Source organism: Camelina sativa, chromosome 2 (genome assembly GCF_030686135.1).
Source record: "Camelina sativa cultivar CO46 ecotype springtype chromosome 2, ASM3068613v1".
NCBI lineage: Eukaryota > Viridiplantae > Streptophyta > Magnoliopsida > Brassicales > Brassicaceae > Camelina > Camelina sativa.
This window is the reverse complement of record NC_141881.1, coordinates 14,513,481-14,574,428: the sequence shown is the minus strand read 5'-3', so window position 1 is coordinate 14,574,428 and position 60,948 is coordinate 14,513,481. Positions and strand designations below refer to the sequence as shown.

General features: G+C 38.1%; 4 protein-coding genes, 1 long non-coding RNA gene and 1 pseudogene across 8 annotated transcripts; 3 read left to right on the top strand and 3 right to left on the bottom strand.

Annotated features, from left to right (window-relative positions):
• Positions 1 to 343: 343 nt before the first annotated feature.
• On the bottom strand, positions 344 to 38,896 carry LOC104718571 (uncharacterized; annotated as a pseudogene).
• LOC147948611 (uncharacterized) lies at positions 23,288 to 24,226 on the top strand. The gene has a single exon (XM_087487293.1). The coding sequence runs from the start codon at positions 23,288 to 23,290 to the stop codon at positions 24,224 to 24,226; it is 939 nt and encodes a 312-aa protein (XP_087343419.1).
• Positions 29,714 to 33,021, bottom strand: LOC147948610 (uncharacterized). The gene is made up of 3 exons (XM_087483065.1): positions 31,631 to 33,021; positions 30,564 to 31,414; positions 29,714 to 30,478 (listed from the first exon to the last, which is right to left on the bottom strand). The coding sequence occupies exons 2-3, from the start codon at positions 31,410 to 31,412 to the stop codon at positions 29,864 to 29,866; spliced, it is 1,464 nt and encodes a 487-aa protein (XP_087339191.1). The 5' UTR covers positions 31,413 to 31,414; positions 31,631 to 33,021; the 3' UTR covers positions 29,714 to 29,863.
• LOC147948609 (uncharacterized) lies at positions 35,928 to 36,664 on the top strand. 2 transcript variants are annotated; one of them, XR_015579318.1, is made up of 3 exons: positions 35,928 to 36,062; positions 36,379 to 36,443; positions 36,617 to 36,664. It is a non-coding gene; the product is annotated as an uncharacterized LOC147948609 (long non-coding RNA). The 2 variants fall into 2 exon arrangements; XR_015579316.1 differs by having other exon boundaries at positions 36,605 to 36,661.
• On the bottom strand, positions 38,687 to 48,130 carry LOC147948608 (uncharacterized). Of its 3 annotated transcripts, XM_087483068.1 has the most exons (38): positions 47,895 to 48,130; positions 47,264 to 47,390; positions 47,021 to 47,128; positions 46,819 to 46,935; positions 46,572 to 46,722; positions 46,228 to 46,475; positions 45,970 to 46,140; positions 45,799 to 45,872; positions 45,606 to 45,723; positions 45,402 to 45,485; positions 45,231 to 45,326; positions 45,032 to 45,133; positions 44,866 to 44,934; positions 44,612 to 44,707; positions 44,409 to 44,516; positions 44,172 to 44,285; positions 43,923 to 44,006; positions 43,672 to 43,800; positions 43,353 to 43,551; positions 43,121 to 43,264; positions 42,979 to 43,022; positions 42,706 to 42,789; positions 42,536 to 42,604; positions 42,386 to 42,462; positions 42,223 to 42,292; positions 41,630 to 41,779; positions 41,134 to 41,199; positions 40,889 to 41,033; positions 40,717 to 40,781; positions 40,551 to 40,616; positions 40,252 to 40,345; positions 40,108 to 40,144; positions 39,926 to 39,983; positions 39,710 to 39,820; positions 39,560 to 39,627; positions 39,260 to 39,326; positions 39,090 to 39,158; positions 38,687 to 39,006 (listed from the first exon to the last, which is right to left on the bottom strand). In XM_087483068.1, exons 1-38 carry the CDS (start codon positions 47,924 to 47,926, stop codon positions 38,920 to 38,922), a joined length of 3,798 nt encoding a protein of 1,265 aa, XP_087339194.1. In that variant the 5' UTR covers positions 47,927 to 48,130; the 3' UTR covers positions 38,687 to 38,919. The 3 variants fall into 3 exon arrangements, with proteins under 3 accessions (XP_087339194.1, XP_087339193.1, XP_087339195.1); XM_087483067.1 differs by lacking the exon at positions 47,895 to 48,130 and having other exon boundaries at positions 47,264 to 47,395; XM_087483069.1 differs by lacking the exon at positions 47,895 to 48,130 and having other exon boundaries at positions 45,032 to 45,105; positions 47,264 to 47,389.
• Positions 48,131 to 58,700: 10,570 nt separating this feature from the next.
• LOC147948607 (uncharacterized) lies at positions 58,701 to 59,650 on the top strand. The gene is made up of 2 exons (XM_087467860.1): positions 58,701 to 58,754; positions 58,805 to 59,650. The coding sequence occupies exons 1-2, from the start codon at positions 58,701 to 58,703 to the stop codon at positions 59,648 to 59,650; spliced, it is 900 nt and encodes a 299-aa protein (XP_087323986.1).
• The last annotated feature ends 1,298 nt before the right edge of the window (positions 59,651 to 60,948 follow it).

The window sequence follows — 60,948 nt, the reverse complement described above, 5'->3', positions numbered from 1 at the left end:
TTTTGAAAATGGGTTTTAAAATCTTAATTAAAATTTTGCATATGTAGAATACTATAATACTCTTTTTCGTTTTTCCATTTAAAAAAGTGAAATAAAAAATTTTAAATACAAAACTTAAAAAAAAATTTAAACATGTTTAAAATATAACAAAATTTTGATTTAATAATTTAGAAAATAAAATTGGATTGTTTTTTCTATTCAATTCCTGGCCGCACAAGCGTGCAGGTAACTCTTCTAGTAATATAGTAAAAACATTTAAACATATTATAGAGAATGTACATACATGTCTCAATAACATGGCTACCAAAATGAGACCTTCACTTGATGGGAAATAGATGGTGAGCTTTTCACTAGCTGGAATCAGCTATAATTCATCTGCATCGTTCGTCCTTTGAGACTGTTTCACTACTTTCGGAAACGAAAACGCAGAACCATATCAGATTTCTTATCATTTTCACGAGGCAGGAACAATATAGGAAGAAAAAACATTTGTGCTAACCTTGATTGGTTGCAGTGGTTACTTAAAGTTTGACACAAAAGCTTGCTAACTTCTCATGCTTTTAGGGAGCCATTCTTTATTACCTCACCAAGTTGCAATCACTCACCAACATCAACTATATTTGATCAAACTCTAATCATCAATAAAGAGAAAGGCTACCCGCAAGTTTACCTGGTCTTCAGTTTCTTCCAGCAATCTGTGATAAGAAATCACATATATAGATTTTAGAGGAGCTTGATGACTTTTAAGCTGGAACAAGATACTGAGCCGACCCATATAGCGGATCTGAAGAGGTTTGTCTTACCTTCCACAATAAGTTGATATGTCATTTGCATGCGCTTTAGCTTCCTGTTTATCTATATGAAAACAGACAAATATAGACATTTAACTAGAGTCTAGTGATGAGGATTTCTCAGCTATGATACTACTCCAAATTTTCCATCATCATGAAAGCTCTCTCACAGTTGCTCATGAGAAATTTTGAACAGATAAAGCGGACAGCAGATCCAAATGAGAATACGTATGTTCTAGTAGACAACTGGATACACTACAGAACAGCATTTTCCCTTTAACTTATTACAGAGAGACATCTAAGCTTACTTTATCAAATACTAGAGATAGGCTCACGCGATGTGCGAGATATATTTAATTTTATTTTTATTAATTATGAGATATTTTAGGGTGAGTTACTAGAATATTGCATATAAGCTTCCTTATTACAAAAGCAACATACAATTGTTTGTAATGACTAGACTAACACCTTGTACCTATACTACCCCTGAAACTAGTGTTGAGAAAAAACGTAATTACGGCTAATGCCATTAGAAAAAAAAAACATTGGAAGTTGGGACTAAGTCTACCGATCCTTTGATAGTAGATTTATACACGTGGACTGATTAAAGGTGTTCTGCAGATATTTTTGGTACACTTAGTTGTAGTGCTGGTACACTTAGCCGTCGACGTAGATGGTACACTTAGTTGTAGTGTTGGTACACTTATCGGTCGACGTACATGAAATCGATTCGTTAGATTAAGTTGGTAGAGGAATTTCCCTTTGATGATAGACTTTTGTTTTAAGCGCGTGTAGCGGCAAACGTAACAGGGTGGGAAGATATTTATGGTAGACTAATGGCCTGTTGCGACAGATTTATGCGACAGCCTTCTCTCCTTACAGATATTTTTGGTATACTTTGTTTGTTTTTTGAAATAGTTTTCGTAGTGTTGTGGTAGGCTTCTTGTCCGTGGTAGATTTAGTAAGCAAGATTGACAACTGTAAAGTCTTACCAGAATAACACGAATTTGTTTGAGCTGGGAAAGACAGTCGAGCGTTGCGATAGACTTATTGGAAGAAGATCTAAACACCTTTACTGTTCTTCCGATCTATGGTGTTCATGTAATAAAGTTTGTAGCAGATTCATCAATCGTGTTCTGTTTGTCTGCTGGAGCAAACGTCTTTTTCCTACTCAGTTTCTTTAATCTTTGATCTCGGTTCATCCATGGAAGAGCAAGATATCGTATTGGCGTGTGGGAGGTGGAGGCTAGACAGAAAGCGATGGTTGTTTGATGTTGATACTAGGAAAGGGTGCAGGATTATAGTTGCCGATAAAGAAACAAAGTTTGAAGACTTTACTGCTATGGTGTACGATGACTTTGGTTTCTGTGAAAGAACTTCCGCGATAAAGTTGAGCTATATGTTAGATAGATATAAAAAAAAGCGGATGTTATATGCCACCGGTGATTGTTTCGAATGGTCGGCAGTTTCAAAACTTTCTCAAACAGCATAGGAGTGAACTCATCCGGCTATGCGTTGAGATCGAAGCTAAATCTGGTGAAACCTTGTTCGAGGAAGTTAAACCGAAAACCCCAGAACCAACACCCAAGACCCCTGAAGTCGTTGTAGATGATTTCGTAGGCGTGGCAGAGGAAATGGGAGAGAAAGATGATGAGTACGAGAGTCGGAAGGAAGGAGGTGAAGATAATGTAGGAAATGATCTAGATGAAGATGAAGCAGATGACGAGGACAACAGTAGATTTGATTACTGTGACGACAGCGATGGTGCAAGTTCAGGGGATGAAGACTATCTGCTATACTCCAACTTTGCCCCGGATGAAGCAGAGGAATCATTAGACGACTGACCTGGGGGTGGGTATTGTATAGAGGAAAATGTGTGTAACATAGAATCAAATAACTGTACTCGGAAGACTAACTCTGCAGCTGATGCAATTGAGAAGGAGGTTCGCAAAATAGAAAACGGAGGTGGTGATATTGCTGTGGGGGATAAGTTTGATAGCAAAGAAACGTTGGTGGCAAGGTTGAGGGTGCTGAGTGTATTAGATAAATATGATTACAATGTTCGATATTCAACGCCCGTTTTGTTAATCGTTGAGTGTTGGGTAAAAGGTTGTAAATGGAGAATACGGGCTTCAACCATGGGTGATTCGCCGGTGTTTCATATTCGCAGATATTTCGTGAACATACTTGCTCTGTTACGGAATGATATGGCCGTAGCCCTAATGCTAAACCACCAATCCTAGCTCAATTATACAAGGATTATGTTGGTGGTGTGGGAAGTTCTATTGTGCCAAATCTTGTTGGGGATTGTCTCAACCTACGATATGGTGTACAGGTTGGCTACTGGAATACTTTAATATGTTTGTTTTATGGTTGGCTCTGTGAGTGTACTTGTTTATAGGGTGTACAAACAGATTGTAGCTTAAGTTTGTTGAGTTTGTCAGAAATTAGTTGATTCTATGGCCTGCACTGCACATATATATAATTCGTTCTAGTTGATATTGTTTAGTGCTGATGTCTTTTACTGACCATTTTCATATAATAGCTTGGCTACTGGAAGGCACATCGTACACTTATAAAGGCGCGGGAGTATGTTAGGGGTACACCTGAAAGTGGATACGCTGAATTACCGGCATATTTATACAGGCTGAGGTCCTCTAATCCGGGGACCCTTACTAGACTGGTCGTTGATGCAGAAGACAGATTCAAGTATGTTTTCACTGCGATTGCTGGATGCATTAAGGGTTTCAGGTATATGCGGAAAGTTGTAGTTGTAGATGGAACCTTTTTGAAAGGTGAATTCAAAGGGACTCTTCTGATAGCGACAACACAAGATGGGAATTTTAATATTTTCCCTCTGGCGTATGCGGTTGTTGATACAGAGAACGACGTGTCGTGGGAATGGTTCTTTACTCAATTAAGTAGTGTAATTCCTGATGATGAAGAGCTTGCACTGATATCTGACCGGCATAAATCTATTGGTAAAGCTATCGCTAAAGTGTACCCCCTGGCAAGTCGAGGAATCTGCACTTATCATCTTCACAAGAATATTATCCTGAGATTTAGTGGGAGCGAAACATTTCGGCTGGTAAAAAAAGCAGCTGCAGCGTACCGTGTAGTTGATTTCGAAGAAATCTTCCAGCAAATTCAAGAAGCGAATCCGCAACTGCATGCTTACTTGGTTCGTGCAGATGTAACCAAGTGGAGCAGGGCGCACTTTCCTGGTGATAGGTACAACTTCACCACGAGCAACATTGCAGAATCGCTAAACAAAGTACTGAATCCTGCCAGAGCCTATCCCATTGTAGAGTTACTAGAAGCTGTTCGGAATATGTTGACACGTTGGTTTGCTATAAGGAGAAAACAAGCTGCCGCAATGACAACTTTACTCACCAAAGGAGTGGAGAACCTGTTACAGGTGTGACATTCATTAACATATCCATCGATATATATGTTAACGAAAGGCCTGAAAAATCTTAGTGGATATGTTGTGTTGTTTTGGTTATATGAACTTACGATTTGATTTACTCATAGGCACGTATTGAACAGTCAAGGCGTCTAAAGGTTCAAGAAATTGATGAAGATCGATTTGAAGTAAGTGGTGGTAACTCAACGCATGTTGTCCATCTGAGGTATAAGAGGTGTTCATGTAGGCGTTTTGATCTAGAGAGGATGCCATGCGTACATGCTATCGCAGCCGCATATACGGCCAACGTATCAGTTATAAACCAACACCATCCATATTTCCGCAGAGACAGCCTCTGCAGTGGGTATGCGGAGGCGATAATGCCGATAGATACATCCTGCATCGTTTCTACTGATATTACACCGTCCAGATGTAAACCGCCTTTTGTTAGGAATCCTCGAGGAAGGCCAAAGATGACGAGGAGGAAGTCTTTTGTCGAGGTTGCGTTGGAGACGAAGCGGCCCCGCAAACAGCATGCTTGTTCTCAGTGTCAACAGGTTGGCCACAACCATACAACATGTCCAGCTAATACGTAGTGCATGGGCAACAATAGACGTGTTATCTTTTCTTGGCGTGAGGATAATACTCTTTTTTCCTAAGTGCGAACATAGCTTTTGTAACATGTTTATGATGGCCCTTTTTAATTTCTAAGCCCACATTTTTGTTTAACTATAATTGTTGGACAAATTGTTCCCGGCTGCCCTAGATGGGCCTATTACTCGTGTGGGCTTTTTAGAAATCTCAAGCAAACGGTTTTCTGTTTGAATAAGAAGGTTTTTAAAGCGAAATATATCTGTTTGTGGGCTTTATATGGTCCATTAGAGAGGACATAATGCGATGGTTGGATAGTGTTGACATGTTCACTTATCGTAGATAACTATTGTTATGTACGTACATATATTGCGGAGTACTAAATTTTATATTTTGTTGACAAAACATAACCATATATTATCCATAATCAGCGTAACATTGGGTTCACTCAAAAGTACAAACACACCAGGGAAAAAAAAGTTAATAAATTGCATAGATCTGTGCCGGTTCTTTAAATAAATATGCTAAACTCCCTGAGTTCTCCCTTTCGCCCATCTAGTTCCTTTATTCTCAAGGTACTGCATTCTCCCCTACGTGCTCCATTATATGTTCTATATAGTAACGTCCAGCGATTTCAGATCTGCGGTAAATATAGAAAGTGTATTAACGTATTTGACAGTAGCAACAAATACAATTACATATTTTAGTAGGAAAACAAAGAGCTTACATCTCCTTGTGATGTTCCATTCCCTCGAAATCTGGTTTTATATAGAACAGCGAAGAGGCGGTTGTGCTGACGAGGCAAGGAGCACCTTCAGAACATTTACAAAATTAGTTGTATATGGTTTCACAAGGCTGGTTTCCTTATCTGATATATCAAATCAAACATACCTTCGTAGCTTCCAACCTTCCAGAACCGCAAAATACAAAAGACTGGTTCGGATGTAAAAGTAAGATGACACCCGAGTGCTTCCCAAGCATTTATGAAGCGAGCAGCATAATCATCTAGGGCACGACACTTGAGGGTTTCATTCCTACGATTTTCTCATGCTAATATTGAACGGGCATACGAAAAAACTTTAAATGTAAATGTATTTAAAAGGTAGCACAAATCTCCTTTACCTCCCATTCAGTAGGGTGAGGACAACTTCATTGGCCGCATTTGCCCCCTCGAGCAATCTTCTGTCTTCCACCCCAACTACACACCCACAGACATCTGATTCGGGGTAGACACATACTTTAAATGTTACGACCTATGTATTTTGATATGAAATTGTCTACTAACCTATTTATTTAGTATCAGGCCTAAAAACTACTGATAATCACAAATATATCAATTAGCAAACGTTTTTTAACGTTGTTTCAAACGATTTGTGTAATTGAAAATTGAAGATAAGCGTACCGAATGATATGGGATGGGTAATTCTCCCTCGAGATATATCACCCAAATCTTCGAAATGGAAGTAGTGTTTTTGATTCAACGGTGAGAGCAGGCCCATCGTCGACTCATCAGTAAATTTGATTTGGAAAGGATGATGTGTATTCCTCTCCCTAAGTGTTGGCTGGATGACCTTGAAATTCCTAATTTCATACCAATCACCATCATAGATATACTTCCTCATTTTCTTATAGGTCCCTGGTAAAAACGCCACCTCGATTGTGTCACCCTACAAATTGCATATCAATTGTGTATAAGACCACTGCGTTGGTTAACAACCTCGTGCAAATATTTTACAAAGCAAAGTGGACTAACCCGTGTATCAGCAAGGAGCAGAACCCGCTTCCAAAAGAACTCAGTAACATACCACGAATTTAAGACCTTCGCTTGGATAATCCAATTTGTTTTTCCTGGTATAAGATCAGCGATGGCATCAACTCTAAACTCCATGGTTTTTTTCTGATAATATCGTGTTACTCGTTTCTACCCTGGGTTTGGAAAGGAGAAAGGGTTATGCTATTTAAATAAAACAAAACGTCGCAAGTAGTAGTTTCGTCTTTCTACCGACTCCCCCTCTCTCCTTCTCTAATAAGCGCGACTCTTCGCTTTTTTTGTTTTTCTTCGGGTTTATATTTCAAATTTCCTTTAATTCGTAGTGTACGTACAGACAACTAATTTACGTTTTGTACGTGGTTTTGTGTTATTTTTATTGTTGATGTATGCTTTCCCCCCTCCCAATGGTTTCTTAATTACGTTATGGCGCCCACCCACTACGACAAAATTGATTCAATGGTTGATATTGTAGAGTTATCCTAGTCACAATTTGGTTTAAACAAACCAAAATTTAATTACCGGTCCAGCAACATTGGAGGCCCAATACGAAAAGATAAAGTATTGTTTACTTTTAAATTGTTTTTCTCAGTAAGTCCGATGTAATTTTTAAATTTTTAAATGGGGCCTCAACTCAAACTCTAAAATTGAGGCCTTATTTTTAAGAAAATAAACAACAAATCCATACCGAATGGGCTTACTAAAATTGAGGCCCAATACCTATGTATCATAGAGATGTGTACACATCCGACTTCACCAACCGAATGCACAGTTGTAACAAAACAATTCATTTCTCGTACCAAACATAAGCACCCATGTACCCACACACACTTTGTTGTACATACACAATAGGCAGATATATCAATTGTGTATAGTTCTTCTGCAAGATAGAACAGTTAAAAAAGGAAAGGAACCAACATCAATTGGTACATGCTTAAAAATAAGTAGAATCGAAAACCATGGAAACAAAAGCCCGGATTCAGTGCGCGTAAACCCTATGACGTAGATATTAGTACGGCGTTTATTACAGAAGACATTTAGATGAAACGTTTAGGGCGAAACATCTAAAGAGATAATATCACTAAAGGATCTCGGATATAGATTTCGCCAACCACCAAAGGCCGCAATTGTTGCACACCATGTCATAGTCTCGACCATGAGAGAGTACAGACCATGCTCCAATAAACACAATTTAGCACATTCCGGAGAAGGGATGAAAGGGGCAATCAGATAGACGAATGTATCCTTGTACGTGTTTTCTCGCGCCGTCTGATATCTACCCAGCAACATGAACAACTCCCTGCCCAAAATCCTTGTTTGAGTTGTATTTAGTTGGTAGTGGTATGCAAAAAACAGGTAAAGATAATGACCCGCCATGTCGAGGTTCCCATGTAACATAGAAAAAAACCCACATGCTAGTGTGGCATCATCTTCTGCGGGTACGTTACGAGTTAGAAGTGCAATACCTCCCTCAATGTCGCTTTCCTCGGCAACAACCCGGAGACCTTCGTAATAGATTGCCTTTTTGTTCCCAGCGTCAAGGCATTTTTCGAAGATACGCCGGTGCATCCCTTCCTCTCTTATTCTACGATTTCGATGATGTAATTTTTGGAACCAAGAAGGATGGCAAGTAATGCTGGAGATGTTAGCAACCTTGAGAACTTGAGGCGTAAGCGCTGTTTTGACTCCCCGAGGTCCTGCCTTGACTATTGGAGCTAGGTAGTTCAAACCATCTACTGCGAGAAACCCGAAGATGATAATCAACATCTCATCTGGTAGATGAGGCATTTTTTGAGACGCAGACGCCAAAAGGGTGTTTGAAGGGTGTTTGAAGAACTCAAAGTTCAGGTTGCACTCAGTGGGACTGGTAATTATAATATATAGAACGCTAATGAGATACTTATTTCGCTAACACCATACCTGTTCATTGTTGTAATGTGCCGAGACATACGTCACTTACTACTGTTTAATTAAAACTTGCTGAGAAATAAATCACATCACGTTTATGGTAACACGACTTTGGGGGTAGGAGTTGTCACATCGTCCAACCTACTGCTGTCATGTCTACCCTAAGTAGAGCCTAGCGGAATTTAAGAGAAATAATTGTCCAAGTAGTGTATAACGCATTTGACATCCGTTATTATGGTGGCGCCACGTAGATAATAGAAGAATCTGCGTCAGAAACCTTTATTTATATTTAATTTGCAGAATAAAAATTGCATGAAGGGAGATAAAGCCCGAACTATTCCTTCCCATTCTACGTACACGCAATTTGCAAACTGTTATACGTACAAGGCCTTAAAGTATAAACCTTTGTACGTACACTGAACGTACTTACTCTTGAACGTACACTGAAATTTAAAACGTTGTTATTACACTAACATCTTTCAGGTTGTGTACGTCTTAGTATTATATTTAATTGGTTTTGCAATGGGAAGGTACGAGTTATATAGTTTTATATTCATAAATCATCTCCGATGGTCACATTTAGGCACCCAACCTCTTAGCTTTCGTAAACAACATATTAAGTAGCGATAGATTCCGCGTTCTTATAATACGTATTAATCATTGTTCCATACAAACCATGTGTGAATATATATAGAATGCTAACCAGAAACATATTTAGTTAACACTGTGACCAGATTTCGTAACTAAGTAATGATTACAAATACATCATATTAAACGTACTCATCAGGACACATCACATCCCTCTACTTACTTGTTAAACAACTCTTCTACGTCTTCGCATATACGACTTTTGCGGGTATCAGTTGTCACATCGCAGTTGCCAACTGGTGTCATGTCTGCCACTACGTTAAGCTGAGCGGTTAGTGAATAATCGAGATTGAGAAAGTAGATTATACTAGTAGACTTCAAATCCGTAATATGGTTATGACACATGTATACTAATAGGGGATGTGGGGGATCATATATGGTTATGATGTAAATGGGTCTAAAATATTAACGGCCCATTAAGAGTCTCAAAACGACACTCCACCTATTTTGTTAGTGGATGATTTAAAATCTTAATAATTAATGGTTTGATGTCACCTCGCCATCTTGTCTTAAAGTATAAACTTTTGTACGTACACTAAACGTACTTACTCTTGAACGTACACTGAAATTTTAAACGTTGTTATTACACTAACATCTTTCAGGTTGTGTACGTCTTACTATCATATTTAAGTGGTCTTGCAAAGTGAAGAACAAATTATATAGTTCTATATTCATAGTTCATCTCCGATGCCTTGGCCACCTTTAGGCACCCAACCACTTACCATTATTAAACAACATAATAAGTATCGATAGATATCGCGTTCTTACAAAGGATACAACATTAGGTGTTACATGAACCAAGTTTAGTACACCAGGAGACATTCTAAACTAAAGGCCGGATTTATAGTACTTACATGGATTGTAGAAGATTTAATAACTGCGTTGATAACAAGATATTCGTCAGATGAGAAAATATAACTACAGGATCTCGCATATAGCTCTCGCCAACCACCAGAGGCCGCAGTTTGTGCAGACAATGTCATAATCTTCATACCGGAGAGAGTAGAAACCATGTTCCCGTAAACACAATCGAGTACATTCCGGTTTAGGGATAAAGGGAGCAATAGGATAGACGAATGTGTCCCAGTATGTGTTTACTCGCGCCGTCTGATATCTACACAGCAACCGAAACAACCCCTTGGCCAGAAACCTTGCTCGTTCCGATTTAATTGGGTAGTGATGTGAATCAAACAGTTCAAGAAAATGAGTAGCCATATCGCAGTTACCAACTAACATTGAAAAAACCCACAAGCTAGTGTCGAGATAGGTTCCGCGGGAACGTTACGAGTTAGAAGTGCGATACCTTGCTTAATGTCTTCCACCTCGGCAACAACCCGGAAACCTTCGAAGAAAATTGCCTGTTTGTTGCCAGCATCTAGGCATTTTTTGAAGATACGCCTGTGGATCCCTTCATTTTGGACTCTACCATTTGGGTGATGTGGTGCTTGAAACATCGTCGGATGCCAGCATAAGGTGAAGATGCTAGCTACCTTTAAAACTTGGGGAGAGAGCGCCGTTTCTAGACCTCGATGACCTGCCTTCAATATTGGAGCGAGGTACTCCAAACCATCAACTGCGAGAAAGCCGAGGATTCTAATCAATATTTCATCGGGTATATCAGGCATTTTTCGAGTTGCAGTCGTCATTTTCACTAGATTTTTCTAAAACAATGTTTCTTATGTGTTGCAACTTGTGGAGGGTACTCTAAATAAAGGGAGAGTTGTAGTTGGGAGTTGCAGATTTTTTAATAATTTATGGCAATGAACGGCGACATGCATAAGTGCGGGTTTTAAGCTTTATTTTTTTAAATCCGTGTTATGTAACCAATCAAGAAATATTCTGTAGTTTTCGTTTATTTTGAAAAAAAAAATTACTGTTGCGGTTTCCAAACAATCAATTAACCCATGAACCGCATATACCTTACCCAACTACCATTTACCCGGCGGTCTAATAAATTCCGAACTGAACAAAGCAATAATTTGATTTTTCTTTTTTATTTAATACTAATACAAGTTACAAATCAGCACATAATTCGACATAGAGAGAGGTCAAACTATAGCCTAAATACGTAGTAATCATTGTTCCATACAAACCATGTGTGAATATATATAGAATGCTAAGCAGAAACATATTTAGTTCACACTGTGACCAGATTTCGTAACTTAGTAATGATTACAAATACATCATATTAAACGTACTCATCAAGACACATCACATCCCTCTACTTACTTGTTAAACAACTCTTCTACGTCTTCGCATATACGAATTTTGTGGGTATCAGTTGTCACATCGCAGTTGCCAACTGGTGTCATGTCTGCCACTACGTTAAGCTGAGCGAGTAGTGAATAATCGAGATTGAGATAGTAGATTATACTAGTAGACTTCAAATCCGTAATATGGTTATGACACGTGTATACTAATAGGGGATGTGGGGGATCATATATGGTTATGATGTAAATGGGCCTAAAATGTTAACGCCCCATTAATATTCTCAAAACGACACTCCATCTATTTTGTTAGTGGATGTTTTAAAATCTTAATAATTAAATTAGTGGTTTGATGTCACCTCGCCATCTTGTCACGCAGTTATATCAAGTATCATTTATATCCATACCAAATACTTCCCCAACCATATCAACAAGTTCGTATTATAAAATCGTTTGCATTACAATGTGCACATAATACTTTCACTACAAATATGACCAACCCAAATCTTCCTGACGATCTGTTGGCGCGAATAGCTAAACTAATGGCAGCAAAACACTGGTGGTACATGCAGTCACTCCTACGTTCGGGAAATAGAGGCAAAAGTATAGTTTACCGTCGCGACGTCTTGAAAGAGGCAAACATCTTCAACATGTGCAGTGACCCCGATGATATCATGTTTGGTGGTCGACACAGGAAGTTTTTTGAAAGGTGCCTTGATGCGGATAATCCAACGGCCATATATTATGAAGGCCTTCGTGTTGCAACAAAAGATGGGGACATTAAAGGGGCCGTAAATTTACTCCTGCGTAACGTACCAACACATGCCGACGCTACTCTTGCGTCTGCCATGTTGTGAATCTGTAAAGGGTCCGAAGTCCAGGCGGGTCATTTGCTTCAGCTGTTTTCTATAAAACACTACCCACTTGACTCCGAAGAGGTCGGAGATATGTGTGAAGAACTCATCACTGAGCTTATTCACTATGGAGCATCACACAATACAACTTATGGTGTGTTTTTTGACTACCCTGATGATGGGGAAATAACAACTCCTTCTTGCGCACTAAAATGCGCGCTCTCAATGAGGAAGAAAGACATACTCAATATGGTGGGCCTTACAAGCATCGTTGCAGGAAATGCACAATCTGGTGGTGCGCTCGCCGAATTAGTCAAATGCTTTGGTAATTTTAACGAAACATGTTTGCATTTCCTCGTTTCCGTGTACACCTTATCTCCTATCAATTCTAATTTTAATATTAAACGAAGTATTTTGTCAGCGATGTACCTTTGCATAATAAGGCAAGCTAATAAAGGTAACCACGAACTTTGTTAGATGTGATAACTGGCTATTAGTTCAATGAAAACTAATAGTTTATCGAATATCTAATTCTGTACGATACATGGCTAAGACCTACATCAACAGTTACATGCCCGTGTAGCTTGAATTGAATTGTACCCTTTTATACTTAAAATTGAAACCACTATATTTAATATATACTATAGGGAAATTAACAATGTGTTTGTATCTATTAGTAGTCGTATTTAATGCAATGACATGTTGCAATTTTTAATGCAATGGCCAATTGATTTGATGTCCATATAAGTCAATTTTAATCGATATGACTTGCAGGGTTGTAGATGTCAAATATCAGTTATGTAATTTTACTTATATACGTACACGAGTACCAAAGAACCAACAGAGCTTGTTGAATACTTTTGGCGTGGCTAATAAAAAGAATTAAATCATTACATTTTTATATAAATATATTCCTATACAATCAGTACATTTTACTGTTAAATACCATCGAGTAAATTACCTGTTATAGTAAAAATAAAATTACCACTGTTCTCACTATATATAGATGTGTGTACGTAAGAAGATGTTTTATTCCCTACACACAGCAAATACCATCCACAGCCCATATCGTCTCCAACAAAAAAAAAAAAAAAAAAAAAACAATGAACACTCCTCCGAACGAGATATTCCTGGCCATCAAGCTGCCAAACCCTACAAGCCTCCTTGTCAATTTTATACCCGTATCTGTCACTCCTATCCCCGCCTTGGTCGAGGCGCTGAACACTGTCGACCTCCAAACTGTTCAACTTCGTCTGTTCATCACGTGGCCACAGTTCATCACTATGGAGTCTAAGTTCAGGCCCTACTTTCAGCTTCTCCTCTACAGGGGCCACATCGTAGCGAACTATCTTGAGGGCGTCAGGCTAGCTTCAAACTCCCCCACCTTTGCTGAAGGTATGGCAAAGCTACGCTATTTTGCACCAACGGATCCGTATACGAATTTCGCTTATGTGCTGTTCGCAACGTGGTCCGGCCAAGTGATGGAGGCCGAGGCATTTGGCAATATTTTCTGGTTCATGGTCCCTCACATGAACACCGCCGTTGAAGTCGCTGGCCTGGTTATGTTCCATGTTGCGAACCTCCATCTCCGTGGTCCCCTTTTTGAAGTGAGATCGTCGCCTTCTCTCCTCCACCACCATAGCTGTACTTGCAGTAGCTACCTCACCTGGTGTAAGTCCTGTTTTTTCTACTGGTATGCACAGGAGTTGCGCTCATTCTTTTAAGATCCTCTTTTCCTGTTTTTATTTTTTTGCGGCTTAACCTTAGTGACGACGTTTTCAATTAGGTTAATGTAGAAATATTATGTACTTGATGGTTGTTTTTTTCTTTTTGGAACCTCGAACCGTTATTCGGTGTATGCCGGAGTTTATTTTATAATCAACGTATGTATTCTATTTAGTGTTATCCCGCCATCGTACATGGTGCCACACCTATGTATTTGTGTACGTACAACGTAACAGGGCATCGTACATAAATACATTGTTGTACACGGTTCCAAACCAGTTCTATTGTGTGTGACGTGTACGTACACATGGACTAGTCCCGTTCATATCATTCTGTTTTATTTAATAACATACCCTACAAATTATCGATGTACGTACCACCGCTCATATAAGTTCACATGTACGTACCAGACGTATACAACAGCACATTAAAACAATAAAAAATAAACTTTAAAGAGCAGCCATTGGAGATTATAGAACTAAAGGATTTCACATATAGATTTCGCCAACCACCAAAGTCCGCAATTAGTACACAAGATGTCGTAATCTCGAAAGTTTATAGAGAAGAAACCGGATTGGATACAACAAATGGCGGCACAGTCCGGGTTAGGGATGAGGTGAGTAGATGGATAGACGAATGTATCCTTGTACGTGTTTTGAAGTGCCACCTGGTATGTAAACAACAGGCGAAACACAGACTTGCCTACAAATCTGACCCCATGCGATTTGAGAGGAAAGTGATGTGCATCAAATAAGTGAAGAAAATGAACCGCCATCTGTTCGCTTCCATATAACATAGAAAAGATACCACATGCCAGTGTTGCCTCAGCGTCTGCGGGAACGTTACGAGATAGAACAGAAATGCCTCGCTTGATGTCTCTCTCCTCCGCAACAATCCGGAGGCCCTCGTAGTAGATTGCAACTTTGTTTCCAGCTTTGAAGCATTTTTTGAATATACGCCTATGAATCCCTTTTTCTTGAGGGCCACCATTTGGGTCGTCTGATGTTTGGATCAATAACGGATGCCAACAGATGTTGTAGATGTTTGCATCCTTTAGAACATAGGGGTCGAGCACCGTCTTCAGTCCTCGCCGACCCGACTTTAAAATTGGAGCAAGGTGCGACAGCCCATCTACTGCGAGAAGCCTAAAGATTTCGAGTAAAATATCATCAGGGAGATATGGGAGCTTATTGTGTGCTTTCGCCATTTTTTCTTTTTTTTTTAGATTTCGTTATCGGAGCTATTATATATGCTTCAACAATAAAGGAGGTAGGTTGTGAAATTTGTATATATACTGTACAATATAATTAATGCAAGTGTCCTTTTAGCACAATGCATAATGAAGAATAAGTTAGACAGAGTAATTAGTTGGGAAAAGGTGTACGTAATGCTTAAGCAACATCATACTGGTTCACACGATAAAGGTTTTTCTCTCGTCGTCTCGGTAACCAAAAATATATACTGTACTCGTTGGGCAAAGTTTATAATTATTACTTGCTTAAAAAGTGATCAGTAAACACTATGATGAGATAATAGTCATTTCAAAATATAAGTAAGAATGACTTTCCACAAAAGAAGATGTCAAATCCCTGCATGTACTTGTCGCATTTAATGCTATAGCTATTGGCTGTTCCGCACGTCAAATTGGAAAGTTGTGTAGTTCGTATATAATTTGACTCAAATCCGGTTTGTAGAAAAAGACACGTTTCCGTACTAGCATATTTTACAAATAAATTTACACGAGTTCTCTAACTTTATAAATCAAATATGTGGCTGTTCAAGTGCAGAGCAAGGGCGAAAAGCATCAAGTCCTGTCATCACTTTATAAGTTGCCATTCAAGATAGATATTATTTTTAACTGCAGTTTATTTGTCTTTTTGTGGTTCATGCATGAGAAATACATGCATAAATTGTATACCTTTTTATTATGCTCTTCACCCTTAATCTAGACCTGAACAGCTAAATATTTGATCTACCTTTACTCTGCTTGTAAATCTGAAACCGCTAATAACCGAATATTATTTAAAACAAGCCCGATTAAACCATCTCTTGAAGTGTTTATCACAATTATGGTACAGGGTTTCGCATTGAGGGAAACCTAATTTTGGTCTATCGATGCTTGTTAATATTTATGAGTTTAATGGTTAAGGTGTGGGCTTAGCGATATCCTCTTTCGTTTTGGTCGGGATCTCGTTATTAATTAATGATTCCCGGTTATTTGTTAGTCTTGTAAATATACAAACTATACATATGTACGTATACTACATTGGGAAGGTACGTACATTTAGGATCTTATTAAACGGACACCATGGAAAGTTGAAAGGCCGCGCCGTATCGAGATTTCGCTCTCCGTAAATATTTAAATTGCTCTCAACCTTCGTCAATTCCTAACACAGTTTAAAGTAAGAGATATCCAAAATCTGAGATCACCATGAGCTTCAGAACCGATCGTATTGCTGAACTGGACCGCGAGAGAAGGAATTGGTGTTGGTGGATCCACGCCAAGGTGTTGAACGCTTGGTCGATTCACGAATGCTTTATAAAACGAGTTCTCCTCCTTGTGGACGAAGAGGTTAGTTGAACAAGTCTTTCTTATTTCGCTAAATCCAACAATTTTTGATGTATAACAATTTATCTGTTATGAAGGGTTCCACAATCAAAGTGGCGTTTCTACAGGGTGAATACCCAAATATCCTGCCAAACCCTGAAATCAGTTCCTGGTACGATATTCGGGAGTTTAAATTAATCAATCCAACTCTCAAGGAGAGGAATACTCATCACCCATACCAAATCAAGTTTACGCATGAGTCAACCATGGTTGTGATCCAACCTTTGAATCACAAAAATTACTTCCGCTTCGAGGATATCGATGATATAACTCGTGGCAGAGTTACTCATCCCGTTTCTTTAATATGTATATATTAATGTCCGTGGAATTATGAACTTGCGATGGTTGATGAGATTCATTTAGTGGTCAATTGGTCAGTTGAGGAGGTTACTTTTAAGTGTATCATTTGCAAAAGTACAAAATAAACGTTACATCCCCATTTTATTTTCCCCCCGTTAGATGTTTGTGGGTGCATCGTAAATGTGGACGTCATAAGGAGACGTTACGATGGCAGGTGTATTGAAGTTGTCTTCACTCTCCTGAATGGCAGGTTAAGGACATATATATATTTGAACTTCATAGGGTTAAATTTGAAAGCAACTGTGCGTTAATGCAGGAATGAAAGTGTCAAATGTCGTCTCACGGACACCTATGCCCATCAATTCCTCTCTGATTGGGAATCAAAGGGATGTCATGTTCTCCACAAATCCGAGCCAGTGTTTTGTGTCTTCCGGTTCTTTAAGGTTGGGAGTTATGAAGGTACGTCAGATGAAATTGATATTATGATAGAAGCAAATACATGTAATTTGTCTATCAACTCAATTACGTAAATGTGTGTAGGCGTACCATGTCTTGTACACACCGAAGCGTCTTCTAAATTCTTCATTCGAGCAGATTTCGAAGGACTTCGACATCACAAGGAGATGTAAGTTGATATTATATTAATACTTGGTATGAAAGCGTATGTGTTCTTATCTGTTCACAGTCTCACATGTACATTTAATTTTTTAAACTTATAGAAGTGAGTTTGCTGCACAACACCACATTAACAATGTGATGGGACACGATGGGACAACAATTGAAACAATTGCCCAGGAAGGAGAAAGCTCCGGAACCCATACAGAATCTGCACAGACGTTCGTCAGACTGTCCGCGGAATGAGGAATGAAAAACTGAGGAGAAATAGAAATCAAAATGTTGTTTTCTATTTCAAATATTGGTTTATTTTCCTGAGAATACGTACAATGGTTTTATTGTTTAAACGTACTCTATCCTTTTTATTTTATATTCTAATAATTATTGAAATTGAGATAGAAAATAATATGTAGAATTTTTAATATTAAAATTTTTATTATTAGTAGCTATTTCACAAAAATATTAGAAAATGTTCATTTGTTTTTGGACATTAAATAAAGTAAAAGAAATGACCGAATGCTTGTACTATCTCCTAATAATAAGTAGAATCTTTAATGTTGTATTGTCTTATCAGAAGGATAATTTATTCCCCACACCATAGTTGATGTACGTTGGGAGTCATAATATATTGTGGTAGCCGTCTACGTAGAGAAGCTTAAATAATCGTACAATCAATACAAGTGAATAGCAACCCTTTGGATTTATCTAGTTGAGAGGAAGTGATGATAATTACATAACTGGATACACATCAAATAAACATAATGATGAGAAAACTATCATATCTAAGCAACAATAAATACAACTCTCTTCGAAGTTGTCACATCAGAGAACCTACAAATGTCATAGTCTAGGCTTAGGGTTAGCTGATGGTTGAGTTACACCCGATATTTAACTAATTCGAATATAATGAATTTGAAATCCGATAACACGAAACTGACACGTGGTTAGCACTACTTATTTGTTTTAGTAATTCTAATCGAGTAGGCGTGCATGAGAGCTCATAAACCTAAAATGGGTTCCTTCGTAATTAAGTAGTTAACAATAGGGTAATTTAAAACGACGTCATATAGAAACTAGTATAAATTTCCAGGATTTTCGCCAAACTCCCCCACCACCTCTCACATCGTAGGTTTTATTAGTGGGCAGGCGGCAGTTTCCGTTTATTTGGTTCTGCACATACTGCACATACTGCACATATTGCTATTAACTCCCAAAAAATGGCGACTTCTAGCCGTAAGAAGACTGATCTGCCCGACGAGATCTTGATAAAAATAGCCAAGCATCTCGTAGTTGATGGGTTCTGGCGAGCAGGCCCATTATTAAAGGCTGGTTGGCGAGGAGTGGATACGGTGCTTGCCCGAGATGTTCCGAAGGTTGCCAGCATCTACGAAATCTGTGAACATCCTTCTTCATTCCAAACGACAAGGAAGCCAAATGGTGAACTCCAGGAAGAAGGGATTCACAAGCGTATTTTCGAAAGATGCTTGGACGCAGGGAACAGAATAGCAATCTACAACGAGGGGCTACGGATCGTTGCCGAGGAGCGAGACATTGAGCGCGGTATCGCACTACTAAAAAAGAACGTTCCCGAAGATGCCGAGTCCACTCTCGCATGTGGAATTTTCTCTATGTTATATGGGGACGAGCAGATGGCGGTTGTTTTTCTTCACCAATTTGATGCACATCACTATCCACTCCAATCAGAGGGAGTACGGCTTATCGGGGAAGATCTGTTAAAACGGTTGAGTATGTTTAAGACGGCGCGTAAAAACACGTACAAAGATTCTTTTGTATATCCCTCCAGTTCGTTGATCCCTTTCCCGAACTGTGCCATGAGTAGTTGTTTGAGATGGGGCAGGTTATCGACCGACACACGTTATTATGACATCATTTGTGTAAATTGCGGAGTGTGGTGGGTGGGCAAATCTATATGTGAAATCCTCTAGGTGTATCGTCGGTTCCCTTCTGTGATGCGTTTCTCCTCGCCACGTATGTTTCATTAGATAATTAAATTACTATGTAATGAAGATGTTAATTAACGTGTATGCCAATATCTGTCGTTTTGGGCGTTTTGCTCCTTTTGTTCTGAAAATGTGTACTAGATGTCGTTCTGCTCCTTATATTCCGGAAAAAGGTCTAAAATGGCAATTCCCTAGCTTCGAACCATCCATATAGACGACGTGTACTTAGTTTCACCGGGCAAACACACAAAACTATCAACTGTGCCGGCCCAACCAATTTTGCCCATTAACAAACAGTAGGAAAAAAAAAGTTCCTACTACAACTTTACAAGGGCTCGAACTCGTGACACTGAAGGACAGTCAAGTCCAATCCTACCACTGTACCACCGCACTTTTTATGATATTGATTCCCCTAAAATCGCTAATATAATTTGTAGCATAAAGCCCTTGATTTACGGGCTTTATTAAAGGACCGGCACTGTATCAAGCTTACGACGCCGTTCGTATCTAGTGGAAAACGACACAACTTGGAAAAGTTCATGTTGTTTTAGAATACAAAAAACGGCAGAAAACAGAATGTTCTATAAAAGCTAACCGAATATAATCGATATCTTATAAAATTCAGGGAAATTAGGGTTCATTGAACTGATTTGGGGGAAACAGAGAGAGCTGCTGCCATAGATGTTGGATTAGATTTAGAGAGTTGGATATTCGGTTAATAGTTTAACGTTCCTCTTTTCTTTATTTTCCCTCCTTCAATTACGTTATCAGTTTCGTTCTTAATGTCTGCTTTGGCAAACACGAGTCCAGTCGAGTATGACGATGCGGAGTATGGGATCCCGGCTGTTTGTTACTGTGGTGAAAGGCCAAACCTACAACCTTCTTTTACAAGGACAAACCCAGGGAGGCTCCACTACACTTGTAGAAATAGAGAGGTAAGTAACGTACAGTTTCCCCGAGGTTGATTAAAGATCAGATTTATTTGCATAACTTGAGGTTTTCGTTTTAACAAACATTATAAGGAAAAAATTGCAGGATGGGGACTATCACATTTTTAAATGGTGGGATGAAGCTATGATGGAGGAACTGAAAACAGTGAAGGAAGATCTTCTAAAGTTAACTAGTTTGAATCAAATGCGTGAAGCGCTTCAGGGACAAAAAAGGAGATTGCTAACATCTTAAATATGCACAAGGAAAATCAGATGGAGTTGGAAAGGATAAAGGCGTTGATTGCGTACAAGAGTTATGGATTAACTATGGAATTAAAACTGACCAATGTGTTTGTTGCGACTTTGGTCATACTAGCAACAATGACCTATTTTTTAAAGTAGTTTGGTCGTTTTATAAGTAGTACTTTGGGTTGTGGTTTAATTGTTTAACATCAAGTTATAAACGTTTTATTTGGTTTACTCCCATTTTTTTCTCGTCTAAAAAAAAGACTGTTTGAAACCTTGTCGTGTTATTATTATCGACCAAACCCTTGAAATTAAACATAAACATAAACATTTGTACACGTTTGTACACATACGTGTAACATTAAAGGTTGGCACTATTAGGTAGATGCTTACCAAATAAAAATATATAATTAACTATGCGTAATACACACAAACATTTTACATCAAATTATTCCTATCCACCTAAGATAGATTCTTGGGATGTAGGTAATAAAGATAATATAAAGAGTCCAGCAACGTGGTTTAGAAGTTTGGAATGTAAGCAACATTGACAAATGGAAACATAGGCTACGAATCGTCGTCACTCCGCTCGCGCTGGTCGAAGTATTCCAACCGGAGTTTGAAATCTCTAACCTCAGGGAAGGGTGGTTCAAATATCACTTTAGAGACACCCGGTTGACTAACCACTTCCATCCCTCCTGCGGTGTGGAAAAATAAGGAAAAAGGGTAACCAAAATTAGTTTTATGCAGTAATCTTATATTTAAAAGGTGATTGAATTGTTTTAAATACGTTTGCCTAATCAGTACCTCCATCCTTAAACTTGGACCTCCAGAATCGCAAGACTACAACTGGTTTGCCTCCGCATAGCCAAATATTGCGGACGAAATCATCGACCATCTCATCATACGCCACACATTGCAAGTGATGACCCCTACACACAGAGAGACCTTACGTTAATATCCCGGTATATCTTTAAAGTGTGTGAAAGCTAATAATCGCGAAAACGACTCACTCAAGATTCGTCAATGAAAACCGTATCAACCGGGTTCTCTCGGCAAAACGTGGAGCAGTTGGATCGTCCACCAATATTCTTCGTTTGGCGTCAGTAACCGGGTCCACCAATATTCTTCGTTCGGGTTCTATGGTGTCATGTCATTAGAATTTTGGTACTGGATATGATATTACAAACTGGAACAACACAATGCAACGTTACCTAAGCAGCAGTTCTGGGTCCAACGAGGCCATCGTTCGTATATTTGGTCGAAGGGGACGTAATCGATGTAGTGATTGGTCGACAAGCAACGAGTGTTGTCCACAACCGTGTCAGCAGTGAATTTGATCCGGTAGTTGGAAGCCACGACCTTCACAGCGGATGTGTCGTCAGTGACGACGAAATTAGAGAAGGTTTTCCACAAACCCTCCTCAATCTCCGCACAGAACTGGGGCAACAGGTCCTCGCTGATTGTTGCCTGCATCTTATCTCCCTACGGTGGGGGAAAAAAGTTCAACCATGATGTACATGTATCATTTAATATTAAGTGCATATAATATGATGATGAGACGAGTCACTTACGAAAACATCTGAAATAACCATTTCAAAGGTGACGATGTTTGCTTCTCTCTTTCTCCACTTGCGGATAATCTTAACAGAAACCTTCCAATCAGATCGCCACGTCTGGAGATCAGATAGCCTGTCGAAATGCACCATGACTTTGTTGCACTTATGTTTGCTTTGGGATGTGATATTTTGGTTTTTGAGAGACGAATACATAGTTCACTGGGTGTGAATTTGTCTTCTTATATAAGCAGCGAACAAACACAAATGGATTATCAATATTATGGCTTTTCAAATGTCGTGACTGCATTCCATACAGATTCATCGCATTTAGATATTTAACATGTGTAACTGCCGGTTAAGCGAAGACGAGACATCGCATGCACTACTTAATTATGACCCTATAGTCGACGTTATATATTGGCGGAAAATATATTGGTTCATTTAACAAACCAATTCAATGTAAAACTTTATAAAACATCAAGGAATAGTGAATGATGGTTTAACCAGACGAATAAAGGCTGATATATAGTGTAAATGAACCAATAACGTTGCAGAACTGTATAATTTGAATAAAAATATTTAAAGAAAAGCTCAGCCATTGCACTGTTTATAAATAAAAAATTATTTAAAAATAGTTTAGTAGTAGAGGCAAAATCTTCCTTAATAGACGGAAAACTGAGGCCTCAGCTGCGATGGCGCATTCGGATATCCGATAGGGTTGTTTTACATCCCGATTTTTTGAATTAAGGTGTTTAGATCTGGGATAAGTACTACAAAACGACACTCCATAGAAGTCGGCGACGGAACATTTAAGGAAGAAGAGATTACAGAGGTCGGGTGAAATCAGAGAAAGGCGACTAGTTTCGATCCCTCTTTCATCACCGGTGTTGAATCAGAAGGTAAGTGTTTCTCTTGGCTTCTTACTTTAAATTAGAAGAGAGATTGTACCCCCAAATTCTATATTAGGTTGGAAGAGTATATAGCAAATACATTTAAGAATCGCTTTGAGTAGCCCAGGATGTGAAATCGATTAATAGTAGTGTATCTGTGGCGGGCAGAGGATAAATAACCGTAATCGTCAACAGAATTAACCTTTGGTAGACATTGGTATTAGGGTTCATTGGTTTAGTGTACGTACATATTAATATGTATGTTACTTCATGGTGATAGGATGGATCCCGAGGCTGTAGAGATCGTTCCTCAATTGAGCTTGGATCTACCGAGGAGGTTATTTGCTCTTGACCATTACCCTCTCAAAACCAAGATAAATGCGTTTTCAAAACCGGAATATCTTTCTACAATATCGAGGGTGCTGAGTGGAACAAAAGAAATGGAAAACTTGTTAGAGTCTCCATTTGGGCAGCTTTTTCGTATCCCTGCTAACAAGATCTCGTTCTCCGGTAAACTAGTTCATGGATTTGTTTGCCGTCAATTGGTGACCAAAAAGCGGCATGTGATGTGGATTGTGTTTGGTGGCAATCCAATCAAGCTTGGATTAAAGGAATTTGCAGAGTTGACAGGTCTCGAATGTGGAAATTATCCAAAAAAGAGAGATGTGGAAAGAGCTACAAAAACGAAAAAAGGATGTAAGACTGTTTGGGAAGTTCTATTCGGGGAAAACATAGAACCAACGATCTCCGAGTTGGTCAAAAGGTTGGAGACTGAGGAAATGGAAACGTGGCAGAAACTAGCTATAGCGCTGATAATAATAGTTGATGGAGTTCTAACATGCGCCACGCAACCAGTAAAACCAGATCCGAAGACAGTGGAGATGACCAAGAATATTGATTTTTTTTTCAAATATCCATGGGGAAGGTTGTCATTTGAACGGACGCTGGAGACTATTACAGGATTTAAATGTCCAGCAGACGTAGACAGCTTAGTAAAAACTTTCAAGCAACAATCAGTTGCTGTTCATGGATTTCCTCTAGCACTCCAGCTGCTGGCTTTCCAATCTGTCCCAGCAATTGCTAGATTAGTACCATCTGACGTTCAAGATGAGGCGTTTAATCAAAGATCGATCCACAATCTGGCTAAACTGCGGCCAATCAAGACAGCAGACATCTTCGCATGCGAGGCTGCTGAAGAGGTATGTACTTGGTTGATATAATACGTTAACGACCTGAATCTATCAGTTTTGTTAAATGTATATATATTTGTAATCATATTATAGGTGGTTATTAGACGGATGGTTGGTAGTGGGGAGCATTGTGATAGTGGAGAATTGGAGTGGTGTGACAAAGAGGAAGACCATCAAGTTGACAACATTGAAAATCTTATTAAAGCTGGCCACAAATGGGATGAGACAATATGGATGGGAGGTGATGATAGGTGTCCAAAACAGACACGTCCCGAAGAGAAAGGTATTAAAAACATTTATACATTACAAAGGGCTTCACTATAAAGATAATTTTTTTTAAAATTAATGGGGACATTGGTGATATAGTTACAGTTGACTGTCGGAAGAGGAAAAGAGCAGACACCGCAACAATTGACAATAAAAAAGAGAAGAGCACGAGAACTGATGGGCGACCGGGGGGTATGCCCATTGTTGATGAATGTTTGGACGATGACCAATTTGAAAGGTATGCAGCGGAACTAAGCCGGTTCTACAGGAAACAAGAAGCACTGATGAAGGAAAATCAGGCAAACATGGAGATTTTCGTACGTACAGAGATCCGCAAGGAGATAAGAGCTGCACTATTGGAGGTTAAAAGAAACGAACATGGGGAACCTTCTTACGCTTCGCAAACAGTTTCAGAGAAGAAGTATTCAAAAAAAAAGAAGAGGGAAAACTAGAAGAGGGAAAACTATAAAGTTTCGAAGAATGATTTCAGTAATGGTTATGAAAAAAAAGGGAGAGAAGGTCAGAAACAGGGGATGCGCTGACACTGCTAAGGTTGATATGACAAATAGCTTAAGGGTTGTAATTTTTTCACTACTTACATATATTAAATTATGTTGCTATCATGGTGTGCACAGGGTGATCGGAATACTGATGGTTCGAAGGATGCCATAGATGGTCAACACTCTGCCACTGGTGATTCTTTAGTTGGAGGCCAGGTAATGGACAACAAGATCCTCTTTAGAATGCGACTCAATCAACGTAATGGGGGTGTTTTTGCTTATGCACCTATCATATACGCTTTATATATTTGACCGTAGGATACAACCCGTACTCATATTAATGAGTGGGTAACCGATAATAACGACTGTGGCATGAACGAACCATCCCCGGCCAATGGAGTTAATGAGTGTCGCCAAGATTATGACGCGGGGGACATTGCTGTCGAGCTATCACCAACTAAAACCGTATCCGATGTAAGTATTTGACACGGAATGGAGATTACAACACTATATTCGTAATAAAGCATTGTCCACCTTTAATTGAACAGATATTGCTGCAGCTGAATACTAAAATGGAACCTGATCTGCATTGTAACAAAATGGTAGGTTAGGAAGTAACCATAAAAAGGATAACCATCTGTGGGTCTCATATATATTCGGTTATTTGTTTATCTGCTCTAATCTACACGTGTGAAAAATTGAGCTTGTACCAAGATCCTACTACGAACACGCGTCTTATAAGTTTCATTATTTTGAAAAGGAGGATGGGGAAGAACTGCATCAAGAAGGCGGGAAAGTCGAGTGGTTTAACAGTAACAGAGGGGACATAAGACGTCAGGAAGGCGAGTCAGATGAGGGTTGTAACAAAACCAAAATACCTATAGAAAATGAAACTGCAGTTGACGGTCAACAAGAGGCAAGTGTCTAACTTTGATGATTTCGAGTATTTGTGACATTAGTGTACGTAAGTATGAATCTATGTACGTACATCTTATTAGGCCAAAGTCGAAGCACTGCAAAAGGAAAGCGATGGCGAGGAGGGCTGTAACAAAACTGATGGACATGTACAAATAGAAACAACAGTTAACCTCCAATAGTGCAAAATTATTTTTTATTTCGAATATTTGCCATATTTATAGTGTCTACTTAGATGGTCCAGTCTACGTCACAACTAATCTATGTACGTGCATCTTATTAGGCCGGAGACCAAGCAATACCCAACAAACGCGATGTCAAAGAGGGCTGTAAAGAGACTAGAGGTCAACCAGATCAAAGTCCCGGGGAGGAATGTATTCCCGGTGACTCAGACAATTTAGTGCCGCAGTCGGTTATTATTGTGGATGAAACAGGACGCGCAGAAGTAGTGATAATGGAGATACGTGCGAGTCAACCATCCGAAGCCATAGTGATAAAAGCAGGGTCGGTTTTATACGACCCTATGGAAGATGTTGCTGATGGGAAATTCGCCAAATTCACCGAGATGATAAAACAAGATAATGTGTAAGTGTAGTATATATTACTCCGATGACATATTGATATGCTCAATCATTGATAGAGGATATTCATAATTACAAAATTTCGCAGGGTACACACCTTTTTCGGATTCCGCAAGGCAGATATCCTATTCTTCTCTACTCTTATATCGTCCCAAAAATGGGTCCATAGTCAGGTACATATTTTAAACTTAAACTACACGATTTTGGGGTGTTCATGGTTTCTTGTTGGATTTAAATCCGACCGGTTTGCGTTTAACTACATCTGCAGCACATGGAGATGATTGCCCTAACGCTGTGGCACAAAAACGGAGAATAAATGATAAAACAAAGGACCGTAATTTTGGACTCCGTTCTCTTTTACGAGTTGACAAGAGGATTCCAAGCATTCAACAGGAGCACGGCGAAACGGAATTTCAGATGGGACAAAGTACTCATTGACATCGTCAATGGGGAAAGGATGCACCACGAACCAAGGTTGAAGTGGGTTACAGATGTCGACGTTATATATGCTCCAATGAACTGGAAATCTAAGCATTGGGTAGGAGTGGGCATAAATCTTATAAAGAGACATGTTTCCATTTAAGACCCTTTGATGACCTCCTCTAGAGAAACTCTTGCAATATCCCGGATCAAGCCGGTGTGTGAGATGATACCGTACCTACTTCAGAGGGTTATCGATGTCAATTACCCTCTCGATCCATTTATCGCTGAAAGGGTTAGCCAAGTAGGACAAAACTTGAGGACGGGAGATTGTGGACCTTTTACTATGAAGTTTTTAGAACTGTTGAGCATGGGCAAACCGATGACTGATTGCTTGAAGATCACCGACAACAATATTGACAATTTCCGAAAGAAGTTCGCGATGGACGTCTACGAAGCTGCTATTGGTCCGATAAATTAAGTAGCGAATAAACATTCTTCCCGGTTGTACTTATTACTTTCACGCAGGTGGTCCATATGATCCGTAACAGTCTGTTAGGATGATTATGGTTCGCTGAATTTGAATACAATTTAATCACATCACGCTCATCATATCATAGGATTGCCAGTAGGGACAAGTTAGTGTGCTCAAAATGGATAGAAACTAAGCACCAACCATGGACCTAAAAATCAAGTCTATAAAGTTAGAAAATCGATTGTACGTACACTGATGAATATACGTACGTGTGTACACAGACCATAATAAGGCAGTTACTTAGTTGATGGTACGTACACATATGAATATACGTACGTGTGTACACAGACCATAATAAGGCGGTTACTTAGCTGATGGTACGTACACATCTGATAAAGGCCTAACATATACTAATACTGGTTACAACGACGTCATAATGATACATATCTAGACCCTCCAATATACAAAAAACACTACACCTGAAGAGGGTTTACAAACAACCGATAGGAGCTATGTGAGTGACCAGACCTCGGAAAATCTAAGAACGACATCCTCAAATCCCACATGTTACCAAAAAAATGACCAAACACGCATCTTTTATTAGCAACACGCGTAAAACCAATCTTCAATTTTGCAAAATCATACTGCTTCGGAAATGTACATGGAACCTCTTCAACTTTTTGATCCCGAGTTGAACTCAGCTTCCGGATAATCTACTGTCTCCGACATAGCATCTAGTTGGAGAAAGCAGTCTCGGTCTGGGACCTCATCAAACACGTCTGCAGCAAGTTTCATCCTAATAGAAGGCATGGCCGCATCACATAGGCCTGTGTAATTTACTCCAAGAGCTATACACTCTAAGCACTTCAATGTGTACACACCACAGTCACCTTGTTGATAGTTCTGTGGGAGTGTTTTCACCCGGTAGTAACTAAATGCCGCCGCCCCGATATGCTCATCTTTGTACCTCCGGTTATATGCTTGTATCAAGCGTGGGATCATTTTTGCAAACGGTTTGCACTTCTTTTGTAGACTCTCGTCAGTTCTACCGCTGTTTATGCTATCGTAAACTCTTAGCCTCCGCTAGACTAAGTCAGCTTCGATGGCTACCCAATGGTTGTTATCGAGGTTATATGGGAAGAGCAGGGTGTCTACATCATCAACCCACACCTTGTTTGTCATTCCGTATTTTGGCAGCCTTCCCACGTACGTCTCAAAATAACCTTCTCCAAAAACCCATTGATTAGAGGCTTCCATTTTAGAAAAGGATCGAGAAAAGCAATACGATCTGTTTTATATGGGGATGGCGTTTGCGTCCCCCTAATACGGAACATATGCATACATGTAACCATGTGCTGCAACACGAGTGGCATCTATCAGGCATTAGTATACCATAGTTAACTACGTCAAATGTTATGCTACGAAGCTTACCGCATCCCATAACCTGCCGAATGTTGTAGTTGGCCACAATTGTTTAGGGGTCAGGAGGCGAAAATAAAATTCGGCATTTCCAGTGCAAGGTACTTTAGCCCTGAATACCAAAATTAACAAATCAGTTATAGATCGTAGTCCTCAAATCCGAATATAGACACTAATTATATACAACTCTAAATGAAGACTTACAAATCATCAGTTAGGAAGGACATCAGCTTTGCAATTTTCTCAGGACTTGCCTCACTAAAAGGATCGTACACTGCGGGAGATAGGACTACAATATGGCTTTCACGTCGGGTCATTAATGCAGCTCGCATTGATTCGTCATTAGGGTTTAACCCTATGTATATGCCCACTGGATCTACTAATAGAAGATCAAGCTCTCTTGATGGAGGAAACACCTTTTGTAACAAATATGCAAAATACCTGCCTTTCTCCTTATCTTTCACTGTATGAGACGATGCAGGACTGCTGGTCCCCTTGGTTAAATCCACAACAGATTCGCACTTTCGATCCGACGAGCCAGGGTTACCACCACTTACCGGATGGATAACATTAATAGGAACGGGTTGAGCACCTGCTCCATCAACTTTGTCATTATACTTTGCTCTTTTATCGCATTCCTCAGTCTCCCAACTCTGTACTCTTTTAACACGATGTACACTGTCTACCCTCTGCTTTGGAATTCGCTCTACACTGTCCTCTGGTTCGATTTTAATACTCCCAGACCACATGAACTTATCCTTAATGGCTAACGGATTCCTAACACAACTAGCAACTTTATAACCATCCTTGTCCGAATGCTTTATCTGATATAGCCATGACTTGAAACAAAAGACATGTATTTGACGTTATATACAAGACATTTGAAATATAATATGACGCTGTTAAACTAGAGACAAAGTATACAAATTGCTAAATTGTGTGTACGAAAAAAATCATATATCAAAATAATTACAAAATTATACAACTTCACAAAACTGAAATTGATATTGTTTCCTCGAATAGATAAATACATAGACTTCATACTGAACAATAGATATATAATAACAATTTTATCAATACGGTACGCAGATCATACCTCCTCTATATTTTGTTCGTCATTTCTTAATGTAAGAGGTCCTTGCGTATGCGCTCCTCCATCCGTTGTGTTGATAACAACTTTCTTCAATAGTTGAACGTCACTCTCAAAGTTACCCATCCTACTCTCCATGCCTTGAAGTTTGAACACAACTTCCGCTATTGCTCTAGAAAACGATATCTGAATATTATCCATTTTCGCCCCTAGTGTTTCAACCATAGTAAATAACCTTCCACTACCATCTTCACCCTGCACACCTGAATGCTTATCTCCAGACGCCTTCTCTGCTGAACATTTGTCCCCAACACTTTCTTTCTGGTCCTTCGCATTATTGGGGACTTTACGGATGCTGGTTGGGGCGGTTTCAAGGAAATCATCGTCACTTACCCCTGCAACATGTTGCCTCCTCTCCCTCTTCTTCGTATGTTCCCCCTTCCTTTTTTTTACACAATCCCATTCTCTTTCATCCACTTCGCCATTGATCACGTCTAACAGCAGATTATCCAGTTTCTTCTTCAAACCTTCTCCTACACCATACACACAGTACTGTCCTGGCCAATCTGGATATATGAACTCCAAAGGTTTAGGTACTAAATGCTTCACCTGAAGCTGCATTTCAGATACCATAACTTTTAATAATCTATCACAAAGAAAAAATGCAGACAAATAATGTATACGTAAAATGAAGGCATACCTCCCCATTATTAAGGAGTTTGCTCCCGGATATGAAGGCTTCGATATCCTTCCTTGGCCTCCCTCCTCTCCACCTTAACAGAGGCAAATCTACACCTTCTCTTACATTCCCGTAGCTAGCCCCCATCACCTTCACGCTCTCAAATGCCCATATCAGCAATACATGGACACATCCATGGAGGGTATAAGCATTGTTAGGTAACCCAAGGACTTTGATGGAATCAACTAAACTCTTGAATCCAACCCTACCCCATTGAAAACTCTCAAATGCTTCTTCATTCAACGCCCTTTTAGCGTATTCCAGAGGAATCCGACTGTTCCTTGATAAACCAAGCACTCCAACATGAACAAGATACAACCGAGCTATCTGCGTCTTCATTTCATCAGACCACCCACGGCAGCTTCTCAAACCCTCAACTAGCTCCTCCCAGTTGGGTCCATTAAAAGCGTTCACCTTTAAAGCCGCCCATAAAGGTGTATGATCGACTTCAAACTCTGTTTCATCAATCTTCTCACAATTCAAACCACTTATTTCTTCATATTCATATAGAGAGAACCTCAGCGGCTTTCCTCCAACCAAAAACCATACCTCCGAAGGAATGTTTATTGCCAATTGATTGGACAATAGATAATGGATGGTCTTCCCACAAAACAGGTAGTCAGATTCGGCTAGATCCAATAGAACTCCCAGCTGCGAATTCTTTCTTATTTTGTCATACACCTCATCACCAACAAAGCCTTTCAAACCACCAAGATTGGACAAACTACAATCATGGTGCATGCTTCTCATCGGCAGTGGAAAATTACCAACCCCATACAACCTACTTGGATACCTCTTGCTTGACCCCATATCTACGACAGAAGCTTTAGTTTAGTTATTAATTCAATATCACAAAACATTTGTTGCTTAGATTAGCAACGAAGCAACATGAAGTCACACAAATATCTTCCGAAAAACAGAGCTCAACAACATACAGAAAACTAACATACAATATACAAGGCCTACTATGTAATACGGTATAAGAAAACAGTAAGCAATAGAGACTAAACCTCAATATAGAAATTTACCTTTGAGCAAATCGCTTTATTTCCCTCCTCCTCTACTTCAAACCACCTCGCCGTCAACTCGCCGTCAGTGGTCCTCCAGCCAAACGTCCTCCACACAGATTCTTTTCACGCCGCAAGCTATCTAAAAATAGCTGATCTCAACCCAACAATCGTAAGACAAACAACACAAAGATTCAAGGGATCGACTTAGGTTTATGATCTTTTTATTTTCCCCTTTTAAGATCTTCGTTTTAAAAGAGAATGGCATAAATCGTAATAAAACACACAACTCAGATATAGAAGTAATTTACAAACTTTTATGTGTTATTCTAGTAAGACAGAAATCTCAACGTGTTAGTCTAGTAATAAACCTACTTTTATGCAATATTCTAGGTAATTTCCCTATATTTTAAATTTAGAAATGAATTTTATAATATGAGTTTTAAAAAAATATATTTGTTTCTTTTTGTATATGGTTCATAATGTTCGGATGCAAAATAAAATAAACAAAACATATCAGAACTTTTTTTAGTGGAAGTAATTAAATCCCTCAAAGTTTTGTTGTTTTAGATTTTATTGTTTTGTGATAAATTGTTAGGTTCTTAGAGCATCTCCAACCTCACTCTATTTTAAAGTCAAAACTCTGTTATAGATTAACATTTACTCTAACCGTACTCTATATCTTACTCTAAAATAGAGTAAATGGTAGGATTACTCTATATACAACTTTAATTTTTTACACTAACTCTATTTTTTAGTATAATATAGATTGACATATTGAAAAAACTATGCTCTATTTTAGAGTAAAAAATAGAATATATATTGGAGATACTCTTAGAAGACATGAGATTTGTGCAGAGACCATATATCAGACATTCGAAACGAAAACTGAGTATTGAAAATTGTTTACAAATATTACCAAATAAATCTCATCTTTCTCTATATCTTTTCCAAAGTTGTAATATATGGATGCGATCAAGACTTATATGATCGCAAAGAAAAATAATTGATAAATATTTATCTTTTTGCGAGTGGTTTTACAACTTTATATATTCTTTAACTCAATCTTGATATTTGATTTTCTTTTTGACTCTACCATATGTTGCTATGGTTTGATTTTCTTCAGTTAGCCTCCTAACAAATATCTTGTGAATTAGAAACTCTATATGAATGCTTAGAATACTTCTATGATGATGTTATTTCTCGGTCCTTGTCTCTATTCTTATTCATTATGTTCTTTTAATTGTCAAAAAAACGATCTCTCCAACATGTCAATTGGTGTAGATTGAAGGGAAGACAAAATTAGAAAAGTTGATATCAACAATAGATACATTCCAATTATTTTTCTGACATAACTACATTTCTAATTTATTTTAACTTACATCTAAATGCTTTTTTTTAATTAACTATATTAAAACTTATAATATCTATATGTTGACTTTTCCATCAGATTTTGATGATTTTTAAATAAGATATGTGAGGAAAAAAAATCAGACTGACTAAAATTCATCCAATCAATAAACTAAACTTCTAAAACCTGAATTTTGTACTATACTAATGAGGTTATGAATCTAGACAATATGTTTTACAAGGTAACAGAAGAATCACCAATGATTATTTTGAATATTTAATTACTGTACTCATGATTTATCATATGCTCTAGCTTTTACTCTATAATCTTGTAATCACCCTTAATATTAAAAAATTAGAATAATGCATATTAAAATATGGCTCATGTCATAAAGACAGTCAAACTTTAACTTATAATTAAATCTAATTTAATTTTATCTGAGTTTTGTCTTTAGTACAATATATATGATTATTGGATATAATGTGATTTTTAAATATATTAGAACATATTTTATATTTTTAAATTTGTCTGTCATAAATTAATTTGGCTTCAATTTTTATTTTAAAAGTATGAAAACTTTTTTTGTTTTAATTGGTTCGATCAGTAGTTTCATTTTTATCTGAGTTTTGTCTTTAATACAATATATATGATTATTGAATACAATGTGATTTTTTAAAATATATTAGTACATATTCTATATTTTAAAATTAGTCTATCATAAATGAATTTGGTTTCAACTTTTACTTTAAAAGTATGAAAACTTTTTATTGTTTTAATTGGTTTGATCAGTAGTTTTATTTTTAAGTTATATGGTTTATGCTTTCATTAGGAAATCTTATATAATATGAGAAGGTTTTTTCTAATTTTGCATGCCAATGCGACACTTGGCGCTCTATATTTGTGACATATGTCTTTCTTACTAATCATAAGTTAAACATTTTTTACATACTTTATTTTATTTATATCTTATATGATGTATAGTTTGCTTTAAAAAAAATTACTTTGTTAGAAAAAATATTTCTTCCAACTTTTTAGTTTTAACATATAATATATCTTATATAATATGAGAAGGTTTTTACTAACTTTGCATGTTAATGCGACACTTGGCACTCTATATTTGTGACACATGTCTTTCTTACTAATCATAAATTAAACATTTTTTACATACTTTATTTTATTTATATCTTATATGGTGTATAGTTTGCTTTAAAAAAAATCACATTGTTACAAAGACATGTGATAAATGAACTTGGTTTAAAAAAATTAGTCTATTTTAAAAAAATAGACTATCATAAATGAACTTGGTTTCAACTTTTACTTTAAAAGTATGAAAACTTTTTTTTTGTTTTAATTGGTATGATCAGTAGTTTTATTTTTAAGTTATATGGTGTATGCTTTCATTAGGAAATATATTATACTAGATATTCACCCGCGGTACACCACGTGGCTATATTTTTTTATCTAGAAATACAAAATCTAATTACTTTATTATATTAATTATATATGTGAATAATATCTTTTGTATTTTTAAAATGTATTATAGTTTTACATCAATATATTATGTAGTTTATAATTTTCATTGTCTATATGTAGTGGTTTATTATATAGTTAGTATATTCTTATTGTTTATTAAATTTAATTTAGTCAATAAATATACTATTTTTTATTTTTCTTTTTTATTTACAATACAGAGATAATAGTCTTATATTTTTTATAATTTTTGTTGTTTTATCTCTATATAACTAAACACTTTGTATTTATTGTTGTGTAAGTAGATGAAAATAGCAGAGTATTTTTTTTTGTAAAATTTGATTTATACCAATTGTTTTTTAGTATGATCAAAAATCTATATATTGTATTATATATTAGCTACTGAAAACAACAAAGAAGTAAAAAAAAGAGTTAATAATATGTGTTAATTGAGGCCCAAAAATATTAGTCTCATGTCTTTTTGTACGAAAGATAAAACAAAGGGTGAATTAGGTCAGTAACCAAAACAAAAAAACTATAGTAGTAAATAACACTATATTTAAAAAAATTAGAAAATTAAGATGAGGGCAGTGGAAAATTACCAATGGTGGTGGAGGACAGTGGTGGCTGGCCGGAGATAGTTGCCCGGCGGTGGTTGGCCGGCGGTGGCTGGCCGGAGGTAGCTGGTCGGCGGTAGCTGGCCGGAGGTGGCTGGCCGGAGGTGGCTGGTCGGAGGTGGCTGGCCGGAGGTGACTGGCCGGTGGTGGTTGGCCGGCGGTGGTTGGCCGGAGGTGGTACTCCGGCGGTGGCTTGCCGGAGTAGCCGGAAAAGTTCGCCGGGATTGTTCGCCGGAAAAGTTCGCCGGAATTGTTCGCCAGAAAAGTTCGCCGGAACTGTTGGCCGGCGGCCGGTGGCCGGAGGCCGGGGGTAGCGGTGGCCGGAGGTTTGGCTGGAGGAAATCTAAACCCTATAAGCACATTGGGAACCCTAGTGGTGATGGTGGTAAAGAGGTGGTGGTAGGAGGTGGAGATGGTGGTTTTAGGGGGTGGGGAAGGTGGTGGTAGGGGGTGGGGATGGTGGTGGAAGAGGGTGGAAGGAAATAGTAAGGGCAAGGGTAATATAGTATATATTATAGTTTTTATAGAGTATATTAGTTATATATGGTTAGAATAGTTAGTGGGTTAATTATAATTTTTTTGTTGGTTATTGAGTGCAAATTCCCTAAAACAAATCTTATTTTGTTTTTTTGTCTCGACAAACAATTATACCATTTTTCTTCTTTTCTTATCATCTCCGGCTATCTGGTTTTTGAAAAACTGAGAAATCAGAATTTCATTGTTATGATTCTTCATTGTTTTTAATAGAAAGAACAGACTAATTTAGTTTTCGTTTTACATCTAAAAACGTATGACGTATATCCAAAAATTCAGATCGTTTTCATCCCCAGAATTCCAGATCTATTTCGATCTAGAGCCAACGAAAGCGAACCCATGTATCTTTCTCTCTATCTCTTTCTTGCATCACGACGATCCCTCTATCCGAGGGGAATTTATGAAATCGGAAGCAAACAGAGAATTGTGGTATCATGTCACCGTCCATCACGTCATATTGCCGCCGCAAGCATCAGCAAAGGTAAGTCTCGCCTCTTATTCCTCACTCCTTTCTCTTTCTGATTTGTTACCTTGTTCTAGGGATTAAAAAGAGTCAAAAGTAGCAGCCATAGGGAATTAAATGAAAGAGTGTTGAAGGTTTATTGTGAGTGTAGATGGCGTAATCGAGTTTTAGGTTAGTAATATTTATAGGCAAACGATTAGGTCGACCAACACATCTTTACACCTCTAAAAAATATCCGATCAAGCAAAAAATTAGGGAGATAATAACTATATTGGTTTTTTTATGGAATCTTTTATATTTTGGTATTTAATTTTGTTTCTCTTGATTGATTTAGAAGATAAATGATTGGTGAGAATCAAGAAGTTTGAACACAAATCTCGGTTAGGATCATCGTCGAAGGTAATAAAATCTCTGTCTATTTAATATTTAATATTTTAAGATAAATTATTAGGACGAAATATTTGGGAATCAAGAGATTTGATCATAAATCTCGGTCGTGATCATCTCCAAGGTTTAAAAATCTGTCTCTATTTAATGTTTATTATTTTAATATCTTGAAGCCAAAATTTTAGATCTCAAGTGGGTTTGGGCTTTAGTAGGAAGGAGCTATGTCGTCGAACCCAACTTATCAATTTCAAAAATTTGATGGTAATGGCAGTCTTGTAAATAAATTTGAAGTTGAGGATTTATTTCATAATTGTACTTGGAAAATGTATATATAGATGTTAAAACTAAAAAATTGGAAGAAATATTTTTTTGTAACAATGTGATTTTTTTTTAAAGCAAACTATACACCATATAAGATATAAATAAAATAAAGTATGTAAAAAATGTTTCATTTATGATTAGTAAGAAAGACATGTGTCACAAATATAGAGTGCCAAGTGTCGCATTGACATGAAAAGTTAGTAAAAACCTTCTCATATTATATAAGATATATTATATGTTAAAACTAAAAAGTTGGAAGAAATATTTTTTTGTAACAATGTAATTTTTTTTAAAGCAAACTATACATCATATAAGATATAAATAAAATAAAGTATGTAAAAAATGTTTAATTTATGATTAGTAAGAAAGACATATGTCACAAATATAGAGCGCCAAGTGTCGCATTGGCAGGCAAAATTAGAAAAAACCTTCTCATATTATATAAGATGTCACAGAGCGCAAGTTTTATAAGGAAACTAGACATTACTTGTTAGATTGTCAAAATTTCCGACTTTCACCCATTGACTGTTCATTGATTCCACCTGCAGAAGTGTGGCAATAAGAATCTCTGAGATATAATAGCTGAAAAGTTACAAAGATGTTGCTACCGGAACAGCAGTGTGATAAGAATTCTATAAGATCTTAGCTTACCTTTTGTAAAGTATAGTCCTGCATTCTATCACACAGCCCGTCCAACAAATCAACCACCCTCAGGTCGCTTATTCTATTTGGATTAAAAAGAAAGAAAGAAAAGTACAGGATCATTCACGATGACAAAAATGACTAAAACAACAACATATTATGGAAACAATTTTTGAAGAAATCATAGAGTATCAATTGTTGTTTTAGATCAATTTACAGACACCCGCTCTTAAAAGTGTCCAACTGTTAGGATAGTTTGCCTTTCGTCACTGCTCCTAACAGCAGATACACGTTACCCTAGTTATCACATTTTGTAACTCCAATAGAGATTTTAATCCACACTTGCACTTGTAACAAAAGATCACAGTTACAAATGATGTAATCATGCAAATGCACATAAACTGAGCCAAATATGTTCTCGCTGCCCATGTGTCCAATTGCCATACTGATATATCAGGATGTGCACATAAAAACAAAGAATACACGATCAATGCACAATGAGGCCACAATGTTTGTACCTGTAGTCAATAACCTTCCCTTCACGCTGGCCTTTCGAATTTAGTCGGTTTCTCATATCAAGATGGTTTCGTGGATTTTCCTGTTTCAAAGAAAGGTTAAAAGCATTGAATCAGGAGCAGGAAAGCTTTGGTAATGCTATAAAGTGCAACATGAGAGATAGATATTAAAGACGTTCTTCTTACCTTTAAAAGCTGTAACTCTAATTCCTCCTGCACAACACCAATCACCATTTTTAGTATTAAGGAAGGTACCCTAACTCATTCCCTAGAATCAAAAGACTTGTGATCTTGAAAACAAAAACCAAGTTTCCCCCATTGCAAATTCTAAAGACTTATTTGGCTACTAGGGAATATACAAACATGTCCATCGAAGATCTCTCTACCATTATCATTAAATCGGCGTTCGCTGTATAACACGAAATCAAAGAGAGGAAAGCTAGGGGTTCCGACGGCGTTACAAGTGGCGCATTTGTTATCGAGGGAGGTGGAATAAATGTGTTTTACCTGCTATCATCACTTTGATAAGTTGCTGTGAACCAATGAATTCAAATGTTTTAGCCACGTCAGATACTATCTAGTAAAAAATTGTAGCCACGTCGGACACCACTCTAGAGTGGTTTGTTGCCTTACAAAAATCAGATCAAGTATTCGTGGAGTCTTGGGACTTCAAATTTCAAGCTGTCCCGGGTTCAAACTATTTGGTATGTACGTATCTCTAAACCATCGTCTTACAAAATGTGTATTTGATAATACAATTTAGCTTGCAACGCACTGTTTTTATCAAGTCAAGTTTTCATTCATATAGAGAGGCTCACTGTATCTGTATGGATGTTATCATACTATCACTATAAAATATAAATCATGAATTGGTAATAATGGACTCAGGAACACCGGCCGAAAGAACCTTTGGTGTGATTTTTTTTTTCTATTTTTTTATGCACTGAACTTACCTGTGGCTGTGGGTGGTAAAACAATTTTAATCATAAAATCTAAAAACCCTAATTCAGCTATGGCAGCGATGAAACCGAAGGCCGATGCTCTTGCCTTTCTCCTTCTACGTGTCTTGGTGATGGACCAAACATGCTCAAGAACACCTTCATCATTCAAACCAATATGTCAAAATATACAAAGAAAAAAATCTAACATGAGTGAATGTTTGAATGATCATATGACTTACCGGTAAAAATACAAGGCCGTGCAAGAAACCGAGTAGGACTAGTGCCAGATACATCTTGAAGTAGTAGACCTGTCGGGGATACAAAAACAAATTCAGAAGCCAAATACGAAAAGGAAAGGAAAGACTAAGAATAATAAAAAAAAGCTTCAAGAGAGATCGCAAGCACATACCACAAAGACTTCTGATCTTGAGAAACCGAGCACAATCACCCCAACTAGCTTAGTCAACGTAATTCCACTGCCACAGAACATATGTTAATAAGGACATTGGATTGTATTAAGAAGCAATTCTAATAAACAGGAAGCAATTCTTGTTTGTGAGATCCATCACGGAAATTAGTGGATTTTTCCCAAGAAAATGTGTAGGGAAGTTATGGGCTTTGCTAAGCGTTTATCAGCTTATACCGAGGGAAACAGAATCTTTGGTTTGTGTTCTATGTTCATGGATCGAGTTGAAGAGAGACAAAATACCTGAAAACTGAAGCTCCCATCCCACCCAGCGCCTCTTTCATCCGTTGGTTTCTGTCCCCAGAGCTTATCTGAGCATTTAGGAAATTCCCGTCAGGATGAAAATAGCATTGTGGTTGTTAATACTGTTAATACAGACAGAGGGGGACTGACCGAGAAAGCGTGAGTTATGTGTACACAAAACTCTACCGCTATGCCCACGGACATTATTAGATTTACAACTGATAGCGCGTTTAGCTGGATATGAAAGACTGCCATAACCCCCTAGCATGTTTTAAATCAAGGGTTGGTCGAGTATCACATTAGTAACCTGAGACTGAGAGTATGAATATAGATAGTTTTTTTCATAACAATGAGAGAGTAGAGTACCAAAAGATCAATAATGATCATTGCGATCACCAGCAAAATAATTGCGGAGCTCCAAAAGCTGAGTTAGAAAGCAGACAGAGGGGAAAAAATGTAGAATCAGGTTTAATCATATCTAACAAGAAAACTATGATAACAAAGAGGTTAAGAGTATATTTCAGTGGGAAAGAGCTTTAGAGTGATACCTGCATGTGATGATTAAACACACGACAAACACGGCAGCTGTAAAAAAAAAAAAAAAAACACTTTCAAAGTCAGCTCAAAGTCAAAATTTAGAATCAACACCTACCAACTAGAAGCTAAGATCTGGGAATATAAGATTTACAAACCGATGGCTATGGAGAGGTTGATTAATGCAGTTTTCCATATGTCAAGATATTGCTCAAAGAACATATAAAATACTGAGTATGGATAAATCTCCATCTGAAAAAGAATAAACTACAAGTTAGACATTAAAATTCAATAAAAAGAAACTACCATAGTGATGAAGAAATTGCGACAAGTTAGATCAGTTTCCATTAGGAAATCCAACTATATATTAAAGGGGGAAAAATGTATGAGTCATTTGTTTATCAAGAAGATAATAAAATATGAAATCATGTGACTTGCATCGATCAGTATATGGTACCTTTAAGGAACGAGAAACTTTTGCACTAAACTCTTGAGCAGCTCTCATTGAATTAACATAGTCAACCTGAAAACAAACTTTCAGTATAAAGTATAAACTAAAACAAGAATAGAGACTCACAACAAACATGAAAAGTTGCTCTACATTTTATGAGATGGGAAAGTACCTGCTTGTTAAGGGGTGTATGATAAGTGCGGAACGATGAAGCTTGAATGATACCACTTTCATAGCCTGGTAAGAAATGAGAGCATACATATTACAGATTTGGGTATCAATACCATGCTAGAATCGATGACAGTTAAATGGACTAAAAAAGAAAAAGGAGATAGTGTGGAAACCTTGCAAATCAACACTACTAGAATAAGCACCATGACCACCTTTAGCACAATCAGCGGAAGGAAGCGCACTGAGGAACCAAGGAAGTTTCTCTTTGAATTGGGTTGTGGATGGGCGGTCACTGCTTAAATCTGCATGACGGAAGCACTGGACAACCGAAAAGAAAAAAATTATGCAAGTCATCATTAGAGATGTTGCGGAGAGTAACAAACACATCCCTACTAATATAATTAATTGAATAAATTACCGTGGTACAATCTTTGCATACTTCACTTAGGCCACAGCTGCCTTGATCAGGAGGACAACAAGGAGGCTAGAAATGCAACAAAAGTACGAGAACATTTAGCCTTCAGTAAGTTATAAATCGCTCGACACAGTATTACCATAATATTTTGGACCTCATAAATAAGTATGATATTGTATACATTTTGAATAATCACAATGTGCTACTTTTGAATGAGTTTTCCAATATTTGTAAGAATGTGATAAGAGCCTATCCCATACTAGGCCCCACACGGCTACACCAAGTCCAGTTAAAAGCTAGCTTATGAGTGGGGATGCCCATGTGACTTTTTAACGCAATGAAATGATTAGTCCCATTTATAACCAATGAGAACGCTTATAATAATTGAAGTTACTTTTCTTCTCTATCTCAGTTCATTTATGTTTGTTATATATGGGACCACTAAATCTTAAATATATTGATTCTAAGCCTTGGCAGTGAAATCAAAATATATATATACCTGGTCATCAGGGGGGCAGAAGGTACCATTTGTAAACTTTCGGCAACAGCCAAATGCCTCAGGAGATAACCACACAAGAAAGTCGTCAAGCCATGAAGCAGCTGGCTTAGCTATGTAGCTTAGTTCTGGAGTCAAAGAAGCCCTTGCAATCTATGGACAAGAATGAAAGTTAGATACTCATAAAGAATAAGAACAGATACTCCGCTAAATATTTGCCTAATCGATTACTGAAACACATTTAATGCCAACAGCTAGAGAAGTTGTAAATATTAATAGTGCCATGTCTTAAAATCTTGTGAGGACATATAAAAATATTAATTCTTTTCCGCATTGACTTGTGGAACACATTAAGAATGTTAGCAATAACAAATATCAGTAGGTACTAAAAACAGATCCAGATTATTTGTAGACTTAACTTACCACACTACTAAATTGAATTTGAAAAACTTGAGATAAATGTGATTGTAATGTGAAAAATGGATAGTGAGACTTTCTCTAATGTACAAGAAAACAAAGTATAGACATATATCAAAGACAGATAACCAAATTATATTAGGAGGAGAAATGAAAATAAATGCAGACAAGCTATATACCTCGTTTAAAAGAGAGTTAGGATCACACTTGTTAATGGAACAAAGTTGATTTGTCTGTCTTGATTCTGAGCTGAGACATGAGGCAAAATGAGTTTTAATCATAAGTTGGACCAAATTATATCAGCTAAACACTTACAGCTAAGAGAAACAGAACGTGAGATACCTGTAGTTATAATTTTTCAGAACAAAGTATAAAGGTGGACCGATACGAAGATATGTAGAAATATTGTTGAAGTAACCCTAATAGGAAAAGAGGGGCACTTGTTAGATAGCCTAGGTTTGATACTTTACATTAGTAAAGTTCAATATAAACCTGAAGATATGAATCCTGAGGAAGAACAATTTGTTGCTCCAAACCAGGCTCAATCCGAGTGGACAATGCCTACAAAATCCATGAACATGTTTAATAAAAGATGATAATTTCAACAGCTAAAATGAAGGATACAACATTTCTCTTATGGGTCAGAAAATGTATCAACTCACAATTCCAGCCATTGCTAAGCCAAAGAAGAAGGCAATAACCAATATTTTGACTGCCCAATGGCTGAGGATGGGTGCATGAATTTCCTGAAAGTGTAGAATGAAACATAAAAAATTCAAAATAACTAAAATCTTTCGTTGACTGAAAAATTGCCTAGACTAAAATACATGCAAGGATAACGTAAAATGTTTTTTTTAAGGGAAATCTCAATTATGTAGAACAGAAACCAAATCTCCTAGGGTGTACTAGGTGGTACGAGTTAATTAATAAAGTACCTTCATATATCGAGTCAAAATGCCAGCTTTTCTCTGACCAATCCCTGAGAGTGATACCAGGCAACTCCAATGAAACTTTAATTTCACAAAATTCTACAATGAAAAAGGGTATGGTGATATATCAAAACCCAGAAGTGATTACCTTTGTCAGCACTATCTGATGATTGTGATGTCTTGATACATGGGAAGCAATCAACCCTCTTATTCTCTGTCCGCTGGAAGTCAAAAACTATCAAAGCAACAAAAGCAGTAACCTGGAGAAGAAAGTCCAAAAGGACAGCCAATGCTGAAAGCATGAAGCATATAATCGTTAAAAAGCCAGAAGGTAGATAATCAAAGTATTCAAACTGAAATACTGAAATGTTTTTACTGACCAGCAAACATGGAGAACACTCGAACAGCTGGCATTTTAATAAAAGCACCAACAGCAAAAGCTAAAATCTCGGCTAAACTTGCAAGAGTAATTGATGGTCCAACTTCCATAAGGGCATTGCTTATTCGTCTTTCCAAAGGGAGCTCTTGCTCTTGTCTCTTAACAGCATGAACCAGTATGCACATATTATCAACACCGACCTGTTGATAAATATTTCATGTAGAAGTAAGGAAAAAAATAAGAACAAGATGTAGATCGTCGGCAACAACATCAGTTACATATTTAAGTTGCAAGCAATATTAGTATCAGACATGACTTACAGCCAAAACAAGAAAAGGTATGACTTCCATTATGATTAGAGTCGATTTCATCCCAACAGCACTGAAAAATCCTACAGAGCCAAGGACAGAAAGCATGACAAGAATAACACCAGATAGACCAAGCAAAACCTGAAATTAAGAAGGTTACATTTCAGAATAAAGTATAAGGAAATCCTTTGAGGTTTGAAACTTCGTTAAGTTCAGAGTAACACTATAATTCAGATAATTCTAACCGTTTATCATTATCATACCTTTGAGGTAATGTAAAAGGAATTTAAGCGAGGTGCATCCCCAAGTGTGAGTGATATATAGGCAAACATGACAAGATAACTTATCTGAAGGACAAAAACAGGAGAAAAAGAAGACATGAAAGACATATTAGAAACCAAACAGAGTAGGAATAATAAAAAATAATTTAAAAAAAAAAGCAAAAGATGGCATAAATATATTAAGATAAAATAGACTATTGAATCTTGAAGGTACAAAATAAGGAAACTCACCGCTATAGTTATGACATCTGCGGTGCTTTCTCTTTTCAATTCTTCTTCAATAGAACTTTCCGAAGAGAAAGAAAGAGTTAAATTTTTTGCTTTAGCCATTGGCAACAATTCATCCTGTCATATAAAGAGTACTAGCGTAAAAGAAAGAACAAGAACAGTAGCATCAAGCTTTGTGCATCATAAAATTAGTAAAATAAAATAACTAAAATTTTGTTTTTTCGTATCAAAATTTCCAACCTTGGCCAGTTGGATAAAGGCTTTCTCCCATGCCACTGCTTTCTCAGTTTTGTTGCCTTCATTGTTAACAGCATTGTCCACAGGATAAGTCACAAGAAAAGCAGAAGCCTGTCCTAAGCATGTCAATTAAAGGGGTATTAGATACTCATCGTATGAATGGACTTACTCTATATAAGTTACTCTAACAAACTGAAGAATACTACCTCACTAAAACTGTTCTCTGAGAAACCTCCCAGTGCAGTAGTTGGATCAAGGGGACCCTTAAATGCACTCAAACATGAATCTGTCGAGGTGAAATGCTGAAGAAAGTAGTGAGCATATTATAAAGTGGTTAGATATCAAAAAAATATTGCCATAAACTTATTAAAATGAAACAAAAATAGGCTAAAAATGTGGAGTGCAGTCATGGAGAAATTACAATGAGAAAAATGAAATAGTATATAAATTCACAAGTTACCTCAAAGCAATATTTAACATGATCGACGCCTCCAAAGTCCTCATAATTTTCTAGTTTCATTTTGAAATACTGCCTCCATAAGCAAGAAATCCACCAGATACGTTAGGGACTACTGGTCTATTGAGGAAAGGCCAACTCTAGTACTATAAAAAGGAAGGAGTGCAACCTGCAGAACACTCTGTGTGGCACAATCCTCTGCAAGGGGTTTCATGCAAATATCTGTCAGAGAAACCATAGAACCTGCGTGATTTGCCCGAAGTCCATCAACCTACCATATTAAACAACTTTTTACATGTCCAGTACAGAAAGACATTATGCGGGTGATCAGATAGATTTAAAATGCTGGAAAACCAGAAAGCAAATACCTTCTTTTGTATGTCAAAAAGTAACTTAATATTGTCATCTGTCAAAATCTCTGGCGCCTTTTCATGAGGAGATTTTGGAACTGTTGCTAGTATTAGCTGCAGAAATTTCCAAAAAATGTGAAAAGAAAGCTGATTAAGAGAAGTTTGAATGTTTGATAGAAATGGGGAAACCTGTTCAATTCTATAGAAAGGAGCAAGATGGGTGTCAAAGAATTGTTTCTCTTCAGCAGCTCTGCTCCCTGGTCCTACCCATAGCTGCAATATACAGTATGAAAACAATTTATATAAACATTTTCCGGAAAGGTCAAATAAGATTGCATATAGTATAGCATTGTAAAAACACTAAGCAAGAGGGAAAAAAAATCAAATAGCTACCTTATCAGGCCGTGTCTCCACTTTGAATCGGATCAAACCCACACAAAGTAGAAGAACTATAGAGATTGACAAACACAAAACAAGAGTTGGGTGTCTTGCTACCCAAATCCCATACTTCCTGGAAACAGAAAACCCGACAATTTCAACAAACCTACTTTGACGCTAGGCAGCCTAGTGAATGAATTTCAATTACCTGTAAAAATTGGCCAAGTGTCCTTGCACTGTCGACAGCTGAGCCCAGTTTCTTTGTGGTGTATTTTGTAACATCTGAGGAAAACATAACAAAGCAATGAGCATCCCAATTATTAATCAGCAGCTCAAACTTCAAAAGTTGTAGTAGTGGTCAGGCTAAGCACATAAATACCTCTGCATGAATAGTGTCGGGTTTTGGCAGATTATTAGCATTTCGTTCTCCACCAGGACTCATCTGGGAGGTGTTCTTCTTACCCCTTACTCGGTGAAGTAAACCCCCTCCGAGAAACAGAGAAACCAATACAATATACAAAATGGCTAGTATAAAATCAACACATTTCGCCTGCATGATTCACCACCAACCAGGAGGACCATGTTAAACAAAGACTTCAAAATCATAAGCACTAGTAAATATGGAATCCATATATACCTTAAGTGATCCAATTTGGATTGAACAAAAATGCTTTTTCTGAGTAGGAAGTTCCGCTCTACTGGAGCAAGTAGCTGCAGAAGGACAATCACCACAAGAACAGCCAAGAGTATCATCACCACATGAATAAGCAGACACATTCATAGGCCTCATTCCAGATGATACAGGTGGTGTTGGCAAAAACGCGATCCCATATGGTGAGCCTGGCAAATTGACACCCGCTTTCTGGCCAATAAATGCAAACCATTCTGATGGACACAACAGACATCACATTTATATCAAGATAAGCTAAGTAAAAAAAACTCAATCGAACTAGTCCTTGAGGCATATAACAAAATATCTACCTTTAAAATTCTTTGCACCAGCTCCGAGAAAGTCTAAAGCACGGCTATTTGAGCTACCAAATTTCACATCTTTGCAGGATTCATACATCCCCGCTCCAAAATCATCAGTTATATAGTACTGAATCCCATCTACAGTCAAATTATTCTTGACCTGCCAAACAAAACACAGCAATGGGACGACTTAAAGCTACTTCAAAATTGCAGCATCAATTAGACAGACAGGTGCATCATTCAAAAAAGTTGTTACCTTTGTAGTAGAAGTGACATTGATAAACAAACTCTGATCCGGAGAACAAGTAAGTTCACAGAAAAGATTCAGAAAGTTCCTCAAACATGCAGGACAACCTACAATAAAGGGAATAGCCTGACAACAAACACACACACATTTCAAATTTCAGTGAATCTTGAATCATGAAAAAAAAAAGATCTAAAGCCTGGTTTTATAATACCTGTTGAACTTGTGAACGTAATGTATCAAACTGAGTCTCTGTGCAACAAACATTGCCAGTGATTGTTGGACACAAGCTTTGAATCTTGGAAGATAGCAAATCATCAGGCTAGATAAGAAGAAGAAGAGAGTGAGAAACGATTAGTAGATCGAGACGACAACAACAAAAAATGCTTCATCTCTTGAGCAATAAATTAAAAAAAAAAAAAAAAAAACCACACACACAAACGACACATATACTCACTTTCACTGCAGGAATGTTTAAAGGGCAATTTAGTACTTTCCCGTCGCTTCGTGCTCCACAGATGTCATACATAGCACAATATCCTGCTGATTGTTTTGCTTCTACTCCATGACCAACAAACAGAATCTGCATTGGTAAAAAGAAAAAAAAAATACCAACATCAAATTCAGAGAAATTCCAAAAAATAAAAATATCCACTACAAAAATTTCAAACACACAAAAAAGGTGAAAATTTGTATATCAATATGTTAATATATACAAATTTTCACCTCTTTGTGTGTTTGAAATTTGTTAATATAAAAAAAAAAAATGTTAATCATCACAATGTGAATTATACAGCCAAATAGAAAAACTGGAATTAACAACAAAAAAAAAAAAAAAAAACTCCACAATTTGAATAATATTTTTTTTTCCTTGATAAATCACAATTTGTATAACTGATTGAGTGATTTCAACAAAAATTAAAAAAAAAAATATACAAAAACCTAAATAGTTTGTATATCACTGCTACAATCCGAATTGAAATCTTTGAAAGAAAAAAAAAAACAAAATATGCAGAAACAAATTTGCTAGAAGAGAGGAGAAGCAAATGGATAGAGAAATAAATCAAAAAAAAAAAAAAAGACTTTCCAGAAGAAGAAGAGATAAAACAAGAATCCTCATAATTTCTTCGTCGGCAATTTGGTATATCTCCTTTTGACCAACAAATCGGTTGTGAAAGTTTTGTTCTGAAAATCTCAATAGAAGAATCTCATCAGAACGAAACTGGGCGTGGAAAAAAATAACAGAGACAGAAGAGAGGAAGAGAGGAGGAGTCAAAAGGTGTGAAAGAGGTTTTATAATATATATATACACATAACACAGTGTGTGTATTATTATGTGTGTGCTTCAACAAAGCTCTGCCATCTCAGGTCCTAGGGATGTGAGAGAGTCCTAATAACTTACTATTATACCCTCGCTTTTGATTTTTTTTTTTTTCTCTGACGTGTTTCGTCGTAGAGGGCGTTTCCATAATACTTGGGAGAAAGGATTACGCGGTTCCTCCGGAAACTGATTTTTGTTTCAATCTTTTTTTCTTTGGAAAAAATAGACTTTTAGGTGTTGAATGAGAATAATGGATGTAGTAAATTTTTTTTTTCTAGTTTTAGGTTTTGAAAATCTGTTTAGTTTTTGGTTGTAAATCTAAAAATAGTTTTTGGTTGTAAATCTAAAAACATTTAAAATTGTATGTATACTTATTAAGACATTATTTTAACTATTTTTGTAAAGAAATTATTAATAATTTTATTATATTAATTGTAAAGTATGAATATGAAATTAATTGGTGACAGCTTTTCCTCTAGAAAAGTTGTTAAAGGGTGGGGATCAGGATTCGAGTAACGCCTGGCGCACCAATAACCTACTGGTGGATTTGGATATCCACAGTGATGGGTTAGGATCGATGCCCTGTAGGGCCAGCTTGGGATCCGTTGGGACGGCTAGCAGTGGGCTAGCAGGGTCCACGGACGGTCCGTTGGGACAGCTAGCCGTGGGCTAGTGGGGTCCGCGGGACGGGTTGTCACGTACACTTAATCACCATTTGTCAACAACACTCATATACGTGTTTTTGTGTCTTTAACAAATGTAATATCCGCGAACCAAAATCCCGGTTTAGGGATTGCATCGGTCAATGCAAGGTTGGCTTTTTGCGGACGAGTTAAGTTAAACGCTGCGTTTTGGGTTAGGAAAACCCTTAACACGAGTTTTGTCTCATTTGACTTGTTTTGGCCATTTTTGAGAAATAGAAAGAGAGAAAGAGTTTTGTGAGAGTTCTTGGGCGTTTTGGGAGATTCTTGGAGGTTTGTGGCGTTTTCTGATGAGATCTGAGGCTTAGAACGTTGTAGGAGCTTGCTAGGAGTGTTTTCTTGCTTGTTTGAGGTTCAAAATCGTCTTGGCAAAGGTAAGTGCATGACCATGGCTTATCTAAGCTAGATATCTCTCTGATTTACTTGTTATGTGTTGTTAGGCTTGTTAGATTGATATTTGGGACGATAGGATGCTTTCTTGTGGCTTGGGATCGAGTTTTGTGGTTGTAGGAACGAAGATCCGGCGAGAATCTTCGGGGAAAACATGATGCTTGGCATTGCATCGGTCGATGCACATTGTGCGTCGGTCGATGCAAGTGCGAGGACGGCGCGTAAAACCTAGGGTTTTGTGTTATGTCGAGCATGCGTCAGTCGATGCAGTGCGAGTGTCGATTGATGCAAGTGCATCTAGCATCGGTCGATGCAACCTTGTGTCGGTCGATGCATCCCAATCTGGTGTCGGTCGATGCATGTTGGTGTCGGTCGATGCAGAGTCCTGGTTTGTTATTGTTGATTGTTGATTATTGTTTGATGGTTAGAGATGTCTCTATTGCTTGTGTGTATAGCCCAGTAGATGGGAGGATTGCCTTATTGAGTGTTTTTAAAATACTTGTGCATTGCAATTTGTGTTTGTGGTGCAGGTAAAGGCAAAGTATGATCGTGGAATCAAGGCAATGAAGAAAAGGATGTTCTAGTGGTTCGCTTGGTTGTCTGGCTTCTGTTAGGTTCCTAGAGTTGAGTTCTAGAATATTGTTTAGGATTGCTGGTTCTCTGGTTTATGTTGTTTGGATCATTAGTTTATGATTTGGAATTAATGTTGGTTATTGGATTATTATTGGTTATGTCCGCTGTTGAATGTGATTGTGGTTAGATGGCTAGTGGATATGGAACCACTAGTTGTAGTTTATTTCTGTTATTATATTTATTTATTTATTATTATTTTTTTTTTTAAAGTTGGGTCCTTTCAAAGTGTTTCATCACAAAGACATGTATTGCATATAATAAACAAGTGTCACTGAGGTGGAAGACACATGTAGTAGTAATGGATAATTATATTTAGTTTATGACACTCCCCCTTGAGTATCCATCACTAATGATGAGTTATGCACTGCCTCATTAAAAACCTTGTCACGGAAAACTTCTTTCGGATAAAAACCATGACGAGGAAAAAAGTGTACAGTGACATAAACTCCCCTTGCAATAAAGAATCATATTCTCTTCATAAGTTTTGTAGATGACTCATATCAATCATTCTTTGCTTCTCATCACCTTTATCATTGACATTCTTCTTTGAAGTTGTAACATCCGCGAACCGAAATCCCGGTTTAGGGGTTCCATCGCTTGATGCAATAGGTGCATTGGTCGATGCATGTTCAGTTTTGTGCGGACGAGTTTAAGTTAAACGCTGCGTTTTAGGCACAGGGAAAAGGAAAACTCTGAAATCGTTTCTTTTGTCTCATTTGTCGACTATGGTCGCTTTTGAGAGAAAAAAAGAGAGAAAGAGTGTTCTTGGTGTTCTTGGTGATTTTTGTGGATTGGTGGCTTTTCCTGGTGAGATATGAGGCTTAGGACGTTGTAGGAGGCTTCTAGAAGTGTTTTCTTGCTTGATTGAGGTTCAGAATCGTCTTGGCAAAGGTAAGTGCATGACCATGGCTTATCTAAGCTAGAGAACTCTCTGATTTGCTTGTTATGTGTTGTTAGGCTTGTTAGATTGTTATTTGGGATGTTAGGAAGCTTTTTTGTTGCTTGGGATCAAGTTTTGTGGTGATGCATTTCGGGTTGACTAACGCGCCAGCAGCGTTTATAAGATTGATGAACAACGTGTTTCAGGAGTTTCTGGACGTGTCTGTATCATTTTCATCGAAGATATCCTGGTATATTCTAAGAGTCCTGAGGAGCATGCAGTGCATTTGAGGGCAGTTTTGGAGAAGCTGCGGGAGCAGAAGTTGTTTGCCAAGTTAAGCAAGTGCAGTTTTTGGCAGCGTGAGATGGGTTTTCTGGGTCACATTGTTTCTGCAGAGGGGGTTTCTGTAGATCCGGAGAAGATTCAGGCTATCAGGGATTGGCCTAGACCGCAGAATGCCACAGAGATCAAGAGTTTCCTTGGGTTGGCAGGTTACTACAGGAGGTTTGTGCAGGGTTTTGCAAGTAGAGCACGCCCTATGATTAAGTTGACAGGGAAGGATGTCTCTTTTGTGTGGTCACAGGAGTGTGAGGAGGGCTTTGAAAGCCTTAAGGAGATGTTGACTACTACGCCAGTGTTGGCTTTGCCTGAGCAGGGAGAACTCTATGTGGTTTATACTGATGCATCTAGGGTTGGTTTGGGGTGTGTGTTGATGCAGCATGGCAAGGTGATTGCCTATGCTTCGCGGCAGTTGCGGAAGCATGAGGGCAACTATCCTACTCATGATTTGGAGATGGCTGCTGTAGTTTTTGCCCTGGAGATTTGGAGATCTTATCTTTATGGTGCAAAGGTGCAGGTGTTTACAAATCATAAGAGTCTGAAGTACATATTCACTCAGCCTGAGCTAAATTTGAGTCAGAGGCGGTGGATGGAGCTTGTGGCAGATTATGATTTGGAGATAGCTTATCATCCTGGTAAGGCTAACACGGTTGCAGATGCTCTGAGTCGGAAGAGGGTAGTTTCAGCTCAGGAGCAGGAGATGGAGTCTCTGGTAGGAGAGATCAGTACTTTGACCTTGTGTGCTGTTTCACAGGAACCGTTGGATTTGGAAGCAGTTGATAAAGCATATCTTTTGAGTAGGGTGCGGTTGGCTAAGGAGCAGGATTTGGGGCTGGTGAATGCCTCAAAAGATGTGGATTCAGAGTATCAGGTCTCAGATAATGGTATTATCTTGGTGCATGGTCGGATTTGTGTGCCCAAGGATGAGAAGTTGAGACAGGAGATCCTGAGAGAGGCTCATGCGAGCAAGTTTTCTATTCATCCAGGAGCGACTAAGATGTACCGTGATCTCAAGAGGTACTATCACTGGGTCGAGATGAAGAAGGATGTAGCTAGTTGGGTCGTGAGGTGCAATGTGTGTCAGCTAGTGAAGGCTGGGCATCAGGTTCCAGGCGGGTTACTGAAGAGTCTACTCATTCCTGAGTGGAAGTGGGATATGATCACTATGGATTTTGTGGTAGGATTGCCAGTGTCTCGGACTTTTGATGCTATTTGGGTCATTGTGGACCGGTTGACTAAGTCAACACATTTTCTGGCCATTAAGAAGACTGATGGAGCAACGGTCTTGGCTAAGAAGTATGTGAGAGAGATAGTCAGATTGCATGGGGTGCCAGTGAGTATCGTTTCTGATAGGGATTCTAAGTTCACTTTGGTGTTCTGGAAGGCATTTCAGGCAGAGATGGGCACTAAGGTGCATATGAGTAAAACTTATCATCCCCAGCCAGACGTACAATCGGAGAGGACGATCCAGATGCTAGAGGATTTGCTGAGGATGTGTGTATTGGATTGGGGTGGCCATTGGGCAGATCACCTGAACCTGGTAGAGTTTGCTTACAACAACAGTTATCAGGCGAGTATTGTGATGGCTCATTATGAGGCTTTGTATGGGAGGTCGTGTCGTACACCGTTATGCTGGACTTAGGTGGGGGAGAGAAGCATGTTCGGGGCAGATTTTGTTCAAGAGACCTCAGAGAAGATTCAGGTTCTCAAGCTGAACATGAAGGAGGCTCAGGATAGGCAGAGGAGTTATGCTGATAGGAGGAGGAGAGATCTTAGTTTCAGGTAGGAGACAGAGTATACCTCAAGATGGCCATGTTGCGGGGTCCGAACAGGTCATTGACAGAGACTAAGTTGAGTCTGGGGTTTATGGGTCCGTTCAGGGTGATTGAGCTGGTGGGACCGGTAGCATATAGGCTGGAGTTGCCTGTGGTTATGCGTGCGTTCCACAACGTATTTCATATTTCTATGTTGCGGAAGTGTCTCCGTGAGGATGATCAATTGTTGGCTAAGATTCCTGAAGATCTTCAGCCTAACATGACTTTGGAGCCGAGACCAGTGAGGGTTCTCGAGAGGAGGATCAAGGAACTTCGGAAGAAGAAGATTCCTTTGATGAGATTCCTTTGGGACTGTGATGGTGTTGAGGAGTAGACTTGGAAGCCTGAGGCGAGGATGAAGGCAAGGTTTAAGAAGTGGTATGAGAAGCAAGCCGCAACTTGAACTTGTCTAGCCGGGTCCCATCTGTAATCCGTGGCTGGAGCGGGAATGGAGTATTCCAGCCCATCTATCTTGTTTACTCGGTCGCTTGGGGTGGTTGGTTGTGCGACTCATTAACAAGATGTGGTGGTGCTCGGGATACGAAGTTTCCGTGAGGCGGGGTTTGGGGAAAGTTTCTTGAAATAGATGTTTCCAAAGTGGATAGTGCTAAAAATAGAAAGTTTAATGTGAGTATTTATCCATTTTAGTGGTGGAGAGCCTTGGGGAGGCTTGTGTGGCCTTAGTGGCGAACTTTTGAGTCATTGTGCTGTGTGTGACAGTCTTTTAGACATTATGTAGCCTTTGTGGCGGATGTTTAGCCAGATGTGTGGCCTTTGTGGCGGGCTGTTTAGCCAGAGTGCCTGTTTAAGCGGTCCTTCGGGACAGATGGTCTTTGTGATGGTCCTTCAGGACAGATGGTCTTTGTGACGGTCCTTCGGGACAGATGGTCTTTGTGACGGTCCTTCGGGACAGATGGTCTTTGTGACCGTCCTTCGGGACAGATGGTCTTTGTGACGGTCCTTCGGGACAGATGGTCTTTGTGACGGTCTTTCGGGACAGATGGTCTTTGTGACGGTCCTGATTAGGACAGATTGTTTGGTCTTTGTGACGGTTCTGTTTAGGACAGATTGTTTGGTCTTTGTGACGGTCCTGTTTAGGACAGATTGTTTGGTCTTTGTGACGGCCCTGTTTAGGATAGATTTTTTGGTCTTTGTGACGGTCCTGTTTAAGACATTTGTTTGGCCTTGTGGCATGTATATGATCCTTGTGTGGTCATGAGGTATTCTAGTGAGGGGGATATGTGGTTGGTAGGACAATGAGATGTTTTATGCGAGCTACGGGAAGGAAACCTAGATAGGGATAGGACTCAGACGTGTTCATAATGGTTTGCTCGCGACTTTTGGGGGACTTTGGTTCTCCTAGTACTGCCATATTCTGAGACTTTGTGGCTTGGGAGTATGGTTGGTATATCTATTTCGGATGACGATCCGGGGGCCGCTATACGGTGGCAACCCGAGAGACGAGTATTGGATTTTCCTTATATATTATGGCATGCGGGTTTAGGCCCGATGATGAGCCAACATTATGGCATGCAGACTTAGGTATGATGAGGTGCCAATAAAAACTCAAGGTTTAGGCTTATGAGTAAAGGAAAGTCCAAAAGTCGAGTGCAAATAACGCTTGGAGCGTGAGTCTATCGTCTAGAAGTGACCTTCCATAGATCGGTCGCAGGAGTGCGGGCCGTGGAAACGTTTGCACGGGAGTCCTTGGCTGATGGTTGTTTGAGATTCGAGGACGAATCTAGATTGGTGGGGGAGAATTGTAACATCCGCGAACCAAAATCCCGGTTTAGGGGTTGCATCAGTCGATGCAATAGGTGCATCGGTCGACGCATGTTCAGTTTTGTGCGGACGAGTTTAAGTTAAACGCTGCGTTTTGGGCAAAAGGAAAAGGAAAACCCTGAAATCGTTTCTTTTGTCTCATTAGTCGACTTTGGCCGTTTTTGAGAGAAACATAAGAGTGAAAGAGTGTTCTTGGTGTTCTTGGTGATTTATGTTGATTGGTGGCGTTTTCTAGTGAGATCTGAGGCTTAGGACGTTGTAGGAGGCTTCTAGAAGTGTTTTCTTGCTTGATTGAGGTTCAGAATCGTCTTGGCAAAGGTAAGTGCATGACCATGGCTTATCTAAGCTAGAGAATTCTCTGATTTGCTTGTTATGTGTTGTTAGGCTTGTTAGATTGTTATTTGGGACGTTAGGAAGCTTTCTTGTGGCTTGGGATTGAGTTTTGTGGTTGTAGGAACGAAGATCCGGCGAGAAGCTTTGGCGGAAAACGATGCTCGGCATTGCATCGGTCGATGCACTTTGTGCGTCGGTCGATGCAAATGCGAAGACGGCGCGTAAAACTCTAGGGTTTTTGGGCTATGTCGAGCATGCGTCGGTCGATGCAATGGGAGCATCGGTCGATGCAAGTTAGCCTTGCATCGGTCGATGCAGATCTTGTGTCGGTCGATGCAACCTCTAACATGTGTCGGTCGATGCATGTTGGTGTCGGTCGATGCAGAGTCCTGGTTTGTTTATTGATGATTGTTGATTGTTGGTTGATGGTTAGAGATGTCTCTATTGCTTGTGTGTATAGCCCAATAGATGGGAGGATTGCCTTACTGAGTGTTTTTTAAATACTCATGCATTGCAATTTGTGTTTGTGGTGCAGGTAAAGGTAAAGTGTGATCGTGGAATCAAGGCAATAAAGAGTAGGATGTTTTAGGGACTTGATTGGTTGCTGTCTGGCTAGAGTTGAGTCATTAGAAACATTGTTAGGTTACTAGTTCTATGATTCATGTTGTTTGGTTATTGATTATTGGTTATGTTCTGAATATTGGTTTATTATTGGTTATTTTATTGGATATTAATATTGGTTATTTCCGCTGTTGAATGTGATTGTGGTTAGGTGGTTAGTGGGTATGGGACCACTAGTTGTAGTTTATTTATTATATTATATTTATTATTTATTATTAAAAAATAAAAGTTGGGTCCTTTGAGAAGTCAATATTTTACGTGTTATTTGCTGCCTCGTTAAAAACCTTGTCTTGGAAAAGCTCAGTGGGATAAAAACTATGATAAGGGAAAAAGAGTGCAGCCACGCGAATCATCATATTCTCCTCCTGGAAGTATCATCTTCAAAAGATGCATTTTGATCTCTGAAGATGCATTCTGTATGAGGTAGTCGAAAGCACCTTTGTAAATAACTCGGTTACAATGCTACTTGAGTTAATGGACTTGCTATCAACTTCTTTATTCTTCTCAAATTCTTGAGTGTAAGAGAGGAATATGTCTTGTTTTGTCGTTCTTGGTGTAGCTTCCTTTGATTTGGGCGACATATGCAACATAGTCTTCAAAACAGTGTTGTTGCCTTTCAGTTGCTTCTTGCAAATGGGTCTCAACAAGCATTAACTAGTTGATGCTGATCGAACCCTCAGTTTGAAGTTCTTCGCCAACATGTTATGAGGCTCCAGACTTAGGCATGTAACTATTGTTGATGTTCGGGCATCATCTGAGCCATTATGGATTCGCGATATGGCATATGAAGCACAATTGTTTTTGGCATGACTTGGATAAGAGACGACCAAAGTCTGTCACTAAAACATCACAAAGTCGTTGTTTTGCTATATATCTTTATATAGATCCGATATAAATCTTCCATCTACAAAAATAACTAAACCAAACTCGAGGTTTCAAAAATATAATAAGCTCAAGTTAATCATATCTTTGCAATACAAGATACGTTTTAACTCATATCAAAATCTACTCATAGAGAATGAATTATATGCTGTAAAGAGGTTAGTAGAAAATTCTATGCATAATTCATAAGATATATAAATGCTCGTCAGCATTTATGCATGATCTTATATGACTAGATATATATATATATGACTTCTATTATAAGTGATTATTATAGCATCTATTTCAAAAGATGTTTCCAAGATCTTTTCTTCCGAAAAAACTTTTAAGGTTTTTGATGATCATTAATGAGTTCTCGAGAACATAATTATGATATCATATATCTTTTGGGATTAGCTCTTCAAACATTCCATGAGACATATTTCAAATCATTCATATAGCATCCATTTTGTTTGATAAGGTATTTTAACAAATAATAACGAAACACATCATTTTGTTATATATAATTATACTTGAAATTTACTGTAAAAATATTTTTTGAGGATTTCTAATTTAAAAGTTTGGGTTTTGTTTAGTATTTTTTTAAAAAATATATGTATATATTTTGTAGTATTTTTTATTCTCATAGTAAATTTTGGAGGTTGTCATATTTTGGTGAAAAAAGAAACATAAATAAATGATGGTGATTTCGTTCAAAAATAAATAAATAAATGATGATGACATTGAGCCAGGAGGGTGTGTTTAAGGGTTGGTAGGAAGTGTCCGTAATGATGAGAGTGTGATATAACGTGAGGTCCACATCGGACACATTAATTCAAACATAATTTCGTCTGTGGAGCCAATTCTATCTGCTTCGGAGCTCATTCCATTTATACTATAATATTTATCATTGCCAGCAGAACCGGCCTAAAGATCAGGCTGATAAAGCAGCTGTTTACGACCGTATATTTTATAAATGTTTTTCGGTCCTATTTACAGAAAGTTGTCTTTAGTCCAGTGGTATTAATCTCCTTAGAAGAGTTTGGGATCTCTGGTTCGACCCTTGGTTGTAACTTTTTTTTTCATTTTTTAAACACCTCACTACTTTAGTTTTAAAAAAAAAATTTATTAACAGCCTATCTTTTTTATTTGCTGGTGGCCCTCAAAAACATAGAGACGGCTCTGATTGCCAGTTAAGAAAAAAGTTATTTTTGTGGAACATGACCGACTCTTTCTGCTTAGTTATATCTTTCAGTTTACAATCCATTCTTTATGGGTGAAAAGAAACAACAGACGCCATGGAGACACGCTCATTCTCTCAGCTCAACTAGTCCGATGACTAGATCAGTAGGTTCAGAACCGGATACTTTCAATTCAAGAATAGGGAATGGGAGACTTCGAGACTGCATGGTGATATGGTTTTGCTAAACGCTATACTTCTAACTAAAACATTAGTTTTTACCATCTGAAATGTTTGTTGCTTACTTTTAATAAACACTGCACTTGATGTAACAAAGTTTTTTTTCATAAAATATATATATATATACATATATATATATATTATGAAAAAAACTATTTAACACAAAATAAAACAAATGATATATGTATATAAATTATAACCTAATGATTTATAGTAATCTTGTTATTGGGTTACAAATAAAATTGAAAAATACATTTTTTTTTTGTTAAAATTGACATATGCATTCAATTATTGCGTAAATAAATCAAATCTACAAATTGGATTTCTGAGCATTCGTTTTTAACTTAAATCAGCTTTTAAGTTTGCATTGTCTAACCCAATAAAAATAAAGATGGTAGGTCGTCATTTGCGAGTTGCGACACTTATTGCAATATTTTTGCATCGTCACCTTCGTTCGAACTTCTAGTATGTACCAACTCAGATTGGTAGCGTCGAGAACCAAACTCATTAATTTTTCTGTATTATTTTATTATGTAATAACTACCGCTAGCTAGGACCATTCTGAATTTCGATGGCTAAACGACGAAATAAGAAAACTCAGATTACAAACTATATGAAACAAAAAAAAATCTATACTATTAAAGATGAAACATTTTGATATTTTCGTAGTCAATCTGCATACTGAAGGTTGAAAAAGCGAAAAGTTAAATAAGGAAAGTGCGATTCTAAGGGCGATTCTAAGGTTTCTACGTTCCTTTCACGTTAGGGTTCGCGTGACGGCCGTTGCCGGTGTGCCTCCATGTCGGAGCCGGATGTCTCTGTCTCCTCTCCGAGGATGGTTCTTCTCCTCAAAGTAAACAACAATCCTATGCTGCTGTAGTGAATAAGCGTCCATTCCTTAAGAAACACGATTTTGATATTAGTTTGGTTGATGGTGTTCCTACGATCGCGGTTCTTGAAGCGGTGCTCCAGGATTCTATGCCTCTGTGGGATGATTTTTTGGTGGGTAGGTTTGCCTCCACTACTCCTCACGTTGCAAAGATTCATGTCATTGTCAACAAGATATGGCCGCTTGGTAATAAGGATGTTCGAGTTGATGTCTTTGAAAACTCTGCCACCTCGGTCTATTTTCGTATTCGTGATGATTCCACGCGCTTACGAGTGCTACAGAGGGGTATGTGGAACATTGCGGGTGTTCTTATGATGCTGACTAAGTGGTCTCCCCTTCCTGAAGATGCTCAGCCAGTGATTACCTCTATGCCCTTATGGGTGACTCTAAAGAATGTTCCCCATGCTCTGTTCTCTTGGGAGGGTCTTGGATTCTTAACTAGTCCCATAGGCAATCCTATACGCCTTCACCCTGACAATGAACTCTGCAGTAAGTTTGATGAGGCTAAAGTTTTTGTTGATGTCAATCTTACACATTCCTTGCCCAGTACGTTTCGGTTTCAACTGAATAAGGATGAGGATGTTACTATCGAGTTTCTGTACCCGTGGCTTCCTCCTAGGTGCTTCCGTTGTCAAAAGTGGGGCCATTCTAGTGAGGGCTGTGTGTCGGCTCCTCTGTCTCCGGCTAAGCCTCTAGTTCCTGAAGTTGAGGAGGGTGATATTGTTCCTCCCCCAGTGGCCCAACAGTCCGCTACTCCTCTTCTGATAGATCTGGTTCAACTGTCTTCGACTAGTGCTAGTCTTTGTTCCAACCTTAGCTCGCTCATCACCAGATGGAGTTTCCCCTCCTCCTGTGGATGAGGATCGCGCAGGTTGGTAGGCCTGGGCAAAATACCCGGATCCAAATATCCGATCTGAATCCGATTCAAAAAATCCGATCCGAATCCATATCCGAAATTGTAAAATACCCGAACGGATTCTAAATTTCTAAATCCGAAAACCCGAATTCGAACCCGATCCAAACCGAAATCCGAACGGGTATTCGAATATACAACATTATTAATATATAGTAGTAATCTATATATACATTTTCCAAGTACAATTATGAAATAAATCCTCAACTTCAAACTTATTTACAAAACTGCCATTGGTATTTAAATTTTATAAAAAAAATATTAAAATGACGAACTGATTTTCCAAAATCGAAACAGATATTAAATATATTAATTAATGTTACAATCTAATATTAAACACAATTTTCTATAAAACTCGGATCCTAATTTAATTAAGTTGTTGTTTTGGAAACATAATTATTATACTTTCAAAAAAAGAAAATATTTTCACTGTAGTAATTAACTTATACATAACTATAGTAAGAGACTAAATAGTTTTGGAGACATAATAATTAACTTAGTTATTTTCAATTAACATATAACATTCAATTAATTTTTCTAAATGTCTTAATCATTTGACAGTTGCGTCAGTGAGGCATGGAGCCGTAGTTTTGCTGACACTTATGGTGTGTTTGATTCTGGTGGTGTTTCTGATCATCTCCGTTGTAGATTTACTGTGGGAACACACGTCACTAAACCAAGAAGGCCATTTAAGTTCTCTAATGTTCTTATGTCCTTCCTTGAGTTCCTGCCGACTGTAGAAGCTTTCTAGGATAGCACTAAGCGCCTTTTTCACTCCACCTCTGTCATGTACCGGTTTGCTAAGAAGCTTAAGGCTCTCAAGCCCATTCTACGTACTTTAAGTCGACATAAACTAAATAAGCTCTCTGAGCAGGTGGAGGAGGCTCACCGGGATCTCTGTGATAGGCAAACCTCCACGCTCTCAAACCCTTCTCCGGTTACTATAGCATCTGAGGTTGAGGCTTTTCAGCGTTGGGACCATGTTTCTGATCTTGAGGAAAATTTTTTGCATCAACGCTTTAAGCTGCATTGGATGTTAGTTGGGGATAAAAACAACAAATATTTCCATTCTGCTGTTCGTTCCAGGCAAGCGCTCAACGCCATCAGGGAGATAACCTGCTCTGATGGTACTGTTGTTAACTCTCAATCAGAGATTAAAACGGAGGCGGTGAAGTTTTTCAAGGATTTTCTAACACATACTCCATCTGATTTTGTTTGTATTGGTGTTGATCAGCTGGAGCAGTT

Bases quoted from the DNA above. Each gene is read 5' to 3' on its own strand.
- LOC147948608 (XM_087483068.1), bottom strand. From the start codon at position 47,926: ATGAGGATTCTTGTTTTATCTCTTCTTCTTCT. The intron at 40,617-40,716 runs GTACTTTCCCAT...GTTTGTTTTCAG, and splicing joins ATACACCCCTTAACAAGCAG to GTTGACTATGTTAATTCAAT. The intron at 39,007-39,089 runs GTAAGTCATATG...TGAATGATGAAG, and splicing joins ACGGCCTTGTATTTTTACCG to GTGTTCTTGAGCATGTTTGG.
- LOC147948611 (XM_087487293.1), top strand. From the start codon at position 23,288: ATGGATCCCGAGGCTGTAGAGATCGTTCCTCAATTGAGCTTGGATCTA.
- LOC147948610 (XM_087483065.1), bottom strand. From the start codon at position 31,412: ATGGGGTCAAGCAAGAGGTATCCAAGTAGGTTGTATGGGGTTGGTAAT. The intron at 30,479-30,563 runs GTATGCCTTCAT...TCTGAAATGCAG, and splicing joins AACTCCTTAATAATGGGGAG to CTTCAGGTGAAGCATTTAGT.
- LOC147948607 (XM_087467860.1), top strand. From the start codon at position 58,701: ATGTCGGAGCCGGATGTCTCTGTCTCCTCTCCGAGGATGGTTCTTCTC. The intron at 58,755-58,804 runs GTAAACAACAAT...CCATTCCTTAAG, and splicing joins GGATGGTTCTTCTCCTCAAA to AAACACGATTTTGATATTAG.